The following is a 72,089-nucleotide window of genomic DNA, read 5'->3' on the forward strand; positions in this document are numbered from 1 at the left end:
ATTTCTGCTTGTCTTCCTGTATTTTAAAGTATTTCCTAACACTGTGTGTTACATAGTTATAGAAAGTGCAGAGAAGGCATGGAAAAATTGTGGCATGTTTTCACCTGATAAAACTTGCTATTGGTTGGTTAGCTGCATTCAAAAGGCTAAGACTTTTATTGCCTACTAGCAAAAGCAACCTTTCTTCATAGTGAACAGTACAAAGGAAGAGCACAAAATGTACATACATCACAGTGCCTGGAATTCTGTTTGAACAAGTGTATTGATTGGGTCTGACCTCTTTACACTTTTTTCTATTATTTGAAAAGGTGCATCTAAGTATAGCTGAATTGAACCAACTGAGATGAACTTTCCATGAAAACTTCTTGAGATATTTCTTTTAGTTCAAAGCGCTGGAATTTTTAAAGGGCATTTTTAATATAGCCTGTTGAGGTATTCTGTACCAAAGCCACACTTTGAATGTTTTAAACTACAGGTAAGCCTGAGGAGAAGAAATAAAGGTGTTGCAGATGTATGATACTAGAGAGAAGTGGAAGAAACCTTTCGCCCTTTGGAATAAATAAAAATGTCAAATAATACTTTGAAAGAACTTTGTACTACACTGTACTATATTAGCATGGAGCTTTAGAATTACGGAGTTGAGAAAGCTGTCTGAAAAGTATAACCCCAATCAATTCACATTGTGATAGTATCTACTATAGCAAAAGGATCTGAGGTATGTTTAGCCAGGATTTTTCTCTAACAAAAGATTCTACATTTGTGATGGAAAACATACACAATGTGCAGTGAACCAGTGGACTGCACTAAATCTCAAGAAAGCACAAACCAAGGCACTGAGTTTGAAATCAGTTTCTGATTTCTAATTTCTGATTTTTCTGGAAGAAGTAATGACACACTTGCATTCTGTAAAATCCTGAAACTGTTTCACTCCAGTTTTAGCAGTTTCATTGAACAAGAGCGAAATGTTTCATTGTATCTGAGACAAAAATCAGGAATACAGAAATGGAAAGACATGTGGGTAATATTTTAAAAGGAAAATGCAATCCTATATACACTTACTTGGGAGTAATTCCTACCTTTGTAGCATGCAGAAGATTATGGACATACACAGTTGACTGTAAGAAATTTGTATAGGTAACAGCTCACTGTTTCTAACAAAATCAAATCTGATATTTCATGCATTTAAAAACTTTATGGATGCAGGACTGTTGCTTTCCTTGCCTACCATAGTCTTCATACAATGTAGGTGGGATTCCACTTCACTGCTCCATTATATCTAATAGCAAGGGATCCTAAATGAGATTGCACTGGTTCTAAATTGCCGATGCCCTGGAGATGCCAACTCTTAGTTCCAAAATTTCCCATTTTGCTGCACCACCCCATATTTACTTCCTTAAGGGTTAGCTTATAAATTTTACAAATACTGCAACATTTTGGTTTATATTGGAAGAAGTCTTTCTCTTGTTGAACTTTCATTCCATTGGGCCACAAACTGGCCATGGAAGCAACAAAAGCATATAGATTTCTGATAGTTTAATTCCCTGTATTTCCAGTGTTCAGCATAAGAGTCACACACAGGTATGGCCAGCTTTGAAGGAGCTGGACAAACTGCTTTCTCAAGGTGCTCTGTTCCCAACACCAGCCCTTGTGCTACCAATACACAAGGGATTATCAAGAGGCATGGAAGAGCTCCACAAAAGTATTAAAAAATAGGAAGACAAACAGCCCAAAAGAGACTAAAGGTGCCAACTGAATGCTAGCTAACTGCTTGTTGGGAAGGGATGGAAACGATTAGTCATGGGGGGACTGAAGGGGAGGAATAGAACTATGTGGCAGCAACAGTCAATTGTGTCCACTACTAGCATACTTACTTCCCAGGTGCCTATCCAAAATTGCCCAACCCAAGCTTAAATGGGATGGCGGTGGTGGAAATAGTTCAGTGAGGGCCAACTGTGGTCACTGGGAAGTTGGTGGACGAAGGGGAGGGGCAGGAAAGGAGAAGTGGCTGATCAATGAGAGACCTGAACAGGAACAGCCAACATTGCTTCACATGTACTTGCACTGCTGTATCTTGATTGCAGTTATGCACTGTGACTTGTAAGCATCCAGAGAAAGATTTGCATCCAGAATGGCAGGATGTAAATATAATATTTAGGTAATCATCTTTCAAAAAAGTTATTGCAAGGTGGATATAGATGCCTAAACTGAAAAGTGAATAAATGATAAAGAAAATTAATATTACTTTGAAAACAGCTTCACTATATTGTTATTCATCACAGAAAGACAACAGATTATTCTGCCTTGTCCTTAATTCCCTAATTTTTTACACAGGATATGCCTTGAAATGAATAACAACATTCTGCTTTGCTTGTGAACATATAATTAAGTTTAAAATGCATTTTCTAACTGTATTTCATATTCATATCTTGAGTATGTTTTCAACATGGGCCAACAGCTGTATGATAAGGAACTGAACTACATCCTCTTCAGTGCCCTGTGCAAAGACTTGAAGATTCAGGTGAAAGTTTTATTTTTAAAAAGGGAGATTGCATTTTCAAACCAAATACACCACCCGGTCTTCCCATTTCCTGAGCACTTGGTTCTTACTTCACTTTCTCCTGACAGTTCATAAGGACTCAAAGCAAATCATGATGCCAAGCTTTGATTATGAAACCTAACAGTGACATTCTCTTTGTCTACTACTTTTTATAGAGGCAGCGTCTGTGCATAATTTAATCTCTTCTGGGGACTGTAGCAAATTCACCAGAGAATTCCATGAGCAGTCCTCCCTGACATGAGAACTAACATGTGCATGCAATCTTTGATGTGAATTCCCCAACCATCGCCTCAGAAGGACCTGCACCTTTGATGCTGCCCTAAAAATTGTGCTTTCTGAAATAAACTTTGAGACTCCTTTCTTAGGAAATGTATGAAGTTGGAGCACCTTGAAAGAACCTTCCTTTCGGGCCACAGAGAGTGTTTTTCACAGTGAAATGTGGGAGAATATCTTTTCCCTTGGCTATTGGAAGCTCCCCCCCCCCCCCTTTGCTGGGCTTGTTTTTTTTTTTTTTTTTTTTTTTTTGTGAGGATGTCGAGAAACCTATGTCTGGGTTGTGCCACTTCATACTACAGTTGGCTGGCTAAGGAAAAAGCACTTGACTGAATGTCCTCTAGACAAAAAATCCCTACCCTGAACATAGAAAACTAGCATGGCAGGATAAAGAACTGTCCATCATGAAAACCGCTGGTTTTCTAAGAAGAGGGGCTTCCTTTTGCACAGAGGATCAGTTAGCCATATGCATGCCTGCACCTGAAGCAGTACATCTATAAGAACATAAGCAAAGCCATGACAGACCAGACCTCTCAAGTCCCACATTTTGTTTTGTAGCCAAACACAAAAACAACATCTGCTTATTGTTCCCCAGCAACTGGTATTCAGAAGCATAACGTCTCCACCACTGGAGGCAATACTTAGGTATTAGTAGACAGTGACAGACTTATCCTAATCCCCTTTTAAAGCCACCCAAATTGGTGGTTGTCATTGTATTTCATAGGATTAATAGAATTTGTGGAAGCAGTATGGGTTCCATGAAGTACTTTCTTTTATCCTGGATAACTCACCATTCATTAAACAAGCCTTTAAGGGAGGAAAACATCTTCCTATCCACTTTCTGCACAACTTGGGTGATTCGATACAGCTCTGCTTTTCCATTTATTTCTGTGACAGAGACACAATCGCTGTAACCTTTCATCTTTGGGGAATTGCTCTTTTCTAGCTCTGCAGTATCCTTTTGAGCTGTGGTGACTATAATTGTACACAGTCCAAGCAAGTATATTCTTACTTAGGAACTAGGCAATAAGATACTTTAGTCAAAGCTGTATTCCCACTCTAATGAGGATGTATTAATAAAAGCAATATATTCACTGTCCAGTTCACAGCATACCTCTGATCTTGCACTCAGAGAGATTTATTTGAAGTGTTACAAAAATGTAGCCGAGGACTTCAGCAGAACCTTGCACTGACAGAAAGCTGTTTTAGGATAACATAATACAGACTGGAGAGAGAAAATGGCCAGTGGAGTGGCTGTTGGAAGCTGGAGCAGGAGCAGGAGGACTGAGCCAAGCCAAAGAAGGCAATCTATGAAGAATGCCACCCTGCAACACATTAGACTGAGAGAAGGATTTCAGCCCATGGAAAGAGACTGATCATTTCTGACATCGTACACATCACATTTCCACTGAAGCAGGCAGCTAGATCAGGCCATAGCACTAGAGATACTAAGGCTTCTGCTCACACATGAGCTGGCTCCATAGCACAAAGATGAATCAGCTGCTTGGACACAAGCTCAGGGGGGTAGGCTTTCACTAGCCTTGGAATCCCCACAACCTTCTAAGAATAAAGTAGGATAATCTCATGAGGGCATCTGAAGGTGGCAAGAAATGTGTATTTATTTATGGTACACTACATTGAGATATTCAAGATAATTTCTATTTTTTTTTTCTTTTTTATAAAAATGCTAGAGCAGTTCACAAGATTAAAAAAGGATTAAATACTATAAAACCAGGCAATAAAACAAAGACCTTAGACAGTAGAAAAAGAAAACCAGACACAGGCTGAGAAACTCTATATCCTCTAAAGGAAGAATGTGATTCCTACCTTCCAGAGAAAGCAGCATAAACCACTCTTTGCGGTCTCCTTCATGCCACCAAGACAATTAAAACAACCAGTAATAGATAGGAATGATCAGGAGTCATCAAACACCTGGACACAAATGTGTCTCAAGCTAAGGGGACCTACTGGGGAGAAAGTCTCAGATAGCCAGGTCTTGAGCTATTTATGGCCTTATAAACCTTGAACACAGCTCAGTAGCTAACTGGCAACCAGCGCAGGGCCATACTCTACAGATTTAGCCTTGCTAAAACCATTTATCTAAAGAGGAGCACACTTCTTCAATACTTTTACCATGTAATCCTGTGCATGTTTACTCAGATTTACAGCCTCAATGAGACTTAAACTGCAAACGTTTAAGATTGCAGCTCTGGTTGTTCTACTCCTCTTCACAATCCAGTACCCTTGAGACATTCTAGACTTCAGCTCTCATCAGGCCAAGACAGAAACACTGGCAAATATCGTCTAACGTACTTGGAAGGCGCCAGGCAAGGAAGGACTGCCCTACGCTAATACAACCCCTGCGAGATAGACAGGAAACAGTGGGAAGACTGGCAAGATAGTGCTCAAGTACACATGACAAGCCACCCACCTAAGAAGCCACAGTGGGTTGGTTGTTTTGGAAGTGCTCCACATTTGCCCACAGTTCTTTGCCAAGGAAAAGCAAATCCTGGACATCCCTGGCAGTGGCTGAGGGTTTACTCTCAAGCTGCCAGCAAGGATGGTTGTTCCATAGCACCATGAAGAAGGGAAAGCTTTTGCCAGCAACTCCCAAGGACGGCCTGGGGACCCTTGTGGCTGCCGTCAGTGGAGCTCACCCAGTGACCACTTGTCAAGGGCAAAAACGGGGTTTTGCCAAGCTTGCCGGCTGGTGGGTTTGCCCACAGTGGGTTGTGTCCTCTGAGTTTGGACAGCACAACAACCCACTGCAAGTGCTAGGGTGAAAAAATAAGCCACTCTTGATGGAGCAGGCTCTCCACATGACACAGCAACCATAACAAGGATGGATAGTTTTAGAAATGTTCTAATAATAATAATAATAATTGTGTTAGCCAAATTTAACTGGCTTATTTTGTTGAGTAAACGCAACATTTCATGCAGATGAGTAGTGATAAGAAGCAATATGTAGAGTAGGGTAAAACACTACAATGTTTCAAAAGTGAATATACATTAAAATATATCCAATTTCAGAGGGACTTACTTTGCTTTGTATTTTAAATAAGAGATCTCATGATGATTTGGCGTTGTTCAGTATTTGATTTTTTCATATATTTTCGTCCATTCCCTTTGAATTCTTTTTGTATAGATTTGATGTTGAAATATTTTAGGTTTTTCACACTCAGGACATTTTTATTCATTGGGTTAGATCCAGATATGCATGACAGTGACAGAAGCGATCCTCCCTCCCCTCCGCAGTCCTTTCAGAAACCCAAAAATATTCCAGAGTTAAGAGACCTTGCTGGATGAGATGAGAAGCTGTACTGGGAAGGGATCTCCCATAAGCTGAGCCCTTCTACCTACAGACGGCAAATTCTGAATTTAACACATTGCTTGTTCTCAGGGATGCCTCTCCTACATAAGCCGTTGCCTGTTGTTGGGTCTATGGTTATCTGAAGTCTTAACTATGTATATAGTTATTTATTTGCAACACTGTTGAGGCATGGCCATTAGAAAGGCAATTGGATCATAAAAATAAAAAAATGAAGTTTAAAATCGGCAGACTGTTGTTGAACATCATTACCAATACTATTTCTAAAATACAGACTAGGCAAATGTAAATACCTAGAAAATACAGTAGAAAAATCCAAACACTCCAAATATCTCAGTTTTAGACCCGCAGTAATTGAAATATTCAAGAAAAGGCAATTCAAATTAAATTTGCTTTAAACTGTGTAGATAAGAAGCCATATGCACCTCAGTGGACAGTGAGGTCCACAAAACAGGGGCCCTGTTGCTTGTGTATGAGTACTGAATCAACACTATACACAAGTCCAATCTGAAACAGATATTAATGCAGGTCTGGGTCTCAGACATTCTTTACTGAACTTGTTGCAGGGAATAAGAGAATGAACTGGATAGGAAGTATTGATCTGAATATAGGCACCCTTTTTTGTCTAATAGAGCTCCCTTCACTGCAGATGTTTTGCAGAATGCAACTGATTTAACTTTTGACATGGGGCAGTGGGAATAAAAATCAAACAGCTGCTACGTCTCAGCACGACCCCATCAGTTTTTCCTGCAGAACACCGGAAGGAAATGTCTACCAGGCGCTGGAAAGAAGCAATAAGCAGCGTGCAACCCTAGTTGCAGGCCCTCTTGCAAACTGTTTTCCAAGGAAAAATCACCGCCATAAAAGCAGGAGGCAAAAATGGGCCAGAATACCAAGGAAGAATCCCTCCATGCCATTTAACTGATATATAAAGATGTGAACAGCACACTTTGTTATGCATTATTGAAAAGGCACCATTTGGATAAATCCTACTTAAGTCAATTATTTATACCCAATAACCAAATTGTTCCTTAAAGGTAACTGCTAGGTCACTCTTAACAAAATTTAGAGAAAACCAGAGCAACTTGTACTACAATATTAAGCTTTTCTTTTCAAGCAAGTTTAGATACCTACTCTTCTTTCACTGTTAAAACCAATGAATACAATCTATGCCATTTGGGCTTTCTGCCAATGAAACATCCAAACTTTTTTACAGAATGGACAGACAACCCTCATGAACAGTTTCACTGGCAATTCCTTACCTGGACCCTAGTCTGAAGATGATTCCCCCCACCAACCTTTAATGGAGATGCATTGCACAGAAAGTAATGCAGGGCATATCCCAAAGTGCTGTCCCTATGCGTACATGAGCAAGACAAAGGAGCTCGAATTCTCACTTTTTAATAATTACATCATTCAAAGCCCAAAGAGAATGCTGCTTTAAAAAAACCACACATAAAAACATCAAGTATCTTCAATATATCATTTAACAAGCTTAAGAAAAATTCAACAGCCATCATGGAAAAGGAACGAAACAGAGGAAAAATGTAGAAGTGGGTTGAGAACTAAGTTCACTCTTTGTCCAATTTTATTTTCATACTTTACAAAACGAAATGGATACAGTCATGCTAATAAAAATAGCTTCATGGTATTGGGAATGCAAACACTATTCTTCCTCTAAAACCCTAATAGAAAGGTCTGTGCTGTAAGCAGTCCAATACTTTGCACTGTAACCATAAGGCTTACTTTGCTTAAAGGAGGAAATGTTATGTACCACTCGATTTAACAAACATCATTTTATAGTTGCTCTTCACATCTTTCTTGGGCTGAGCATCTTCAGCACTACTGTGCTTTTCAGCAGGCGGCAGCTCTTCCTGCTCAGCACCACCGTCGCTTTCGGAGTCCTTTGAGCTTTCTGGCTCCAGGGAGTCTCTTGTATCTTCCTGCTCTTCTTGATCCTCCTCCAACTAAAATAAAAATTCAAATTGAAATGTAGTGGACAGAGAGAAGGGATCACTTCCATTCTTTAAAAGATCTTTTTCTGAACTGTTCTTTTGTTCTACTATCAGTCAAACAGTCAAATACAATAAGGGTGTAATCCTTCCCACCCATGTTTAGAAGGAAGAAGGTCCATAACTCACAGTGTTCCCTAGCAAGAGTAGGAACCGTGGACATTTTTCTGAGTAAATACACATAGGATTGTGCCCGAAGTATACAAAACTCACGTAAATTTCTCTTAATACATTCCGCCTCAAATGCAGAATGTATCATATAGCAAATATCTCAAAATATACTACAGAGCGGTATTTTACCCAGGGAGGTTCCAGGCATGCCCTAAACCCCCCGAAACCAACCGATGAGGGCAACATTAAACAACAGAAGTCTATTCCATGTCACTTCTGCTTTAAAACAAGGTAGAACAGCAATGAAGGAAAGTTTTGGGAACTATTAAGTATTTAGGTATAAATATTACAACAAATTTAGAATGCCTAAAAAAGAATAATTTGATAAGTTGAAACATGAAATGAAAGAGAAAATGAATTTAGGAAGATTGGATTATCATAATTTGGTAGAACAGCAATATTTGAAATTTTACCTAAGCTATTTTTTGTTTATGATATGGCTAATTAAAATAACATAAAGAGTTGAAAGAATTGCAAGATATGATTAATAAGTCATAAATAAAAAAGCAAGGACAAATTTTAAAAGATGGTATAAATTGCAAATAATAGGGGGATTAGGTATTCCTAATGTAAAGTTATAGTATGTAGCAAATGAAGTGAGGAGTATACCTGCCATTATATTAGAACCAGACAACATAAAATGGCTAAAATTAGAATTTTATCAAATAGAAGGATTCTTGCTGAATGCTTTTTAAACATGATAATAAAAATATTATAAAAGAGATAGAAAATTATTCCCTTAAGAATATGATAAAAAATTGAGTAAGTACATGGAAATGCTTATGCCATCAATCTTGCTGTTATATCCAACTATAAAATTAGAAAGATTTCCAGTAAACTTGAGAAAAAGTTTGGGGAAAATATTGAAGAACAAACAAATCATTAAGTTAAAAGACTGGTTAGAAAAATTGAATAATATGAATAAAAGCAGCACTTGAAGGGGAAAAATAACTTGGTTTAATGTAACCCAGTCTGGAAGTTGGACTAAAGAATGGTTAAAGAAAACAGGTAGACGCAGATATCGTACTAAATTTGATTATAATGGAAAACGAAAAACAAGACAATATGCAGATGAAAGGGATAGTAAGTATAATTCATAAGATCAATATGACCCTCTTAAAGCAACATGAGAAATGGATTTAAGAAGCAATATTAGTAATGAAGATTGGGAAAATATGTGGGATAAGAGATTATTAAAATGTATGACAGTAAGAATTAAAGGACAAATTTTATAAACTAGTATGGAAATGGTAGTAGAAGTGAATCATATGGATAGCAAATATTCTAATTTACACTGGAGTTGTGGTCGAGCAGTGGATACATATTTCCATGTGTGGCAGGAATATGAATATATAATGAAATTTTGGAAAGAGGTTTTTTTAAAGAAAGTAGTAAAATATTGAGTTTAAATACTGAAGGAAGTCCTGGAATCCCTTTACTGGCAATATTTGACAAAGAACAATGCAGATGGAATATTAAAGAATAACAAATTTTTAACAGCTGTGAGACTAATTATAGAAAACAACTGGAAAGTAAAACATGGTTATTAATTGAGTGATTTGTATAGAGGTTGGAAAATAGCTATTAATAATAGTTAATTGGTTAATTATGCAATCTTAAACAATATCATACTTCCAACACACACCATCTGTAATACCAGGCAAGTGCATAAATAATATGAAGCATCCGTAAAACTACTCGAAGCTATTAAGAAATATAGTTTCAAGACTTTCTATTACTGGCAGCTATCAGCTAAGGAAGAAAGAGCATGCCTAACGGTTTAATTAGGCAATCAGGTTCTATGCAGAAGACAGTCTCACCCAACATTAGGAGCTTCACAGCTACACAAAGATGCACAACATTCAGGCTGGCCCAATACAAACAAAACCCAAAGAACGATAGCACAATAGAGAACAAGATGTCTCTGCCTTTGAAAACAATTATCCTTTATCTACCAGTCATATTTATGGACAGTTTTTTACCACACCAAGATTCAAACTTGGCACAGCCCGAAGGCTAAAGAAAATTGTGTGGGTATGATTTGGTGCACTGGCCTCCTGTTTTATGCCATACAGAAATGCATGGTAGAAGCAATGGAGTCTATGTAGTTTAATTCTAAACTAGAACTGCCTCACATGAGGGGGTTTAGCCTACTGTATGCCCAGTCATTATTCTAGGGGAAGGACTTTTGAGGCTGCAGTCCAAGCAGCTGCAGAAATACAGTGGCATGAATTAGGTAGGCAGTGGTAGGAGCAATGGACTTGCATGCTATGCAACAGCTTGGTATACTTCAAACAGCGGCCAAAACTGTCCTGCTATCTTATAATTGGTTTAAACTGCTTGAGAAATACAATTTCCAATGTCACTATCTCAATTTAGACAATCTTACCTCACTGAAACCAAGTCCACAATGTCGTCGGTTCCTTCCTGACATGGTGCTATCCATGCTTTGCTGAAACTGAGTCTCTAGCTCATCGTTCATTTTCTTATCTTCTTCCCCTATAAGTTCATACATATTAACAAGCAAATGAATAAACACCTAATTACAACTCAAAAGTAGAACCATAAGGCCTTTTGGAGACTTCATGTGAATCATCTTCATTTGCTAGTACTTAATTATGGGTACATAATTAAGCCATGGAACAGGATGTTTTGAAAAGTCTTGCAAAAGCTGTCCTAGAGAAAACACTGGCTCCCTGTATTAGGATGCCAAGTCAACCATATAAGAACACAAGTCCATCTCACAATGAAGCCGGTTTGATGGCAATATGGTAGGATTTACCCAAAAGCAAAAGAGTAAGACACTCATTAGTAGGATCATAACATGTCAAGCTATGCATGCCTTGGGCCACCTTGGCACCTAAATAGCGGTTCTGTTCAACACGCCACGCAGCCTGTGTGGTTTGGTGGCCAGGGAGAAGCCTATGAGTAGGAGAAACCTCAGATTAAACCGGTGCTTTATGAAGACTGCCATGAGAAACTGGCCATGAAAAAGTCATTATTCAGTGACAAAGGTGGATCTCCTTAGAAATCCAGTATACTTGATGAATACAGTAGGTAATTATTTTCCAGGTCAATAATTATATTCAACTGACCTGTTCTAAAATGAGAAGTTGATTTGTGGTCTCCAATGACAAGGCGGCCAGTATGTTCTTTCTGAAAGAAAACAGAAGTTTTTGCAACATGGTATCTCTCTTAAGTCAGCTGCAGCAAAACCAAGAGTTCAGGATCACCTAAGCGATGAACAAATTCATCGTGGCATAATCTTTCTTGGGCTATTGCCCACTTCAAGGCATAATTTATAAAGGTATAAATTTATAATGCATATAAGTTTCAGGCAATGTTTAGGAGGAGCCACAAGCACCTAATACTACCCTACATGATCTTAATGTATCACAGAAGCAAGCTTTAGGTTTGTTCACTAACAATATTCTTGAACCAACATCACTATGTTGAACCAGAGACTTGTCACTCTGGAAAACACACACACGAGCAAAGACAAAGCAGCTTCCTACCTTCACAACTGCTTCCCTCACTACTACAAATATGTAACTCAGGCCCAGTTTTATGTGATATCAGAAGCTTGCCACACTTTCACTGAATGTAAGGTTCTTCTTCATTTTAATTTCAATCCTTCCTTCCTCTTGTAGAAAATACATTTTGCTACCATTTCAGGTTTTTGGCATAACACTGACACATGCAGAAAGGAACTAAGGTAACTGCCTTTTTTTCTTTTAAATTGTTATACTATTATTATTATTATTATTTAAGTTTTTATGTATTCTTTGTGAGCCGCCCCGAGGCTTTGTTGCGATGGGGGCGGCATAGAAATGCTTTAAAATAAATAAATAAATAAATAAATACCGCTCAGCCATGGAGCCAACTGGGTGACTTTGGGCCAGTCACAGACTCTCAGCCCAACCTACCTCACAGAGTTGTTGTTGTGGGGTTAAGATGGAGGAGGAGAATGATGTAAGCTGTCTTGAGCCCTTTGTAGGAAAAAGGCAGGATATAAATTGAAAAATAAATAAATAAATCTCTGCTGCATTAGGATTTCTTACCATGCAGCAGAGGATTAATTTATGCTAATACTGTCTCCAATTTTATTTTTTCTATCCTCATCAGATAAATTTCACATATTATTTATTCATTAGAAGCCAACTGGTCTGCTTAAATACCACTACTATGAAAACATGAGTTTGCCTCAGCTGACATGCATGCAGGACCTCCAGATGAGGGAAACCCTTCAGTTTATATGGTTTGGCAGTCCATGACCGAGAAATACCATTATGTGCATTTACCTACACAGAACAGTGAAAAATGTTTAGTATTAGACTTGAAGGAAGATACACTTTTGCAAGACTCTGTGGCCACACATAATGAGACAAATAATGTAAAACCAAATACCAGATGGGCAACTCTAGGAATTTCTTTAATAGAACATTTGAAAGGTGACAAGAACAGTCCTGCGGGGAGGTCCAAGCCCCAAACCTGCCATGCAGCTTCAGAGAAGCAGCAGAAGCAAGCATAATTCCTCACTCCTCCAGCTCTGCGATTCTGCTGCACACCCATTTTTACCACTCTACTGGAATATCGAGGAACAGCGGGAGGAAGGCTCGAGAGGCTTCAGGATATTTTAGAACCTGGCCTCCCCAGTCTCGCCTTCTCCCAGAATGCCCCTTTTACTCCTCTGCAAGGTTGCATTTGTGACTTTACAGGGCAGCTTTTTCTGAGCCAGCTGCAAGCAGATGGGGGAATGATGTTCCCATTTCCCAACTCCAGCTTTGGATCTTGGATTCCAAAAAGTCCCTGGCCCCTTAGGGCCACCGCCTAAATAATAGATTATAGCGTAAGATTTTGAAAGTCAGACCCTGCTTTGGCCATCCAGAGAGCAAGTTGCTAATGGGCAACTTTTAAAATAAATTTAATAAATAAATAATCAGACTATATAGATATTGCAATAAAACCAGAATAATTAGTCAGTTTTGAAGGTGTCGGCAGTTTGTTCATATTTTCAAAAGAGCTACTTATGCATCTGAACACCATAATTTCTAGGCCCTCACAAACAGCAAGATCTCAAACTCCTCTACTGATCAGGATGAGCAACTTGTGGCCCTTCATATGATGTTGAACTGCAGCACACAATCAGTGGTATGGAAAAGATAGGCACTGCAGCCTAAAAATTGAAAGGTCATAAACGAATAAGTCCTCTTTAAAGGAAAGACTGGTTATAAATATCTTGTGTCATTTTACGTATGTCATATATGAAATCTGTTTATCCTCTTGGCCTTAACAAGCATTTTATACTGAATGAAACACCACACCTTGGATTCTTATCAGAAACTAAAGCTATGAATGATCAGTAAAACAGTTTTTGGGTTTTTTTCTTCTTATTCTTTTAAGTGTAACTCACTTTTGTATATTTATCTAGGGTGTAATCCTACTATACTTAGAAACAAGTCCCACAACTCCAAGCATTCCCCAGCAGGCATTTCTTCTCTCTAAACATGCACAGGATTGAGCCTCTAACCACTCGGATGACTGACAAATTCTCACCTTTCCAGCACCCATTAGCCTCAAGAACTTTTGTTTTCTTTCTTCATTACCCAAGTCTGCTGCTTCCCAGCTGCTAGATCCAAGCTACAACAGAGAAGACGACCCTTAAGAAAATCTCCATCTGTAGCATGAATGCATTTGATATTAAATTATCACACATTTTGAACACTGTGACCCAACACACTACTTTTATTAAAAGGATACAACCTTTGTAATAAGCTCCACATAGATGCATCAGGTTTTCCTTGATACTTTCCAAGAATTCCATTTAGGGAATTAAACACCAGGGATTTTAATTCAGAATATTCAAATTAAGGGTTATACACTAGTTAAGAAGCCTGCTTAAGTAGCCTGCATCATTTGAAAATACATGCAGTTATATAAAGTGTAAAAGAGTCATCAGTGCAGCTTACTGGTTTAATGCACTGATCACACTTTAAAAGCATTGCCTCAATTAAATGAAACAGACCTATTTGCAACTTTGCTACTGTTGGTTTATAACCAATTTCTTCCTTTGACAATCTTGCCTCTCTAGCTTGTTTGAAATTTCATTCAATCTATTAAGGGTACAATTCCACACATGTTCAGACAAAAAAGTCCTACAGGTTCCAGCATGCACTATGACGGGCTGGGGCATGTTGGGAATTTTAGGTCTTTTGCTGTTTTTAAATATTCACAGAATTGTACTCCAACCATTAATATCCCATTTGCTTTAAACTCAAGCTTTTTTCCCTACTCCATCACTTCCACACAACTTTGTGTAAACTAGATGATTTTAAATTGGCTGTCCTTACTTTTAGCTCATGCACATGGTTAGGCACCAGAAAACTGTCTATTTTCATGATTTTACATTATATAGCATTCAGCAGTGTGGGTTTTTTTCCATACTAGCACCATCAGGCAAATCCAAGATGTTTTCATAGTTAATTCATGGTCGCACAAGAATACACACACAAGAATAGCAGCATGGATATGGTAATGAAGCAATGCCTGTAACAGTGACTAGTAAATGATAGTTTGCCAACAGGTCACTTTTATATTGCTTACAAATAAGACGTTGCGAATCCTTTTTAAAACACTGCTAGGCCATGTACGTACACTAACAGCATTGTTTCCCCAAATCACTGAATATCACTCTCATACTTCAACTCACTTCCCCTAGAGCAGTAGATATTGCTCTAGAACTGGGAATGGGGAAAGGGCAGCGGGGGGGGGGGGTGGCCTCTTTAGTGCACATGCACGTAAAACACATACCCAAATATATACTGGCTCTTTTCCATCTCCTCCAAAACCACCTCTGGAGATGAAGTTGCTAAATGCATTGTAGCTTGCCTGTGGTATGTAACATAGTGAACCCAAATTTCTGTACATCTTGTGGCTTTTAAAAGGACCTGTTAGGGCCTACTTCAGAAACAAGTGCAGTGTGCAGTAATCAATAAAAAATATGGAAAAGGTGGGAGGGCCTCCAGTAAGCAAACTTTGGAATGAGAACTGGGGTTACAGCTACGAGAGCCCCCCGTTTCACGGGGATATGTCAGAAGTCTCGGATCTGGGAGTCGGTGCGGTGGTTAGAGTGCTGCACTGGCGGCCCGGCAGCTCTGGGACTAATGAAGCTCTCTGGGTGACTCCGGGCCAGTCACGGACGCTCAGCCTACCTTTAACCTCCTCACAAGCTTGTTGTTGTGCGGGTAAAACAGGGACGTGACCACGTGAACCACCTGGATGGCTTGGATGAGGAATGTAATCAATCTCATCCCGCTACCAAGTGGCGTAAGGAGGACCGGGCCACCTTTCCCGCGTAGCGCCTGCCTGGACCATCCACCCCAAGCCACCACGAACAATTATTGCAATTATTCTCTGGCAGCTAAAGACATCGGTGGGGAAGAGGCACGCGTAAAGCCCACTTAAATGAGACGCGGAACAGAGAGGAAAGGACCATTTACCTCCCCGACTGCCTGCCCGCCCGCCCGGCCTTCCACGACCCCTCCGCGCCCTCCCCCGTTCGTGGCCGCGCTCAGTTCGCAGAGCAGCTCCCTCTTCCCCCCAAGGCAGCGCCCAGCCTTTCCCAGCCCTTATTCACATCGGGGGAGGCCGGTCGCTTCACGCCGTGGCCGTGCTCGGGTGGCGACTCCCGGGTGGCGCTCATCTTGCCGCCGTCCGGATCTCAGCCCGCCCAAGGGCCACTTCCTGGCCCTGCTCGAGGCTGCTGCGGCAGCAGCGACAACCTCCTCCTCCTCCTCTTCCTCCAGCTGTTCCCACAGCGAGGCTTCATATGGCGCAACCGCGCGAGAGGGAGTGCGCGCGGTAGCTCCTGGGAGTGGTAGTTCTTCTCCCAGTGACCTCAAAGTACCATTTATGGAAACTCTCGGAAAAAGTAAAACTTCAACTCCCACAAACTCCTGCGGCACGGCACCAGAGTTTGCCTTTTCTTCCTTCTCTCGCGGCTTTTCCCCACTTGTGATTGGCTGTATGAGGAATAGGCGGAGAAAGGAAAAAAGAGAGGTGGTTGGTCGCTGACTCGTCTGCTCGGTCGGATTTCCCCCTCCGATAGTAAAGTGGGCGCTTCCAGCCTTCCCCTATCCTACCGCCTGCTCAGAAACTTCGTTGTGGGTGGAAGTCGCTGGCAGCGCTCGCTAGTCACTTGGTATTCTCTGCTCGCTCAGTTAGCGACAGGGTTATTTTGTTAATGGAAAGCACATTTTGTAGTATTAGGTCAGATTGTGTATGAAATTGTGAATGACAAAGCATTAAGAGCAGGATGCAAGGAGGTCAAATTCTGAAATGCACTCGGTGAGCTTGGGCCACGCACCGTCTCCTCCATACCAATTTACCTCACAAGGTTGTTTTGAAGATAAAATTGGGAAAGGGTTAGGGCCGCTTCCCTGAGCTCTTTACAAGAAATGCGGGGTGAAAATTTAACAAAGCACGTTCATCGTAATAACTGCACTTCAGAACCAATCTGGTGACAATAGTTTAGTGTGACACTGCTCTCATAACAGAAATGCACCAAATGGCATGTTTAGATTCTGCAAGATACTCTTCTAAATGAAGCTGAATGGTAAGTAATTTGATAAATAATCCTGTAGCGTTATTTTTAAAGACGACAGGGAAATATGGAAGTCTGTGATGCACTGAGGAGAGGCATGGAGACACCATAGTTCTAGACTTAACTTTCTGGGAAGTGCATACCAGACTGCAACTTTACTCAGGTATTTGCACAATGTTATTGTTTATTGCAGGGATGGGCGACTTGATGGCCCTCCAGAAGTTTCGGCCTTCAGTTGCCAATTGCCAAGCCAGCTTAGCCAATGACGACAGATAACCGTCAAAGTTATCTGAGCCAAAAATCTAGAGGGCCATTAGGGATCCACCCTTGATCTCTGGTGATCTCTGCCTGCTTTGGACACAGTTTGACAATGAGACGCTGGACAAGTGTAGCTGCTTATCTGAAGAATTGCTATGACCATCAAGTTCATTTTGATCTCAGAAGAAGTATCTGTTCTCCCCTTTCAACAAGGAAAGAAGGAATATGCCATGCAGGCTCTCCTTCAGTTTCTCAAAGCAGGCTGTGGAGAAGAAACAGGATCATCAAATGGTTTGTGCTTCTTCCTCCATTCCCATCTGTGAACAGTGAAGTAAGGGGATGCTCTTTGCTAGATCTTGTGCACCACTGGAACTCTGGGAAAGAAAAACCAAATACTAGATGTATCTGCACACCAAGAGCAGTGTCTCCCAACTATGCCCGCTGCTTAGGGACTGTAATGGGATGCCATCAGTAGACCTCACTCTTCTCAAAGAATTTTGTAGTTATTACTAAGCAATCAAATCAATTTTGTAAATTGGAGTAAAAGAACATTTTAATTCAAAATGTAATAGTGTATAGATGCTTTTGCATTAGATTTATTTTCAAACTAGAGCACTCCTGTAGTGTACCTTAAATTTTCTGTAGTGTAGTTTAAATGAACAGGGTGTGTGAATATTGCAAGGGAGCTATGCTGTAGTTCCAACTTACAATTTCACAGCATTTCTTTGTATCCTTCAACCCTTTGCATCCTGCATTCTGCTCCTGATCTAGGAAACTGCTATTTGCTCCAAAACATTGGTACCTCCATATTTTTTCCTTAGAACTGGGATTCAAAACCTGTGCTCCCTGAGGCCTTATAGATGACCCCCATGCTGCTCTGACCCCCTGCATCTTTCTCCTGCCAGTTTCATATACAGTCCTTGTTCCCACCACCAATTTCTTGAGGATTCCTGGTTGACAGCCTTCTTTCCTCCAGCTATCTAGATACAAATAGTGAGCAACAAGCACACAGCTATTTGTATCTAGGTGTCTGGAGACAGAAGGCTCTCCATTCCGCACCCAGATATGCTCAAGGAGAACTCTCTTTCCTCTCTGCCACAGGGCAGGCACCCCACCCCCTTCCAGTGAGGAAAGAAGTGTGAGTGTGTACATGTATGTGGTTCCCACCATCAGAGCCATTGTCACTTATGGCACCTGGGGCCATTCTTGCATCAGAATCCTGTCAATGCCACACTTTAAGCACAGTGCCCCTCCATCCCGTGAGAGCCCATCCCACAGAGTACGCGATCATCTCTAAGGCACATAATCTCTCAGATCCAACTGTGACCAGCACAGCAGCTGTATGCAGGCCCTTCCAGTCACCGACTGCAAAGGGATTATCTTGCCTGCGACTTCGATCTACGTAAGTCCACTTGTGAACTAGCTGCCCTAAAGTGGAGTCAGGACTGCCGTTTGCCTGCAATTTTATGTACCTAATCTGGAATTCAAAATTTCCAAATTTTTCTGTGATTTGTTTGATTAGAAACTGTTCTGTTACTGGAAGTTGCAAGTGCACAGTGGTTGTGGTTGTGGTAGCTTATTCGGTGCTCTGAATGTCTGGCAATCTGTAGCTTCAGTAAAGAGATTGATTGAAAGCTGTTTTCAGATTTTCTTTGATATTAATCAAAAATAGTGTTGGCCAAAATATTTCCTTAAATATTTCCATTAAATTAACAGGATGCAAATGGAAGGCAAGGTCACCTCCTTCCACTCTGCAAAGTAGCTAGACAGCCCATTTCTAAGTGTGGCTCTCTGGAAAGGGAGGAAAGGGGGCTGAGGCACTGCCAGGTTACCTCATAGCATGGTGACATTGGTCTTGTCCCGTCCCCACTGCCCAAAACTTTCCCTAAACCCCTTCTCCAGGATTGCTTTTGTGTCCTCAGGGAAGCAGCCAGCATGGCTTTTTCTGCACTGGCTGTGAAAAGGAGGAGGATCTGAGCACAGATCCTCAGACCCCAGTTTGGAACTTTTTTTCGTCCTTGGATCTGGGAATTCAAAAAGTCCTATGTTCCCCTAGACACTTCTTAGGGGACATAGGCTCACTCTGCCTGTTAGTATCTGTTTTATATGAACTGCTGTGATTATCACTTCTGAACTATGCTGAGTACATTAATAGAAAGGAAGGATAAAAATAAATTATTATTACTCTTCACCATAATGGAACCTACTCTGGAGTAAATGAAAATGACACATTCTACCTTGTTATTTCTTTTTTTATATTAGATAAAAGAGTAGTTCATCCTAAATAGCCGCTATTGGAAGAAAACTGCCTTAGCTGTTAACATGTAAAAGCACTTTCAAGGCCCAGGAACGATAAAAATAAAGGATAAAAATATTCCTACTCTATAATGGCTTTTATATTTTTGAAGGCATTATAGAAATCCTTCTTTAAAATGTTACCCTTTTTTCTAACTGGTTTTGAACACATCAGTGCTCAAATCAATTTTCATATGTCTTGATTTCTTCTTGAGTACTACTTTCTTGCATGCTAGTTTCACATCTCTCCATTTCCTTGCTAGCAAAAGAGCTTTTTATTACAGAGCAAAGAAGAAAGGGTAGTTGTTTTAGTTCACATTGGAGAAAGTTGTAATAAAAAGGTCAGGAATGGATGTATCCTTGAAAAGTTAAGCTTGCAGCCTTGATGAAAGGGGTGGGGACATCTCAGGTTTCCTCTTCATATTATATTATTAATTATATCACCACCTTTCCCCAACACACTACCCTTCAGGTGTTTTACACTATAACTGACAACATTTCTAGCCATAGACCCTGCTGCCCAGGGCTGATGGGAGCTGAGATCTAAAAGATCATTGAAGACTCTAGATTGGAGAAGAATGACATACATTTAAATCTGGCCATTGCTTTATGCAGGTGTGAATGAACTAATGCATACCAAACATTGCAAGAGGAACATTCATACAAACTTGTACACAGCTGCCTTTTGATTAATTAATGACTCAGCATTACCCAATGGCTTGGATGGATGAACTGGGCCAACAGAAATTTCATATCATTTCCTACATGGTTTTTTCAGAAGAATTAGTTGATACAGGCTCTCAATCAAGAAATGCCCAGTAAGTGCAGTGAAAACAAGTGACATGCATGCATGTGCGAGTGAGCTCAAAGAATTGAGTAATGTGTATGCATTTGTGAACTAGCCTATCTTGGGTGTTATTTATTCATTGTGATGAGTTAGATTCGGAATGCTAATTTGTACACAGTATGGACAAGTCATAGGTAAATTAACCCAGGGTTTACCATGGCATGTGCTGGGTGTATTTTATGGCCATTTTGAATATTCTTTTTTATTATTTTAATTAAAAAGTAGAATATAGAAAAAGATACAGTGGTATCTTACACAAATATTACATATAATATCAAGATCAAAAAGTTTCAAAAGTCAGCAATTGTTAACTGTTCTACACTCAGTTAAATTTATTAGTACTTACTTAAATCCATTTTGAATATTCAAAACCCAGTTAGGCTGATCAGGGGTTACTACTTGACATCTGAACTCAGGTTGGCACATATTGACACTATGAGTTAAGTATGCGCTGTTGTTGAATCATGGCTTGCTGTTATGTGTAACTACTGCACTATGGTTTACTCTGCATGGTTAACCATGAACATTCCAGAGTTCAGAATCCATCAATAAGCTATGAGTTCTCCTTCTGGATCATTCATGGTTAACAACCTGTAGTGTTTGCCCATAATGGCAACCCAAGATTCAACAACCCACAGTTCAATGACAACTGATATTTAATTGATATTTTGGATTAATGCTACATGTGGACCAGTGTGTCCCTTCTGCAAATAGATCTCCTTCCATTCCTGGAAAAGACCAAAATCAAGCAGAGATTCCTACTGGAAGAAGGGGAGAGACCATTTTCACTCATTTCTCTTTTCCCCTGCAGCCCCATCCTGCCTTCCACACTGTTACAGAGGGTCCCTGCACTTTCCAGACCATCTGCAGAGGGCAGGAGGAATAGTGATTATCACATTTGTCCCATCTTTCTGCAGGAGCATCCATAAGCAGGGTTACACCCATGGGAACTCTAGAGCAACCCATTGTGTTTCTGTAAGTCTCAAAATTGTTTTCAGAATATACAAATTATATTTATAATAGTACCATTCATTATAAAATAAGCTGAAATGAGATAAAAAGACAGTCCATAATTTGGTAAAATGACTTTTAAATGATTTTCTGGTTATCTCAATACATTATATTAACTGTTCAAGCATTGTGTCAGCTTTCCACCTAAATTCTTGGCTCTGTGTCATAAATAAGGCATCCACAAGCATATTTTAGATTATTTTATTTAAAGAATGTATATTTTCTCATAGCTTTAAAAAAATCAAGGAACTAACAACTGGTAGTTTGAAACACTAATATAACATTTAAAAATAAAACAGTTTTTAAAGAAATCATTGCCATCATCAAATGTTTTAGGGCAGAATCCAGTCTGGATGCCTATAGTTCTCCAAACTTAAAGGATTATGAACATCCTATGCAAAGTGAGAGGAATACAGAAATGAAGGTTACTCTAGTGTCCTTGAACCCAGTAAAGCACAGAGCTGGACCTCCAAAAATTAAAAAATCCTATAACCATCTAGATGCTGTCTTGGAGCCATAGAACTGTGCTGCCTGACATCTTCGTCAAAAAAGATTCATGGTAAAATAAAATGTACCCATATCATTCTAAACTATGACCACTCCATAAAATACAGCAGTGAATGCCACAGACCAGTCTTTGCTGCTATGGCACCTCTCAAACATGTTCTGAAGGGTACCATGTTGGAGAAGGCCACCACAAACTCTTAAACAGTTCATTGATGAATCAGACCAAACCACCAGATGTATTCTTGTACAGCCATGAGGAACAGCTGAGTCCAAACCAGGTGGCACGCTTCCAGACATTATCAAAACCTATTTGGCTGAACAGAGCGAGGCCTTTAATTTGATCTGACTGTTCAGTCTTTTCTTACTGAAGTTTTCACTATCTTACTACCCTCTGGACTGTAATTTTGCCAGTTAGGCATAATAGAACAGTGTTTCTTTTCTTTTTTTTTCCTAGAAGGCAAATTGTCAAGACTAAAAGAAAAGGACCCAGCCCAAAAACCTAACACAAGGTAAAGGTGAAGCCTGAGCTCCAAAATGCAAAACTATTCTTTTAAAGCTGAATAAAGATGGTGCTGGAAGGCAGGATTTCTCTTTACAACATTTAAGAAAAAGAGACAAACAAGGTTCACCTCTGTCCAAAGTCTTCCAGCTAAACACACCCACAAACACATGAGTTGAAAATGAAATAAAAATCAGATTGCTCAGGGACTAAGTGGGCACGAAGGGATGTGCCCATGAGAACATGGTTGCCTGTGGGCACCTTGCTGGAGATCACGGTCTGAAGACAGAGGTTTTGGAACTGAGGCTGGTGTGTATATTCAGGTCACAATTCCAGGTACCTTCAAGCTGTAGCTTGTCCTCTAGGTCCATTTTTAAGGGGACCTAGAACATTGCCACATAATGTTGGATTTATGTATTGTATTTGTTTTATTAAAAAGTTTATAGACCACCTTTTGAAGTATGAGGCTTTCATTCACCATGCCTTACCCATACAACTGCTTTTGTTCCAAAGTGCTGAGCAGACCCAAAATTCAGGCCTAACCTCTGTATAAATTCAACCTAGGTTGGGGGCATCTTCTTCCTGTGATTTCTAGTCCAGCAACTGTGAACACATTATCCTACATAATCTCCATGGATTTGGAAAGAACAATTGGCAATCCTATGTACAGTGTCAGGGTACTTTAATGTGCTGAACAGTTACATCTGAAGTTCAGCCTTTTGACACTGAGCTGGACATGGAATAGTGTTCCTAAAGGCTATGTTGTTCATTCACAAAGTTGTGCCTGACTCTTCGTGGCCCCATGGACAACATTCCTCCACCATCCCCCGGAGTACACCCAAGCCCACAGCCACCTCTCCAGTGACCCCACCCAGCCACCTCAACCTCTGCCGTCCCCTTCTCCTTTTGTTGTCAGTTGTTCCCAGCATCAGGGTCTTTTCCAGTGAGTCCTTCCCTCTCATTAGGGGGCCAAAGTATTTGAGCTTCAAGACCTTTGAAAGGCAATGAAAGTGTGCAAAATCTATGTAACAGAAGGAATGGTCATCAGACCCCAAATACCTTTCCCATTTCTATCAGCTACTCTTCACATGCATGCCTGGTTCTTGCTCCACCTATACATCAAGGGCATTTTTGAAATCATTTTTTCCAGTATTTCAGTGTAAAACAACTCATCCTTAGTAAACTGTTTTGCTAGAGAGGTTTCTTGATGTCAGTATGCTTTTGACAAATTAGTTGATTCAGTGTGTATCTGGTGAAAATGAAAAAGATTAGACATGCTCTTTAGGGCAATCAGACTTCTGAAAAATATTTATGGACAACATGGTGATCCCATTGTCAACAGAACCAATCTATTACCCCACTGAGATTGGTCATAAAAAGCTGCTGTGCTGTAGCCTGGGCCATGGTATCTTTCCAAGTATCTATGACCAACCAGGAAGTTCCCTTTATGCAAAATCCTATTAATTCTAAGCACTCATGCTTTATTTCTTTTCCTTTCTTCCTCTTAATCTATGCAATTCACTCACACAGGCCACCATTTTCAGCAATGCTTCAGTTTTCCCTTGGTGCATAACTTGCCCTACCCTTCCCTCTCCATAGAGCTTCCCAATGGGCAAATGTTGCTTTCCCCAGGATTAGTTTTTTTCTAGCTTTAAATTAGGCCTATTAGATCTGATAAACTGCTCCATGTGTTAGTGGGTTTGTATACCAACACAATAATCTCTTTTGTAACATGCACACTTTGTTAAAAATACAGCCTGTAACTTTGAACTAGAGTAGTTGTTTGAGCTCATTTCCTTCATTTCAGTAGTAGCTATTTCCCAGATGGTTGAAATGCAGGGTATAAGTCTTAAAGTATGTTCTGAAAAAGATCCTTCCATTTCCACATTTCTTGTTACACAGGTACGTGTGAGTTCATATGTGTGAACAAGGACCTGTGGCAACAGCGGGAACCACAACCTTCGAGTCCAGCTGTGGACTTCTCAGAGGCATCTGGTTAGTCTTTAGGGGAAGCAGGATGATGGATTAAAAAGACTTTTGGAAGGATTCAGCAGGACTCCTCTGTACTCTTATGAATGGATCTATTGTATTTCTATTGTACAGGGGCATCATTGTATAATAACCTAATGTGAAGCATATGGAAGAAGTGTTATGAAAATGTGGTACTCTCTAGCCGATCTAAAATCCATTCAAAGTAGCATATTTCTTGTAAACTTCACAAACTTTGGGATTTCAACTTCAGGGCAGAAGGACGTCAAGCTGGATGGTCCATACAGAGCGGTCATTTCTCAAAGAAGTTTCCACTGGCCGCCCTTTTCTAATGAAGCATGAACCCAATTTGGCAAGAGGTGCCACTTTCTTGCAAGCAACTCATTTGCTACATTTTCCCAGGGTTTTGAGTGAAGCATAAATTTGGCATCCATACTCTGTAACTGGCATTGCACAGTGCCACTCTGGACAGATGGGGAGAGGGGCTGGCACGCTAGTGAGCCTCATGCAGGCAACAAGAGGTCAGATTTCTCTCCAGGAATGTTGAAACATCAGCACATCTAGATCTTCAGTATCTGAGGCACACGTGTTTCTTGGCAACAGCAAGGTTTCCTGCTGAATATCTTGGCATGGACCGCAAGGAAATTCAGTGTGTTCTTCCGTGGTTCTCCACACCATGGGAATACATATAATTTCTGCCATCATTGCCCTATGACTATAAACAGAAAAGGACCTGTATTTTGCAAATTAGACTTTCTTAAATAATAGATGAAGAACTGTTAAAATGCCATCATAGCTTTCACGGACTATGACTCTTTTATTAGTTAATGGTTGGTTTATTCTGGTCAGAGAGCACTAGAAAGTGTGGTTTGGCATTCACTACCAACAGCAAATGTCACACTTTAAAACTTTGTTCCAGTTCTCTCTCCTGTTTTAATCTTTCTTCTTTTTTCAGATTTCAATTCCTCTCTCCTCTTCAAGACATGAGGAATTCTGTGTGTTCTCATACGTACACACAAAAGTGATAAAAACAAACAAACTTGAGGGCATTCCTTTATTTTTGCTAAAGGCAATTCTGCATGGTTTATTTCCATTTATTTGCTTTTTTTTCCTCAGGAATTACAGTTTTCTATTTCATCCATTACAGCACAGTGTTTTTCACATTTGAATAGCTGCATCAATATGAATCCTTTATAAAAACCTTAAAAAACAAACTTTGCCAAGTCCCAGAATACAGAAGCTAATTCAGAACTCCAGCACTCAGCTGCCTCATGAATAAGGGAGACTGTGTGGTTGATACTTTGAAGCTGTAGCTGTTAAGCCATACAGAATATTTACCTCAATAAATCATTATAAGAAACTAAGGTACAATTATACCCACAGAGAAATAAAATTCAAAACACTGATTTATGTGGTTCAGTTGCCTGTTCTCTTTTCCATCAAGTTTTGAATTTTATGCATGTTTGTCATCTTTGGCTGTTTCCATGTGTCTTTAAACTAATGGGTCCTGCTTTTTTTTTGTCTAACATTGCTCATTAGGGTTGTTATTTCACTTTGACATCTAGGCATGATTTGCACAGCACACCAAGTTTTGCATCTTAAGTTAACAGTACGTTAAGGTATGGAGCAAACAAATCAATAAAATAGAAAGTGAATATAATTTATTCCAAGTTCTGTGAAGGGTTACTCAACTTTACTTCTGATTATTTAAACCAATGTGCCATCTTTTGTCAAAAACTTTGGGAAACTATAGTTTCCAAGCCATGAAACAAGCTAGCCGTACTGTGTTCTGAAGCAAGAGAGCTGCAGAAGAGTGGCTGGAGCTCAGGAGCAAAGGACCTGCTTTCCATGTGGAAGGTGACAGGTCCTATCCCGACATCTCCAGGTAGGGCAAGAACGCTCATGTCTGAAAGCCAGGAGGGCTGCTGCTGGTCAGTGTTCATCATACTGTGCCAGACAGACCAATAGTCTAACTTGTCAGTTTCTATGTTATGATACCCCAGTACAACAACAGCATGTTGTTATTGCTGCCATCATTGTTAGTGGTAACACTAAAAACCGCTAACGTTTACATCTGCCACTTGGTTGGTGCCCATCTCAACTCAGTTTATTGGAAACAATGCATCAATAAAACCATCCAGCTTCCCGCCCTAAAAGAGTTAAGAAAGTGAAAGGCACAACCTTGTACAAGTTCCAACAGTCAAAAAGGCCAGAACTCCCAACATACCTTATTCAGATTGTAGCTTAAGATAACTTAAAATATTTTAAATTATTGGAAGCATGGCACTGAAATTGTAGCAGAATGGATACTGGGCAATCCTCCACAGGCAGGGCCACCACTCTGAAAAAGTTCGCTTTCTCATTTTCTGGTCTCTACACACTTGGCATTCAATGGCAGGGACACCTGGAAATAGATAGTGTATAGCTTGAAGGATTGATGCAGGAAAAGACTTTCCAAAAGATAGTTTTGTCTTTGCAGGAAAATGCAAGTATAGAGAAGGAATTGAGTTGGTATAACGTGATCTCAGCTCCTCAGAGTCGAGGCTGAGGCTGAGGCTAGGGATCTCTAAGCATCTGCACCCTTTGCCCCTAATCCTATAGAGAGAGTAGAACTCTTTCCAGAACTGCTTGAACACCTGGACAGATGAGGCATCCAGAAACACAGCTTTGCTACACTGCAATCTATTGGCCCTCATCCAGTCAGTCCCATCTTCCAGATGTTGGTTTGGCATCACCTCTGCCCATCTGACTCAAGTTTCGATGAAATAGTCATCAGCATATGGCAAAAAAGGCCAGACAGGAATGTCACAAGAGGCTTTGTAGGGGGGAGGGGATGTTTGTGTGTGCGCACTGTAAGATAGCTTTTTAACAAGGAGGGGGGGAGGAGGAGGGGGAAAGAAACTAAAACATTAGATAGTGGAAAGAAGAAATAGTGGTAAACATAGCTGGCTTTCTATATTACTGCAACTGAAAGATAGATGTGCAAAGTAAAAATGAGCGGTATTATCTTTCAGGCATTTCATATACGCAGAAACTTCACAGAAGCTGCAGTAATTTGTCATTCTGTTGTATAAACCATGAAGACTAAGAATTCAGGAGTACTCAAGCTTGTACATTAACAGATTTAATTTATGCCAGTGGTTTTAGTTTATGTTGTGGAACCCAACAATCTTGAGTACCAGTGCTCATTGTTTAAGGTGCTACTGGCTTGCCTTGTCAGTGGGAATATTTTGGACTCCCCACATGAATTTCTTAGTCTCCTGCAGGCAACCTGGGTTATCCCCCACAGCTTCTCCCATATTTTCTCAGCCAGAGGAATCCATTAATTATTTCCAGTGCTCCATGGTCCTTAGTTGTGTGGCTGCCTGATTTTGGGAGGCTGCAGTGCTTCATGGCAGTGTGGCTGTATGTCATGTAAGGTGATGACGACGGAAGCCTGCTTTCCATGGCTTCAGGCTGGCCAGATGGCTGTACTCCTCCCTGGCCTAGGAAGGCAATCGATCAGACCCCTCCCATTTCATTCCCCGTCCCCACTCCACTCTCTACCCTTTGTTTCAGCAAAAAAATTAAAGGTGAGGTTGTGTGACCCAACTAGGAACATTTGTGCAAAGGAGTTCTTTTGGCTTTGTTTTTTGTTTCTTTCCCAGAATTGCACAATTGCCTGGAGGCTTACTGCTACACTTATACTCCTGAGTCAAGCACACATGGCCCTACTTTGGATCAGGGAGGGCAGGGGATAGAACACAGAAATCCTTTTCCTACTTCATGCCACAAGTCCAAAGATTGGTGACACTGGGAGCACTCAGTCTGAAGTTCCCACAGAGATGATTGTTATATATGGATCTATAACTCATTTTAAAATATATGGACTTAACATATTTTGTTTTATGACAGGATTGTGAAGAATCACTGATTTAATTGTTTAGTTCTGGTGCTAACCATTGGAAGACTTCGAAGAACCCAGGACTATCTTGATGTATAAACCATAGAAGTAATTGGGAACTGTGTGCAGATGGAAAACAGGTTGGTGCCACTTCTTGCGGCACCACAACATTCCTGCTCTTGATGCTGCTTGTTCAGTCTCTAGTAGAGGGGCATTGGGAAATGCCTTGAAAAATCTGATAGATCTGTCAACAAATGTTAGTCGTGACATGCCAAATGAACGAAGGCGCCAGTGGAGCTCTTGAAGGCTTCGGGGGACAAATAGCACATGGCCATTACATAATTCCTCCAAGCTTCCTAAAGCACCCGGCAGGCTGCTCTCAGAGGCAGAAGGCTGAATTAGGCAGGGCCTTAGCCTGCCCATTAGAAGGAATTCTAATGTTGCTGCTGACATTCATTGATTGGCCTAAAAATCCTGGGGTGAGACTAAATGCTGAAAGCATTTGAGATGATCTGTTGTTCTTTGCTAATCTTGGAGTATAACCCTAAGCCGTGTTCCTTGGGTGGGGGAAGAAGCAAACACATTCCTAGATGGAGCTTAAAATAAACAAATGAGAAATCAGTGATATTCTCAGAATCTGACATAAACTCACTCAAACTTCGTTAGTTTGCCAAGCCTAAGACAGGGGTCAAGATAGCAAATTGGTTTTTCATCCCCAGCATTAAGACTCATTAAAACAAACTGAGCTCAACTGCAGGCTCATGAAGAAGGCCATTGGCAGGGCGGGGTGTTGTTTCCCCACACCCTCCACCACTTTTTTTTTTTTTTTTAGCTTTTCTATACATGGTATTAATCCACTGCATCCACTCTCTGTCAGGTTGAGAGAACAGAGGTCCAAGAGCTACATGAGGAGCATTTCCTTTCCTTTTTTTTTGTGCTATTTAACCTCTAGGTGGCATTGTGGTGTAACAGAACAGCAAAATAGCACAAATATACAAGAGGAAATAGTGCTTTCTTTGGCTTTTAAAATTCTGCATCTTCCCCGCACTAAGAATTTATTTATTTATTTATTTAAAGCATTTCTATCACACCCTATATCCGATCAGGAAAGAAAACTCAGGAAAGATACAAAAATTGAGTGTTACAATGTTATCTAAGGAACTGTGAAAAGTGGCTGGCAAATGCATGATAAATGCCGCATGTGGAAAAGCCCCTAGTCTTTCCTTGTCATCCTGGATAAGTGGAGTCACACCAGAGTCTGGGAACACTACAGTTGGAAGACTCCTGTGTGCCCCTCTGTCAATTCCAAGCAGCTCCTGATGGCCAGCTCAAGCTGTGATGGCTTTTATTAGGAATGACACCAATGCTATTGTGATTGCTGTGGTGTATGAAGAAATGGGATATCTACCCATGTCATGTTCTGGTTGAAATATAGATTAATCTAGAGGTCACCCGCTTCCATCCAACATGTGTGCCTTCTGCTTTTGTCTTATAAGATACAAAGCATGGGATCATGATGAAATGCAGATTATCTCATGAAAGCCTGTTTAGATGTCAGCGTAATTCCAGCAATGTCCCGTGTCTGATGCATTCTGGGATAGTGTACCCAGAATGTATAGGAGTGATAAGAGAGTGAAGGTTGCACCCTTAAAGATGGTCTGAAAATAATTCTAAACAGTATACACTAGAAGGACCACAAAATACACCACACTCTTCAAACCCTTTACTGGATGCACAGTCAGAAAAGTCTACATTGTACAAAAGCACTTATCCTATATGCACACTATAATAGTAGTTCATACAACTGATGTTCCATTTGTCTTGAAAAGATACAATAACTAAATATCTAAAATGGCATGTGACCATTTTATACAAAGAAAAGAAACTATTTTTTCTTATGAGGCAGTGTAACAATTTTTGCTTCTTGCATAAGCTCTAGAATGGTCTTGTAAATCAGTCTGAAGCCTGACAGTTCATGTGCTAACTCCTTACAGAGTCTTGGAGAGAGTATAAGATAGTGAATAAAGGTTTGACATGGAATCTCCAAACGCCCACAAAGCCCCGTACAGTCAAGGAGAAGGCAAGTGGCAAGGTCAAGACATCTGAGAGTAAAGCCAACAAGTTTGCAGAGCACCCTGCTAGATACGGTGGTTCTTGCTTACTGAGGCCTCCAGGAGAGCAGTCCTGTAGATGGGCCATAATACATTTCTGCTCATTCATTTGTTCGTTCATATATTTTATCACCTATTAAATTTCTAACCAGCCTATCTGCCAAAAATGGCATCCAAGGCAGCTATCATCAAAATCCAGATTAACACAATTTTAATTAGAACATAGCATAATAATAAACTAAATTGAATTAATACAATTTAAAATGTAACCACAAAATACCTTGTTTCATGAAATGTATGTATATTCAATATATACCAAAATAATTTTTAAATACATTGCACTGAATCCAGATTAACACTTCGCAGAGCTCAGTTTGGGAGCAAGGAAGTGGTTTTTGTGCTTCTCCCATCCTCATTCGTCTCCCTGAGGAGCTGTCCAGGAGAGCCTGGGATCTTCAGAGGGAAACTGCAGAGGGAAGGGAGAGCAACCAAGATTGAAGGTGGAAGGCGACAGAGAAGAGCCACCTGGGAAAAGATGTCAAATGCAAGCAGTCCTCTTCCACCTGGCAAATACGGGCTTTTCAGGGCTCTTATGTATTAGTTGTTTATATTTGGATAAGAGCATGGAAAAAGTTGTATCCTGGGACAGAGAGATACAAAACAAGATAATGGATGTGAAGAGTATTCTAGGAAATAAGTCATTTGCTATGGACATTTTCTTCTTACTGCTGATAGATCTATAAGAACAGATTCCTAACTCCTTATTCTTTTTACAATGTGAAGAACCAAACTAAAATCAATATCAGTGCACTACTTTTGGCACAGTCTTAAGACATTACCTGTAACCCTCCTAAACAGGGTAGGAGAAGCAGGAAGGCCACCTCCATGCTCCTCCCACCTAGCAGAGAAGCTAGACAACCTATTGTGCCTAACTGCCAAAAGCACAAACGAAGGCTGCTGAGACACCACCAGGATGCTTCGCATCTTGCCAGTGCCAGTCTCTGCCCTTATCTGCTCCTCAGAACACCTCCTAAAGCCCTTCTCTAAGGCTGCTTTGAGACTGCAGAGAAACAACCAACATTGTTCTTTCTGTGCTAGCTGTGAGTAGTGAGGAGGACTTTCTGGGTGTAAAGTTACAGCTCCGGGGTCAGGGATATTTTCCAATGTTGGGATGGGACTCAAAAAACCCTATGTCCCTCTGGACTACAGAAGCTGCCTAGGGGCCATAGGATTGTGCTGTAAAAGATCACAAAAAAAAAAAAAAAAAGGTCCACATTTTTCAGATCTCCAGATCTTTTCTTCAGATATGTTATAAAAAGTGGAGGAGAAAAATCCAACTTCTCATTAAAAGCCAAGGTTGCACTGGCTATGCAGCCATAACTAGTCTGATTACATTATAACCTTGGACTACAACAGACCCATCAAACTTCTCCAGTCAGCCATTAAGCTTCTGTCTCTTTATGTCCTGCATCAGTGTGCCCACCTTCATGTCTTCATTCTGCTCCCCCAAAGGAAAGGATTAATTGTTCAGCCAAGAACAACTTTGTATTTTATCTTTTGGCTACAGTCATGTAAACAAATTTTAAAATATTTTTTAAACTTTCAGAAGGAGTTGATACTGGGCAACTGTGGCATGTCTGCAAGGCCATGAAATAATATATTCAAAGTGCTTAGAAGTGATTTATACTTTATTTATTTATTTAAAGTGTTTATATGCCATCCTGTCGCGAAAGCCACAGGACGGCTCACGTTTTATTGGGTTGTAAAGCATACATCAACCTTCCATGACAGGGCCACAGTTAGAACTAGACATCTCTGGCTCTCCAGATGTTTTGGTCTACAGGTTCCATCATGCCTGACCATAGTCTATGTGGGCTAAGGCTGTTGGGAGTTGTAGGCCAAAATATCTTGGTTGCCACAAGCTTTCCATCCCTGCCTCATGTTACATATGGGGAAGCCTTGTCAGAGAATGACTTGCTGAAGGCCATCTGGAGAGTTAATGCTAGAAGTAAGAGTCAAATGTGGGACCCTTGCTTTGTGGCTCAATTTCTTAGGCACTTTCCACTTCTACCTGGATGGGCTAGTTTGTGAGTGTTCTTGGGAGTACCATTTAGGGCAAGTCCCCCTGCCATGCTTCTGACCTCATTGAGACCACTTCATTTATTAAATTTCTATACTAACCCTTGGCCGAAGCTCTGTGGGTGGTTTACACAAATTAAAACCATAACCACAAAATTGTTGCTTAATATACAGGCATACACACATATAATAATCATTCATTCAATCAACAATAAAAACCCCAGGAACAGTCAAATACGTCATCACATGCCTGGGCATAGGCAAAACTGTTGACCTGGTGCTGGGAAGATGATAGTCTGGGTGTCACACTGTTCTCAGTGGCAAGAGCATTCCATAATTGGGAAGCCACCGCTAAGAAGGCTGTCTCCTTTCTTTTCATCTTCTGAGTCTGCATCATAGGAGAGACTTAGGGAAAACCTCACCTTATAATAGTTGTACTATACTGGTAAGTTTTGCACTCCCAAGCCATATAAAGGCTTTGTCAAAACCAACACCTTCAGCTGAGCTTGGAAACATACATGCAGCAGTGCAAGTTGGCCAGAATCAGTGTTGTAGTCCCCACTGTTAATGTGGGTGCCACATATGTGCAAGCTGCAGCTTCCAGACCGTCTTGAAAGGCAGTTCCCTACAGCGCATGTTGCAGTGGAATCACACTGTGTCTTAAATAGGGGCAGTTTCCCCCTTTACCCCAGGAGGGTAAGGGTGCTTTATTATGAATCAAAACAAGGGTTCCTATCTTACATAATTTCTTTGTAATTTTACCTTTAGGGAATCTAAGGGTTTTTGGAATGTGCTGAATCTTGTCCTCACTCATACCCACTGGCATCTTTTGCCCTCTCTGATTGAAATGGCATCCCTGCCTGTTCTCTGCATTTTACTTCATCACACTGTTGTGTTTTTTTAAAGCACTTTAATGGGGAATTTAGGGACTGCAGAGTCTGGCTCCCCCAAAAAGAATTTTCACACAGCAATGAAAACATCTGAAAAAACATTATTTTTGAGGTTTCCATATAAAACTTAACATGAAATGGTGCCAGATATTTAACTGCATTTTGGTAATATTCCAGTGACTACAGAGTGAACTGTTTACTTTGTCCAGCAATAGTGCTTGAAAAATCTAGTTAACTTTTCAAAATGAAATTTAGCAAACAGAGCTATATATTGCTTTGCTAAGAAGAGGGCAACCTGACTTAAATGAGCTGAAACATGAATCACAGAAAAGCTGTGAAACAAAGTCAAGGCTTCATTCCTAGAAAAGAGATGCCCAGGCTTGCAACAGCTTAGAAAAACATTAAACCCTTTCCCCTAAGCTGGGACATGCCCAATGGTAAGGAAATCACACTCTGTATGAGCTCAGGGACACTTTGTTCTATCCTTACTTCAGATGTCCTAGGGTTAAGCCCTAGTATTAAGAACAGGTGTAGCACACGTGATCCCCACCTGCATTGTGGCCTCACAACATTTTGAATTGGGAAGAGGTCATTTATGTAGCGTTCCGCCAGCACAAGCTATTTCAACATGCACTTGCTATTTTCTTTCTGCTGGAATGTCGAGGCAGCCTCAAAACCTCTCACAGCTGCTGTTGATTAGAGAGGACCCCACTTACTGCCCCTGAACCCCTGCAACTCCCTCATTTTCACAGACCTGGGGAGATAATGTACCTTAATGTGGGAAATATCAACAGCCACATCCTTTAAATAGTGGCGGCAAAAATCAAATCTCTCTTCAAATCCAAATGATGCATCACTATTAATTTTGATGGAGGAAAAGAAGAAAAAGTCTAAAATCTCCATGAAACGTTCTTTGAAAAATGTTAGATTCTCCCATCCTTGAAAAGCTGCATTATGTTTAATATATAGCGGCTATATAGTTCTAAGGCACAAACACCCTCAAGGCTACACTGGAAAAGGGCTCTTTAAGGATGAGGCTAAAAATATTTTTTTTAAAAATTGGCAAGGCTGGATCTGTTTTGCTTGCTATGCCCAAGTCGTTAAATTGAATAATGTAGAAAAACAATTATTTGCATCTTAATTATCTGAAACTTCTTTATATTCCAAGGCGTATTGCACAGAAGCTGTGCAAGCCTAGGAATCCTTTGTGCAATAATGGTGGGATGCGTGCCCAGCCAGGCCCTGTTGCCAGACAAATAGCATCCATGTCCCTGGCATGGCAGGGATGCCACTTCTGCAACTCCGGTCCTCCTCTTTCCCATTCACTACAAGGCAGGTGATTAAGGCCAGGATTCATAGCATGTTCCCTCCTCCGAGCAAGCAAAACTATATGAATAGCATTGCTACGTCTTCTGGATTTTGGACGCAGCTCTGACTTTCGCAGATCCATGTGGCCCAAAGGCAGATGGCACCCAAGCTGAAGGTGACCCTGTCCTTTCCCCAACCAAAAGAGGTTGTGCTACATGCTCTTTGTGAGATGCAGCTGTGCTAGGCAGAGCTTGGATAACACCTGTGTCATGGCTGCACTGGAGTGAGCCCCACAATCCCTGGAGGAGACAAAGGATTCACAGAAGCCATGGGATAATGGCAACATGACTGTGTGCATTCATCTGGACCTTCTTTCTCATCCTGTTCGCTGCCTAAAAGTCTCCCACTTTTGTTCCTCCCCAATACATTCCCCAGCTCTCCCACATAACTTGAATCCTCAAATGTGACCTTGCCCATCATTTTATTTATTTATTTATTTATTTATCAAAACATTTTTATGCCGCCCCATTCGCCGAAGCCTCGGGGCGGCTTACAACGTTAAGTTAAAAAATAATTATAACATTAAATTAAAAAATACAAACATTAAGTTAAAATGCAAAAATACCAATATAAAATAAGCCGCCCTGGCCAGATAAAATCCAATAATATTAACAATTAAAATGCCGCTTAAATAAAAAGGTCTTCGCCTGGCGCCGAAAAACAAATAACAATGGCGCCAGGCGGACCTCTCTCCGGTTCAGGCCTGTGATGCTCTTATTTCCAGATTGGACTAGGCCAGTGATGGCGAACCTTTTAGAGAGCGAGTGCCCAAACTGCAACTCAGAAGCCACTTATTTATCACAAAGTGCCAACACTGCAATAAAACCTGAATTTGCTGACCACCAGCACAAGGGGGCAACATTCCACTGACCACTGGCTTTTGGCCAGCCCTGAAAAAGGCATCTGAGTGTATTTCCTACCTGAGTGTATTTCCTACCTGTCCTACCTTCTGCTAAAATCGGAGTCCAAGCAATTCCCTGGCAGCTCACTGACCGACCATGCGAAAGCTTGGCGAGTCGTCGTTGCCTAGCACCCTTAATCTTTCCGAATATGTGCACGGCTGCTGGGGTGATCACGTGCCAACAGAGAGGGCTCTGCGTGCTCCTTTGGGCACGCGTGCCATAGGTTCGCCATCACTGGTCTAGGCTGTGTCTTGACAAAGAAACATCGAGGCAGCTGCTACTTCTGCGCTCCAGAAGGGTGGCATAGTGATCAGGATGAGAACCAGTGTGATAAAGTGTCTAGAGCAGGGGTCCCCACCCTTGCTGGGCCCATGGACACACCGGGGAATTTGGGGGACTGCTGTGTGCACCACCACAAAAGGGCTCCCATGGAGGGTGTATTCAGCAGGGTCTGGCTGGTTAAAGGAGTTTGTACTCATAAGTGCACTTACTTGCAGGTTAGTTTTCTTCAAAGACACAGGACTTGCAAATGTAAGTTTGTTTATGATTGGACTCAAAGCAAAATTAAATTGCAATCTGAAATTAGAACTAAGCAATTCATACAACAGTTGCATCAAGTTTCATTACTGCTATGCTAAGAATTACTTTTTGCAAAAATGATAATCATGAAACAGAAATGAGTAGGATAAATGTACTGTGTGATTATAGATGAAGGAATATGTAGGCCCAATTTTTTAATCAATATATGTTTATGAACTGCACCTGCCTCCTAACAGATGTGTGGTACTCTATGTCATAAAAAACCATAAAATGCCAGGGTTCCTTTCTCCTACTTTCCATTGGATTACTGAGGTGTGTAGGATAACATCTGGAAAGGTTATGCTTAGCCAGTCCTTGGATAAACGGTCCCTGAACGTTCCTGCTCCAATTCCTAAATGCTCCCATTTGTTTCTGCCACAAACTTGTCGCCTGTGCTTCAGCAAGCTTCTCTGTTTCCCACCAGGAACTGGTTGCACCTCCGGTGAGGTCTTACTGTGGAGTCTTGCCCCAGCCCTTGTCCGAGCCACCACTCTCCTTCTTCTGACAGGGCCAGCCCTGCCACGGAGCAGAGAGGCACAGCCGTCTCAGAGTCCAGGCATGGATGGGTGAGCAGCGGCCAGTGCTGTGTGTGCCACATGGCTTGCCCCGCACCCTCTAAGCGAGCCCACTTGTCCCCCACACAGTGGAGGATGCTGCCACGTAGCTGCGGTTGATGTTGGATCAGCTGCCATGCTCATCAGCTTCTGCTGATGGAACAGAAGGAAGCGCCATCTTGTCCTTGCCCTGGGGTACAAAATGTCACCACAAAATATCTTGGGCTGGCCCTGGTATCTACATCTTTGGTGTGTTTTAAGACGATGGCCAAAGATGGAGTCTCTTCCTTGTGAAGGCAAGATTATCTTCTCTCTCTTTCTGTGGGAGAAGGTGAAAGCAGGTACCAGGATCAGACTGTAGGTACTGCTTAGCCTGAAAGAAAGGCTTACATTCTGCCTTACATTCTGTTTCCATGCATGTGATTTGCATCACGTATTAGTCTAATCTATGATGACTAGTGTATGGACAGTGGGATAAGCACAGTCTGCAACACAGTTCATCAGGCAGATGCGCATAAAGCTATGAGATATCCAAGTGCATTCATACGATATCTGAACTTGTATGAATCCCCAGTAGATCTCTCTGACATCCCAAACCTCATGTGGGCAATTAGCAGCTATGGCCTCCATGTACTGCACTGGGGATGGGGGGGGGGGGCTTTTGTGGAGCCTGTGTACAGATGCCCACACTGGCACTGAGTGCCCTCCGCCCAGCTGTCCATGCGGCTGGAGGGAATATGAGAGCAAAACAGTGGCAGTGTATGGGGAGAATCATCCTACATGCTGTGTGTGAGGAAGCATGTGAAAATGTGTGTGTGAATGTAAGAGGAGGTCATGCCCCTTCCTTGGAAGAATCTTCTTTAGGGGATGATGGAGCCTCTGGAAGGAGCGAGTCATGTCAGGGACTCTCAGACAAGAAATGCATGGTCTATCCTCACAGAAAGAACTTTGCCTCAGTAGCTGAGCAACCACCCTGTGCTAGAGAGCATCATCACATTAAGTGGCAGTGACAGTACAGCTCCTTTCAAAAGAGCTACCTGACTCCAAAGAATGTTTCCTCAAATTTCTTGGAACTTCCTGGAAACAAGATTTGTAATGTACTACAGCTGAGCCTTGGGTGGAGCTCAGGAGGCTCGATAGGTCTGCATGATCAGTCCAGTCTTTGCTGGAAATGATGGTGATTTTTGGCGCCAGCATGTTGTACTTTAACTTGTGTTTGGACTTCTGAGTAACAAACTTTGAACTTCTGCCTGACACTGCTATTGAACTGTGATTCCACTGGGCTACTATCCCATCCATTTTATTCAGGCTATTCCTCTGACTATTCTTAGAAAAGTTTGTGTTTTCCTGATAAAACTGAGCTTCACTTTTGCTTGTACTGTAATCAATTCTGTGTTTTCCTAGCAAAGAGCTGAGCCTTGTTGGAGCTGAACAAAAGACTGCATGTGTCTGAAGAGACGGAAAGGCCCAGCCTAGCGCCAGCTCTAGCTCCCACCCTATCAACCATTGCTGCATGTGGTACTTAGTACTTTCTTGGTTGTTTAGTTGCAAAGTCATGCCCAACCCATCACAACCTCATGAACAACATTTCTCCAGGCTCTCCTGTCCTCAGGAGCAAAACAAAAGCAAAAACAACCCAGTCTTCCTCAGGAGTAAACAATACTGAGCCAGATGGACTTGCAGCCTGAGCTGGTTTAAGTTAGCTCCCCATGTGGAGCCTCTAGAATATTTTAAAAAGGATGATGTGTAGAGGAATGGATAGACAAGTAAGTGACTGGATGGGGTGCTTGTACACATCACCGAGTTCCTTTATGAAAAGTACTACTAGAAATGAACATGAATCATGTGGCTCATGAGAGATGACTATTCTTTGTTGAAAAAGTCAACTCACTTTCTAAAAACATAAAAAGAGCCGTGCTGAATTAGACCAGTGGCTCAATATGATGTGCACGAAGTGGCCAGTCAGCTGCACGGGGGAAATCCTGGATATGTTCTATGTGAGGTGTTCTGTTATATGTATCCATAGTTCCTGCATGTGTCGACAACCGTGGCTATTGCTGGGTTTCAATGAATGTCAGCTTTAAGGCACTTATATAGGATAGAAAGCAGTATAGGTGTGACAAGGATAATTCTCTGAAAACAATTAATGCAAATATTGATTACCCCTCCCTCCCAAAATAACACTGAGTAAAATAGTTGCTTGTGTAATTGCTTTGCATTATGACATGTAAGGCAATATTATCATTTAGATGATCACGCAAGGTGTGGGACTGAATGTGAGCGTCATTTGTGCAGGCAGCCAACACCTGGGATCCAGACACAAGCTGTTTTCCCCCCATGTCAGAAAGAGAATTATGGTACTCTCAGATTGTTTTTAACAGATCTTGGGCTGGGGTTTTTTTTCCTTGCTAAGAAGTCCTTGTCATTATGAATGTGCATTATGAGTGCATTGTGCACAGTCGTGGTATGCAAATGTGAAGCATTCAGAGAAGTGAAATCATTCTGTGTTATTATTATCTTTGTAAATTACATCTTAAGAGTTGGCGCTGTGTGTGTGTGTTTGAGGACTTTATGATGGCAGTTTAGTCTCAGCCACAGAGCACAAAGTGTTTCTTTCATTATTAACAATAACTGAGCCAATGAAAATGCTTTTAAAAATACACCAGACAAGCAGTTATCCAGCTCTTCCTTCTCAACATCCACAAACCATATTTTAGCATCTTATAAACCAGCATATAGAACAGCCTTGTAAACATCTGCTTTTCATTGTTAATTGTCATGAAAAATTAGAGAGTGAAATGCTTCTTTTGTAGCACTCCATAATCCTGTAAGAAGAAAAAAACGACACTCTAACCATCATCCTTTTTCTAGCACAAATACTTATTTATTTACTACTACTTCAGTTTGTATGTTTTTTAAATTTAAACATTTGCATTTATTTCTGGGCTGCTTCTTTAACATTTTAGATTTTATTAGTGCAACAACCTTATTTACCATTCTGTGAACAAAGCACATGGCAAATGCAGTATTGTACGAATTTCCTGGCAGCTTAGTTATACAGTGACTTTAACTGAGATTTTCTTTTGTTTTGGCAGTAGAAGTGTGGTGTCTTCTACATAATTCAAAAGGAACTTTAACGAAGTTCTAACAAATATAAAGATTGCTGAATATTATATGAGTGAATCATCTCAAGAACTGTTAAGAATTATTTACAGGAAGCTCACACATGAAACGGATACGTTAGTGGGATATTCATCTAGCACAAATATTATAAAAAATGTTCTTGGAGCAACACAGTAGTTAAAAAATAGCAATTTCCATTTTGCTATTTTTTCTGTCCTATAATCAATGCCATGTAGTCTGCCTGGCAAAAAGAATTGCTTCAGGTACTACTCCGATCACACAGTAGCTGCATTATAGAAGTGGTTGTAAAAGCCATCTATTCATAAAAATCTTCAACCTTTTGTATTATCCTCACCCTGACTTTGCCATGTTTAATTGCTCCTCCACTCACTGGAAAAATGTTCACAGTATAGTGTGTGTGTATGTGTGTGTGTGTGTGTGTGTTAAAAGGGGGGGGGAGATCTGGTTCACTGAGCATTAAGCACTTCTTCATTTAGAACCACTCAATTAAACATTTTCTCTGTATTTATTTTAATTTCAATCTCTTTGAAACACAAATCCACCCAGCTGAATGTCAACTTCGAATTTTAACATAGTATTACATCATTTGGTTTATAGAGCAGTAGATGTCTGGGACGCATTGCTATACTTCCTTATCTCATTCCCCCCCCCCCCCCACATTCTCTTGTCACTTATCTTGCTTTTTCTATGGAACTACCATTGACATAAACATCACTGCTGCATGTAAAATGTAATTAAAATACAGTTTGAACAGCCGTACACTGATGTCAGTGACCTTGAAGATATATAAGTACAATATGACTTATGCAGATACAAGGGACCAGGTTTAACCTGACGACAGAATACATAGTTCAAAAGTAATCTCTGTTCAGAACTGTTCTGTTCTGCAGTAATGCCAGTTTAGTCCAAATGTAGGTTCATGAAGCCTGTCCTAAAGTTTGTTTGGAAATAACCTATTTGTATTCATATTCTAAGATGTGTCTCAGAATTGGAAACTTGAAAAAGCACTGATGGCCAGGCTTTTTCTTGGTTCTATCTTTCCCTTTCCCCCAAAGTTACTTATGTTGTGCTATTTTATTATCTTTATCTTCTTTAATGTACAGAAACACAAGACTATAAAGCAAAGTGTACTAAAGAACTGCCAAGAGAGCTATAGTATTCCTCTGATTTGCTTACTTCTAGCAGTGGCACTACAGCCTATTTTCTAGTCCCTTGCTGATGTCATGCTTCCAGGGGGATCGATCAGTGTCATGGGGGAGAGCCCATTGGGGAAAATTACATCACAGTATTTAATGCATGTGTATATTAGTTTCCATGATCTCATAAATCTAATACTACTTAATACTGTGTATGTTTTTGGAATGTTAAGTGACCGATTACAAAGACCACATACTTAACCATGCAAATAAAAATATCCCCACATGTCAAACTATTTGTATAAAATCTGGAAGACCACTACCTATAAGATGCTTTATTTCAAGTTACTCCATCATTAAATGCAGAAAAGACTATATCTGAAGATGACATTTTAAGAATGTGTTGCTGTTGCAACACATTTGAAATCTGCTAATGAGCCCCTTTAAGTATTCAAACCCATTTCTTACATTCTCATGTGTTCTCTGCCTTTCTCTTAGAAAAATTATATGTGCTGTTTGTACCCGTACAATTAGGAACCAACATGGAAAAAACAGGAATAAATGGAGAAGAATGATCACCTTTGTTTCTCGAAGTTCACCAATCCTTCTACTACAACACTCTCTGACATAATAAAGGATGTAGCAGTAGAGAGTAAATCCTATCATGCTTTTGATTAAAAGAAATTTCTTCACACATTAGAGCAGATGTTAGGTGAGTATTTTACTGCACAATCCTATCCATGCCTACTCAAAAGTATGTCCCACTGATTTTGGTGGGGCTCAGGATTGCAGTCTAACTCATTTTTAGAACTGAAATATCTAGAACAGAATGCTGTTCAATATTTCTGACCGGAATATTTCAAGTCTTTGGAGAAGGCATTATATTACTATTGAAACCCACTGCATGCAGTACTCCTCCCTCTATTTCCTTTTTTCTTCTTGTGCAAGTTTCTGTCTTAATTACTCTGGGCACATTTATTTCAAAGTCAGAACCACTGCAACATACAGCAGTTAATAATGGGAAAAACATTGGTTCTGGGAGTATAATGGGTGGCCCATTTATGTGTGGAAATGAAGCTAATGTAAAAGCTTTTCTTCATAGAAAGCTGAAAGTTGACTGTGGCTTTGCTTGTCATTTATTCATTTAACCAGATCTAGACTGTCTTCTGTATCCTGGAGTCAAACTAACTCTCACTTGAACAGGTAATAATGACCAGGACCTTTGTAATGAGGCCCACTGAGGCCATAATGTTGCATGGGGCATTGTTTCTTTTAAATAATAAAAGTGTGGGCAAACTAGAAACAGTATGCAAAACACACTGTGCGCATATGGTCTGCCTATAGCAAGGATATAGAGAAAGCCATCAAACTGTTTTGAAATAATCTTAGACAACAGTTTAGTTGTACAGATACACTTTCCAGTGTATCCAGGTTTTAGCATTTATGCTTGGATTTGCCCCATGGATCTCTGGCAGTGAAAGACAGTTTTATAATGACATGTGCCTTGTTTCTGACATCATCGCTTACCAGGGCTTCATGTATCCATGTGCATTTATCTTCTCTTTCTTGTATCCATGAAGATGTAGTGATATAGCTTAATGAATAAAACAGTAACTGTCCAGGCACAGACGCAGCATCAGCTGGTTATAGGAATTTCCTACTGTGCTCACAATTCATTCTATTACTCAACTGAAGTAAAGTAAGAACTGCATTTGTCTGACCACAGGCCATAGCAAACTAAACTAGGGTGGCCCCATTAGCAAATAAAGCAAGCCATTTGTTAGCAATTCAGATCTACCCAAAACCGTGGAAATTGTGCCCTTGATTTCCCAAGCTTGCAGACAAACGTCTGTGCTTCAGGATTCCTAAAAGCGATAAGCACTTAGGAATTTTGCATCTTATTTGAGAAAAACTATCTATAGCACACATATATTTGTGCTTTAATAAGGCAGGCCAGAGATAAGGCAAGCCAGTGTACAGTGCAGTAATCTTCAACAGATGACTTGATTTGTATTAGGAAATCAAAGAATTGTGATTGCACAGAGTCTTTTCTCAGAACTCCTCTAGGTTGTGCTTGCTTTGCAGTTCCAGTATTAAAAAGGAAAGTTAAAGAAAACCCTCAACCTGGTGAATAGTCCTGTGCTTGTTTACTCTGAACCTGACTCCATTGTGCTCGGTAGTGCTACCTTTCTGGCAAGGGAACGTAGGGTTGTGGCTTTACCTTCTTTACAGATAAAGCATAATATTGTACCAGAAGCTTTGGGCATACTGCATGAGAGGAGATGACAGATTGAAGGGGTGAAATTCTCACAGAGCTCAAGTTGCATATTTTGGAGCTGTTCAGAACTTGTAGCAATCCTCTTGGAGGAATGTCCAGAATGAAGTGTTTGAAAGAGTGAGTTTTTATTTACAATGAGTACCTAAAACATTTAGTGTGTAAAGGCTGGACTTAATCTCGAATGGAAGTGCTCTGATTTAGATTTTCATTACTCAAATGTCACCTCCCTTATTCACCAACTTAGCAGCCTCATCTTCCACTTTTGCACCTGTTTACTATTAGAGATTGGCTTCATCTTCCGCATTTCTTTATCTGCCAAACAGCTATTCCTTTCTATTTCTTCTGGACAAAACGGACAAATGAAAACAGCTACCGCAAATTAAAAACAATACTTGACTGGTGATGGACAGAATGTCTATGGAGGGAAATGACTGTTTTAGCTGACAAGAGTGCTTTCCCAAGTAGCTGAGGCTGCTGTCTCTACAGTCTAGCGGGAAACAACCACAATGGGTCCCACAAGTCAGACAAAAGAGACCTCTAACAGCAGAGGCAACACCTAGCTATTCCTTTCCATGCATTTCTTCATTACAGGCAAACTCTCCCCAGGTCCTTGCTCACAAACTGTGCCTTCCATGCCAGAATATTTTACTTTCCTAGAATATTGAGAAAAGGTGAAACTGTCAAGCTACAAGACCAACAACCCCTACCCCAATTCTAGGCATCTCCTATGCAGCACTGCAATCCTCTACTGAACTCAATAGGACTTATTCCCAGGTAAGTACGCCTAAGATCGCACTGTTAGCTAGTACCTCAGAACCCTTTTAATACCGTAAATCTGCGATTCTTTCCATGGTTACCAGTGAGTTTGCTTTATCGACCTCAGCGGTACTTCCTTCCAAGTAAAACCTTTTTTAACTTTTCCGTGGCCATCCTTGCTCTCCCTTTTGTTGAAATGTATAAAACACACCCGACCAGCGGTCACTACTCCCCATCAAAACAGGAACTTCGCGGAACTTGGGAAAGCCCCAGCACCCTCAGTTGTGATCTGGATGCCCCTCTCTCCTAGAGGGAGCCGTGGAAAGGGTGGCTCCAGATGCCTTTGCAAAGAGGGAAGCGCTTCACGTTCTCTGGTCCCGCGCACCAACCCGGCCAGTATCCATATTGGCTTCCCAGATTATACGCCGGACCAAACTTATCGGTGTCCCGGACGAAAGCTGAAGAAGCAAGATTTGGGAGTGGGGCCTCTGGGGCCTTCAGAATAATTTATTTATTCTCCGCCTCCCCCTTTCCCTCGCAGAGTTCTCAAGACATGTACGCCCCGAAAGAAAAGAGCCGGTCCTCTCCAGTTCCAAGAGAGCGCCTCAAATGAGCGCGTCGGAACGTGCAAGCTTTCGTGTTCCAGTACTTCTTCTCTCCCCCCCGCCCCACCTTTCTTATTGCAAAAGCGCTTCTCCCCTCTCCACTCCCCTGCCCCTGTCCTTCGAGGACCGTCGCGATGACCCTAAGCCGGCTTTTCCGCGTTTATTGCATGACGGGCGGCCCCGCGGGGTGTGCGAATCGCTCGCCGGAGCGCTCCTCCCCGGCAGGCATCTGGCGGTCTCCGCTCCCCTCCCTCCGGCCCCGGTTCCGAGCGCTGCGGCTGCCATTCCCCAGCTGGCCTCGAGGTGGCGTTTCAGGCACATAAACAAAGGGCCGGCCAGGCGGCGGCGGCGGCTGAGCAAGCGAGCGTGTGTCTTTCGGCAGTTTACCTCTTATTAGGCTAACGGTGCCGCTAATGTTTTGGTTTTGAGATCCGTCACGTCTGCCTTCTGGGGTGGGGGGGCGAGGGCGGGAGAAGCAAACGCTTCGAGAGAAACTCCCCAACTTTCTCCGCGCGGCAAATGAGCGCTGCGATTTCGCCCAACTCCGGCACGGGGCGCCGCATATAAGCCGCCCCAGCCCCGAGGGCTGCCGCGGCCCGCTGCCCACCTTCGCGTCCCTGACCTGGCTGGTGTTTGCGCCGGTCGCGGCGGGAGCGCCTTCCGCGAGCGGAGGAGGAGCGGCTGCAGCTCTCCAGGTCCCCGGTGATGATGGAGCGGGCGGCGAAGCGGCCCCCTTAAGCGCCCAGGGGACGCGGGTGTCCTTCGGAACCGCGCGGGGTCCGAAGGGAGCGGCGTACCTGTGAAGAGGCCAAGTAGAGAGGCAGCCCGCTTACCTGCCGCGAGCGAAGGACAGCCTCCGAGGCGGAGGAAGGCGACCCTCCGAGGTGGGCTCAGCGACAGCTGTCACTCGGCCCGGCTCCCTTCTCCCAGGGCTCGCCTGGCGCTGGGGACGCGCTTGCAGGGCGCCTCGACCGCCCCCTCTCCCGCCGTCCTGTCGCTCCCGCGCCGCGCTGTCCCCCGCGCAGCCTTAGCGCGTCCCGAAGCGCGGTGACAGCAGCCCCGCTCCCGCCCCTCCCGCCGCACGCGAGGCTTGTGGACTGCAACCCCCTCGCGCCTCGTCTCCCCCCCACTCCACCCCCCCCCCCGGTTCTCCCACAGACGGCCAGGATGACTTTTTGCCTGCTGTAAGGCTTTCTTATGCGAACTAGGAAGCAGCAGCAGGTAAGGATGGCGGTCCAGGCTGCGCTCAGCTAGTGGCGGGCAGGCAGGCAGGGAGAACCAGGGCAGAGCGTGCGTGGGAACGAGTGAGCGCGTGAACGGCTGGATGCGCTTGCGGAGGGGTGGGTGGGTGGGTCGGTGCGCCCCAAAGACGGGCGGTTCGAGGAAAAGACGTTTTAAAAGCAGAAACAAATCTCTCTCGCTCTTTCTCTGCTTTCTAGAAACTGCATTTGAAAGAATTCCTTAAGTCACCCACACTTCTTACACTTAGTGGGACTAGTTTCCACCCCATCTGTCCCAAGCAAGTTCTTTTGGAACCCCCTTTGAGAGGGGGTCGGGCTTACACTGGAGATGGCAGATGATGGTGGTAACAACTTCATTTGAGGACGTCTTGCTTGTACCTTGCCCCGTGGAAGAGTGCTCATGTATTAGTATTACTACTACTACTATTGTTATTATTTCGCATTCCTGCGCAGTAATAATTACCTTCAGTTGCTTAAGTGCAATTTTATTGCCTTAGAGACTATCTAGTGTTTGACTGAATTATTCATATCTCATCCCCCCTCCCTCTTTTAGTGTAGAAGATTGCATCTGGGGACACTGATGTGACGTGTAGACTTTTCCCTTTTTTTCCCCAGGAACAAAGGGAATGTGGAAATGAAAGAGAGGAGAGAGAGGCTGGCAGATGTGATGAGTTGCGGCGAAGGTGTATCCAGTTTGGCACTCCCCCCTTCTCTCTCTCTCCCTCTCCATCTCTCTCCCTCTCCCTCTCTCTCCTTGCAGCCTCGGTGAATCACAACCTTCCGCAGGCAGCTTGCCCTCTCGCACTGTAAGTACCTCCAGCCTGTTCGCTCGGCGGCGGCGGCGGCGGGCAAACCCAGCTTCTCGCTCGCCTTTGAACTTCGCATAGAGACAAGAGGGGTCTTCGCAAACAACTTTCCCGAAAAGAGGACGCGTGAAGGGGCGGGCGGGCGCGAAGGGGTTCACGTGCAACTTTTTTTTCGAATTATTTGGGAGGAGAAGGGGGACTTTCACTGATTTTCCTACTTTTTTTTCCTTTTCCGGAAGGGAAGGGGGAGGAGGGCAGAGCACCGCAGGGGTGTTAGGAGAGGAGTTGAACCTTTTGTGGTGGTCGATCCCGCTCGAGCTTGTGATGTCAGCTGAACGCCAAAGCGGCCCATCCGTGCCCTCGCTAGGGGCCACCTGAGGAGCGTTTTGAATGGGCTGTTTCTGGCGGGGCGGGCGGGGAGAGTGGGAGTGAGGGGGGGCGGTGGGTTATTTGGGGTCGGTTGGCTTCTGCTCCCCGAATGCAAAACTCCTAGGTGAAGCAGCTGAGGACGCTTTGGGCATTCAGAACAAGGGATGCAAAGGCCTTCAGGGGAATCATGTGCTACTTTTTGCGTAACAGAACTTTTTGCCCGTCGTACGAGTTTTCTTTCCCACATTATTTTGTTTCTAGAAAATCTCCTAATTCTTGAATCTGAACTGGCTGCTGTTGTTACCATCGTCAGCCTGATCACTATCTCAACTTGACCTCAGAGCGCAAGTTTCTCACAAGCCCTTTCCTGGCCATTGATCTCCACTGCGTGCAAAGGACTGCAAGTTCCGCGCAACTTGCTCCCAACTCATTGACTTGCTTAGAGAACCTGCAGCTTTGCCCTGCCGGTCGCGGGAGATTTACTCTCAGGAAAAGAGTGCCTTGAATCTTAGCCTCCGTCTCCCGCACCCCTCCCCACACTCTCCTGTAGGCGGTGAGTAACCTGCCTATGCAGCGCGAGGGACGCAACGAGTCCGCTTGGAATTCAGCACCTTCCCGTTCCAGAAAGCATGCCCAGAAGGGCAGTCTGGGCCGTGTGCATGTCCCAAGAGCGCTGCGCGTGTGATCCAGTAGACGTGGAAAGCGGGGGGGGGGGGTGTATTCCGAAGAGTTTAGGGGAGGACTGGCTAAAGTGCACGCGCCCCTTTGATCTCCAAAGTAGGGCGACGCTGCAGCGCTGCACCCGCGCTCCTGACCGCTGGAGCGGCTCCTGTGCTCCGCTAAATCCAGCGCTCCCCAGAGTCAGGGACGGGTGGTGGGAGGATGGAAAACAAATACCCCGAGGGAAAAAGCCCCTCTGGGGCTCCTTCGGCTTTCTCGGGTGGAAGGTAGACGCGTCCATTTAAGCTGACACGCTTACTCCTTGTAAGCAACTTCGCTGAGGTGACTTTAGTCCCTTTAACTTTAGCGGCAAAACGCAAAGCCTGGAAGAGGACGTGGGGGGGGGGGCCGCGGCGGCGGCGGCAGGGATTCCATTCATTAAGGGCGAATAACGGTTTCCCGGCACTTTAAAGCTCACTGGGGCCCCGATCCGGAGGTTACTTGCTTTCGCGTGTAGATGCCAACTTTCTGGAAATCGAGTCTCCAGCCTGGGTGGGGAGCGGAATGTTTCTCTGTGTGCGAAGACGCGTCTCTTTCTTTCCTTGCACAGCGTGGAGTTATTTACTCATTACGCGGCGATCCTAAATGCATCTACTTGGAAGTAAACCTCCCTTGGAGAGCAAGTCTCATTTTCAACGGGACTTTCTTGACAACGCGCTTTCTTAAGGCCAAAACAGACATCACTGACCTAGCTGCTGGCCACACAGTGAGCTTGCAATCCTATACATACGTAGTCAAGTCATTGGGGCTTACTTATGAGTAGATATCTATCAGGATCGCACTAATAAAGTAATGTCTGTTTTGGCCCTTAGGGTCAGGTTGAACGCAAACCTGTTTACGATGTCAGAGATACGTTTTCAATCTACGGTTCTGCTTCATCTTCATTCCCCCCTTCCCCTGCTCTAAGACTAAAGGATCGCCATCCCGCGCTTGCAATAATTCCAGCTGTCTCCTGCTGGCGCGCCTTACAATATTTTGTCCCGTCTGCTGTCAGCGCTGCTTCCAACTTGGCCCCTTTCCGCCTTTGAAATGAGGCTGGTTTGTAATAAGCTACCACCTGATGCTTCCTCGGTGCACTGATTGATATAACACGCCTGACAATAATCTGAGCATTAGACTGGAGGTAAGGTTCGTGGCACTCCATGCCGTTCCGGTATCTGGACCTCCCCCCGCGCTTTTTTAAAGCAGATCTCCGTGTGGGACTGTAGGTATCAGAAGTAAGATATTCAAGAATAAGTCCCACAAGGTAGGTTTAGTGGAAACTTTTAATAGATGACTGTGAGCAGGTTCAAGTATTACACAGGTCTCTTTATCAGTCAGATTTCTTTTAGATCTTTACTTCCCATGGTGGGGGGGGGGGGCTTGTTCCCTATATATTGTAGCATTTCCTTAATTTGTAACACTTTCAAAAAGGACATTGGAACAAGAATTTCAGATCACCTATCAATAAAAAGTAGATGTTTTAAAACTATCTTAACGTTGTTCCCTTCAGTTTAATGTTAGTGCGTGAACTAAACCAGGAGAAATAAGTTGCCCAGAGAATCATGAAGGAGACTAGGTGCAAACTTTGCTGGTAACAAAACTGTTTGAATGGAATGCAAAGAGCAGTTGAAATTCGGATTTATTACAGACATACAGCTAATGGGAATTACAATCTAGCCAGCAGAACTGCATGAGTTTAACTGCTCATCTTCAAGTGGTCATCAGGACTGTAGGTTACTAACTGCTATTGGGCTGCTTCCTTTATATTTGGGGAGGAATAGCAGAATAATATTTGAACAAGATGATTTCTATCAGTCGAAACTTCTAAAAAAGGCTTGGAAAGGACCAGTTTATCTTAAGTTGTCTGGATAGCGGGTGGACGAGGAAGAAAAGCTTTTACGAAGTTCAAAAGATTGATCTTCTTGCTCCCTCCCCCCCGCCCCCCGCTTCCATGAATTGAAATAAAACCAGATCAGGGCAAGCGCACACAAAGTTTCCCTTTCCGTTAGATTTATGGATGGATGAATATTTATCATGCTAGCGCTCTGTCTGGGTGGATTTTTAGGATTCTACCCAAGCCCGCAAATCTGGGCTTCAGAGACTTCGGTGGCGCATGGAGACTCCTTTCCTGGCCTTTGGGAATGTGTGCAGCTATTTTAAAACTGAAAAGTTTCCCTGTTATGATCTGATCCTTCTGGGAAAGGGGGTGTGGGGTAGGGGGTAGGGGGTGGGGGGTGGGAGAGGAATGGCCCAAAATACAAAGCCGAACAATCAACAACCGCCTCCTCTGTTCTGTGCGCTTGGAGGAGGCTGCCTTCCGCCCGCCTCAGACTTCCAACCCTTTCGTCTAGGTGTGAATAATATCAAAAGAGCGAGCCACGTTCGGTTTTTCACTTTTGTTTGCTCACATGATCCCTGCGGCCCCTGACACTTTGAAAAGCCTCTTTCAAGGTTTGACTTGGGTGTTTTTCCCCCTGAATTCCGAAAAAGAAATGATTGAGAGACTTTTCTCTTTCATACAACATTAAACACCCCCCGCCCTCCCCAAAAGAGGTCAAACAAAACACCCTCTTCTTGATTTATTCTCTCCATCCCTTTCCAGCTCGCTCTTTTAATTAACACTTCGAAGGAAGTGGAAGTTCCTCCAGCGCCTGTCTTCGCGCAGATACAGGGGTGCGCGAGCGCGGATATGCGCGCACGAGGGACGACCTGGAAAGGATCGCTCCTGGCGCCACCAGCGTTTGCGTCCGCATCGTCATGACCTCGGCTCCCTGCCGGAGGCAGCGCTGCGCGCCCAAGCCCTGTGCCCCCAAGCCCCGTGCCCCCAGCCCCGTGCCCCCAGCCCCGCTCTCGCTGGCCAGTGCGGTTCCAGCCCGCGGGAGGCGGGTGAGGCGCGCTTCCCCCGGCTTCCCCCGTTCACACGCCTTCCCTCGGCGAGCCGCCGCCCTCCTCTCCCGCGCCGGTGCAAGGCGTCGCACCTCGCGCCTTCCCCTGGAGTTACTAGGTAGTAAGCCCTTTGGATTCCGGTGGGACTGACTTCCGAGGAAGGGCGCGCCCGACTGCTCCCACATCTGGCCTACTTTTCTAAGGGGTTAGCCGTCCGACGGTTCCTTCACACGTTTACTCAGAAGTAGGTCCCACTGTTTCCAATGGGACTTCCTCCCCAGAAAGTGTGCGTCGGATCGAACTGCGAGAGAGAGCTTTTCACTCTTCTTTTGTAACTTCTGTTGCTTGTCTCTGATGGCTAGTCCCGAACAGCGAGTCAGCGAGGCTTCCTCCGCATACTCCTTAACGGAGTAAGACCCACTGCACTCGGGGGAAATGACTGGTGCGTGAACCTGCGTGTTTAGGCCTTTCTGTCTATGGGAAGGAACAACTTTTATACTCTTTCTGGAGTGCAATCTCTTTGCTTTACCCCTCCTTCCGCTTCTCTCCTCCTCTCCTCTCCTCTTCCTTTCCGCATTTCCACTCCGCACCTTTCTCGTTTGAGTCCCCAGCGCTTCTTCCTAGAAGTTCTGAGTACACGAGGAACAGGATAGGAATCGCCTTACAGTAACCTCTCTGGAAAGCAACTTTTCTTCAGCTTTCTATTCAGCCTCGCCCCGCCAGTTAGTGAACGCTTCGCCCGATTCTGTGTATGCTTACGTGAAAGTAAACTCAGCGAGCAGATGGGTCTCCCTCCCACGCAGGTGTGCGCATCCTTAAGCAGCATGGCTTGGCAGAATCAGGGTTTCATTCCTTAGCACAGGCCCTGCCCTGCCCTGCCCTGCCCTCCCTCTGATGTAGTCCCATTGATTCCATTGGGACTGAGGGGCCATTCTAGACACGCTCACCTAAAGTCCAGATGAACTCACGTGAATAGGTAAAGGAAGAGCGCATTGTAGGTCTGCCTAAACGCAACAGCACATCCTAAATAGCCTAATAGTCTCTGAAGCCAATGTTATTGATTTCCATGGGACTTACTTCCAGGTTAGCCTGTTTAGAATACTGGCCGAAGGCTGACAGTACGTGCACGGTGATCTAGGAATAACTTCCACTGAAATCACAGGGGAACGCCTCTGAGTAAACATGAATTGGATCGGGCTGCGCGGCTGCCATCTTCCTGTACATCCTCGCTCGGAAGTTTACTCTACAGAGATTTACTTCTGAGTAAACAAGCGGTATAATACATCTAATTACGCACGCAAGAATCGCAGAATTCATTGGGATTTGTTTGTGCAATCCACCATTTTTCTAGTTAAATAAATGGGATTTACTAGAAACTTTAAAGCTGACTGGATTGTGACCATACCTGCTTCACAATAAGTTCTCCTGAAATCAGTATATAACTAATTTCCAGCTAAGGCTTAAATTCTATGTACATGCACCTTAAAGTAAGTGCCATTAGTTTAACAAGTTGGACTTACTTTCGAGTAAACATACATAGAATCCTGTAGCGACTGACTATCCTTAAGGACGTTTGCGCAGAAGCCTTTATGTCCGAGCATTCCGCGTGCTTATTTGGGATGGAGCCTCATAAAACACTAAACACATCAAGTTGGAAGTAACTTCGACTAACTTCAACAGCGTTGCCTTCGAATAAACGGCATCCCGCAGCCCAAGTCTACAAATGTTTACTCGGAGGTGTGTCCAGTGAGGCTGACTCCTAGGAAAGAGCGCGTGATGTGGGACCGCAGGCTTCTGCTTAAACGCTCTCAGAGCGGCGATTGCAGCTGAACGGGGGGAGGGCAGTTGTGGCTGGGAATTTGCGCATGCCGCGCTTGGGCGTGGGGAGGGGTCTGCACCGAGGATGAGATTTCACTTTCTCTTTTGCGCTCACTTTCTCTTGGGTCGTTCCGTTCCACACACCCCCTTCCCGCCGCCTGCCTGCCGACTTGCTTCTCGGCTGTGCGCTCGCTGGTGTGTGTTGTCTCATCTTGCCTTTGCCGTCGGGTTTGGGGGGGGGGGAGCTGGGGGTGGCGGCGCCGATATAGCAGCCCTGCCTCCCTTCGCCTTTCTCAGATCAATGCCCCTGGCCACTCGCTCACTTTCTGATGTTGCGCGACGGGAAATGCTTTGAATACTTACGACATGGCCGCTTGCATTGATTGCCAAGATTGACAGCAGCGCCTTCGCTTGCGTCGGGAGGGAGCGAGAGGGCGGCGGCGGCGGCGGCGGCGGCGGGGGAGGGGGCCACGCGGGGGAAGTCAAGCCCAACAACAAATAATAATGAATCCGATTGTAACTAAATCTCCAAGCAACCCGTCAGCAAACTTCTCCTGACGATCTGGAGCCTGCCTATACATGGCCCGGAGAAACAGCAGCAGGAGCAGCAGCATGCCTGTAGCGCTTTTAATTTCTTTCTTTCGTTAGTATATTATGTGCAGCTTATTCGCCCTACCCTACAGTCAGTCACCTCCTTCCCTCCCGCTGCTGCACAGTTATTATGATTACTATTATTTAAAAGGAAGGACTCCCGAGGCTTAAAAAAAAATCGCCACACTGGATCTCCAATAAGGTAACTAGGAAAAGAAACCGCCCGGCGCAGCACTGATTGTGTTACTGATACCTGTTGTTGACTGTGGTCGTGTGTGGTACAAGCCTGGCTTTTGGGTGGGTTTTCTTGATCGTGCTCAGAGAGAAAGGGGGGTGCGCGCGCGGGAGGGGTGGGTGGCTTTCCCGTTTTGTCGTGTCGCTTTATGCTAGAGAATACGGTATTCTCCCTCGCACTGTCTTTAAGGGCTTGTTAGTTGCAATTGACCAAAGCGGCCGCAGCAACAGCAGCAGCAGCGTCCGGAGGTAGATTGTGAAGTTAAGAGATTTCTGAATGAATCTCCGGCACGATTGCTCGCTGCTAGGCTTTTCTGGGAGGGGGGTCTCTGTGGCGACGATTGGGATGGGATGGGAAAAGGCGAGCTGATGGAGAAAGTGCTCCTTGCGCTTCTAACCTGGGGTGAGTTTTTCTGAGTGGGTCCTAAGGTTGCATAAAGATCCCGCTACTCCGAAATCACAACACTGCCGCTTCCCCGCCTCCTCTCCCGGTTTCCCTTTCCTTCTTCCAAGTGGCGTCTATTTTAAAACGTAGTGACAGATCAGAGTTGTATTTTAAGATCACCCGCTGCTTGCGAACACATGGCGCTCGAGAGATACTGTACGTAAAAGTGATACTAACATAGGCAGGCGAGCGAGAAAGCGGCGGGGCGGGCGGCAGAGGGAAATAAAGTCCTTAAATCAATATTTGGGAGCATGAAGCTGTTCTCATTCCTCCGAAGGGGGTTTGCCTTCTGCCGCAGAAATGGGCAGAATCAGCGAACAAAGAGTTCTGATAGTGTCTTTAAATCCCCCGTTAACTTTGAGGTGGCTAAACTTGTCGAGAAGTTCGCCGCTAGTGTACTTATGTATCTGTAGAACAGACCTTTAAAAAAGCAGGGAAAGGGAGGCATTGGACCTCTGGGTGGTAATGCTGTATTGGACCACAGAGGGGCAGTATATCGAGGATTTGTTGTTCCGGTGGCGCCTTATCTCTCGGCAGGCAGAGGCTGGGATAAAGTTATACTGAAAACTTTAAAATTGATAGCACACCCTAATTTGTGTTCCATTGGGAGGGGGAGAAAAAGAGAGCCAACAACACACAGGGCTCTGCTTACACCATGAGAAGGGGAGCTCTTGGCTGCATTGTGGGCTCTCCCAACATTCAGCTGGGGATTTCTTGCTGTGTCTTAGCTCTTGCCGGAGGTCATGCAAATCGACCTTAAAAGAATGCATAAGCCATAAATTTAAATAAACCCCGTAGCCACGGGCTGATCCATAACTAGACGATACCTAACCTGGACAAAACGGCTTCCTTTGAGAGCGGGAAGAAAAGAATAGTGCCTAAAGTAAACGCAAAGTAAGTTTTCAGGACGTCTTTATTTTTTTGTATTAAATGTTGTTCTTTTCTGTTACTACTTCGTGAGACTCTAATCGCAAGGAAACTGCCTTGATCTACAGTCTAAAACGTAGTTGCAGACCGTGTACGAGTCAAGGAGCTTTGGGTTCCCCCTTTCCCCCATTATTTTCTGCTGCTTGTTTGTGATTTTTGAAAAGAAGTCCCTTTGAAATGGCGTGTACATAAGATGTGCTAATGTGAAGATCTTGTAACCTTTTCCTATTTTATGTCTGGATTGGCTCTCCGGAACTGCGTGTCCCTTCGCTAGGCACTGGTGTGTTGTGTGTGTAATCATCTGAGGTGATTCGTTTTATGTTGCATTTTTGTACTATTGCCTGCAAAGATGCTTGAAATCGTACAGACAAGAAGATAATTTGAAGGGACTTGATCTAGCGGTAAAACAGAGGTGACTTTAGAGACAAGTTAGATGTGTGCGCGCATCTGTGAGATGTACACGCCGGCATGGCTGTACGTACACACGACCCACATGCAGCTTGCACATGAGGACTTTCGCCGGCTTTCTGTGGCTATCAGCTCGGGAGCCTTCCGCTCTCCTTTGCCCTTCTGAGCAGTTTGCAGCAGCCTGGGTTGCTCGGATCTGCGCGCTCTTGGGAGGAGAGCTGGGCCTTGGGGTCAATCACAAGCACAGATCATATTGATTTGACTGCTGCCGCCGTCTTTACTCCGAGCAGGGCTCCTTTCCCGGGTCTTTAAGGACGGCGAGAGGAGAGTGGAAGTGGCAAATGTGGAAAGGCAACTGAGCGGTGTTGTGTCTGGGTGTCCGGGAGATCTTGCCGGGGCATGGGAGCCTGCGGACGGCAGATTAGCCCGGGTTCTCCAGGGTGTTACCCCAGAAACGCAGGCAAGGAAACTTTCTCAGATAAACAAAGTCTCTTTCTTCGTCTGCAATGTAGATAAGGGAGATGAGTTGTATGTGCCTTTCTTTTAAATCGGCGTAGGATGGGTGGGCAGCTGCAAGCCTAATTTAAATTTTCACGGGGGAAGGTCACACTTAACGTTTTAAAAAGTATTTTCATATTTTAATGACGGACTGATTGAAAACGATAGGGATCTCTCTACAAACGGCGACCACTTTTCCCTTTTCAAAAATCCTCTACTGATGTCAAGAGGATTTAGGAATGGAGAAGAGGTGGAAACAGTGTTGAGACTTCAGTTAGATTGCACTTGCTGTAGTGAAGCCCTCGTGTGTCAATCCATTGCATTAAAACATCTTGACACACAGCCCCCCCCCCCCATCACACAGTGCGAACCTTTGTTATCTGAAGTTTTGGAATCCTTTTGCAAAGTGACGTGTTTCGGACATTCTGCTTTTGCACCCGATTTCTACGTGTACGACGTCTCCCTTTTATAATGAAGAACCATAGCTAGAAGATAATCTTATTTAAAATAAAATGGATCCTCCTCGCCTTTCCCTCAAATGTATTTTTAGGGAGGTACATATCTGATAGAAAATAATTAGGTTACTTGGATTACGCTTGCAGCTTCAAGTAGCTTGACACCTGGCAGAGAGCTCCTGAAGCGTTTTCTTTAAACTCTTCCCTCCTTCTCCTTAACTACATTTCTTATAATACATTCTTGTGTTAAGTGAGAAAGGCTGTTTGTAAAACAATCCCCTGGCTAGTCCCAGTGTTGGGTGAAGCTGATCTTCTAATGGCATTTTGTTTTGAACAGTTGCTGTAGTTGAAGTTCCCTCATAAGGTAAGGTGGCACTGGCTCTGAAAGGAGGTCCAAATGCCACATTTATAATTAGACTGCCAATTCAGCACATTGTATCCATGGCTATACAGGGATATACTGCTGTGTCTGGCCTCTCTCAATAGCCTGTATTCAGAATTAGCCAATTCAACTACTTCAACTCTGGAATCAAATTTAGAATAGGCAGTGGGAGAAAGAAAAGAAAGAAAACAATAACTCCCTCCTTCTCCCCGCCACTGGCTATTAAAAACCAAAGAATTTAAGGAAACCAATCCATACAATGTAGTTGGAATCTATGCAGCAATGCGAATTTGGCAAGAGATTTTTTCTCAAAAAAAAAAAAAAAAAGTGCGGGGGGGGTAGGGAACTATCCCTCCAGTGTGGTAGGAAGAGAAAGATTCCAAACTCTTTACAGGGCGTGCGTATATGTGTGTGAGAGTGTTTTAAAAAAAGATGGCCAAAGGATATGTCAGTGACACCTGCCTTGCTATCTAAACAGAAATCCCTGGAGGGAACCTTCCAGGAAAAGTTTTAAACCCCTCTTGAAGGCATGAGAAGGAACTTTGCTAGCAGCCGGCTGGCCGGCCGGCCGGCCGGCCTGCCTCCTTCCCCGCTTGCCTGCCTGAGCTCTCCTCCGTCAGAGCTACAGGGAAGCCGCCGCCACCTCAGCTTAGGGGCAGTTTGACACCCTGCAGCAGCAGGCGAGCGAGCGAGCCACCGAGGGAGGGAGGGAGAAGGTCATTTGCATTCGCAGGCCCTTCCCTCCAATCAATGACCTCCTCATTCCCGGGGAAGGAAGGCGCTGAGCTTTAGGGTTAGTTGGTGATCCTCGCGCACGCGGCACCGCGGCGGGAGGGGGGAGGGGGAGGGGAAGGGGAGGGCGCGCTGCCGCTCGAACTTCTTCAAACTATGAGTCCTGTTATGCTAGTGCGGAAGCAACTGGTGCATTGAATCCAGAGGAGGGATATATGATGGCGGTTAAGTGCGCGGGCTGCGGCAGGGTCCGCTGGGAAAGTGGGTGGTGAGTCGGCCAGGGGCGGGGGGTTCGTGGCTTTCCTGTGAAGTTTTCCCACAGATGGTGGTAGTGCGGCGGCGGCGGCGGCGGCGGCTACAGCGGGGCGGGGGAAGGGTGGCGGCAGCGGCGGGGCAGCGGCGAGGAGCACGCGCCGTTGCGCCTCCGTCTCGCAGCCTGTCGAGCCCAGCGGCGGGGCTGGCTGCCCTTGGCTGATGCTGGCCACGCTCTCCCTCTCTTTCATCCCTTCTCCCGGCAGGCTTGGCTGCAGCGTTTGTTTGGGTGTTTGCTCTCTCGCGCGCCTCCTCCGTTCCCTTTGGCTTGTAAGAGTGCCGCAAGTTTACACTGCATTCGCCCCAGTGACCTGGATAGGACTACTCGGAGATAAAATGAGTTATGAGTGCTGACCCCACGAGGGTGTCGCAGATTAACAATCCCCATGCTTTGCTCAGTGTGCTGCAGTGCACACAGGCGTATTGCAGGACTGTTACTGTGTTTTATACACACACACTAGCACCACCAGCTGCCACATAAATCTCAGGAATGTGTCAGCTATGTACACAATCATTTTTGGGAGTATATTCTTGCTTTCTCTGGAATACCTTATGCATATCGAATTGCAGGCTTAATCATTGATTTATGTTTGAAAGCTTCCTTGGGCAACATTTGAGAAAATCAGTGAAGAAATGCTAAAAATGAATGCTGCATATTATCTCAATCTTCTCTCCCTCTCACCTAAACACACACAGAAGGCTGCGGTGCACATATTGTTTGATGCAGTCATTTAATGTGGGTGTATAGTATGGACACAAGAGTAGGGTCAAGACTCTGTAACAGTTTAGGTAAAAGGAAGATATATTTTCATAAAATGTTAATGATTTGTCGAGGCTTAAAGTTTGAATGACTTAAGGTTCAGAGAGCCAGAGTAAGTATTCTGTTTGAAAGCTACACCCTAGCTCTTAACATGTTTATCAGGATTCATTCTTAGGCACAAATAGGCAGAGGAAGGACTGCTGCCTTCTAAGTGTGTGCGTATATTGTGATTCAAATTTGTTCAGCATGAGTGGTGTGCACACACATTTCAGTATACTCTTAAAGTAAGAAAAAGATTTTAAAGCACCCAGAATTGCATGTTGTGCAGATAATTGCAGCACTTCATGCTGAGCTACTCACCTTGGGCAAAAAGTAGATTGTTTTTTAGTTCAGTATGATTATCTCCTGTGATAGTCCTTTTCTGATCTTTTGACCAGGCTTGTTTTAATGTGGGTCAGTAGGAAACAGTTCAGGTTGACCTCTTTCAGCAAAGAAAAAAAAAAAGTAGGGATTTTTTTTTAAATCCTTGCATTGAGAAACCTAGCAAAGAGATAGAGACCATTTTTGAGAGCAAAATAAATATTTTATTTCTGTTGGACATGGAAATGTTCCGCTAGCTATAATCTTACTAGGTCTGTCAAGTGCTTTAAGTATCTTGGGAAATACCAATTTTAAAATAAATCCATTAATCTTTTATACTTGGTCTTTTACTTCTAAAATGGATATGGGCCCAAGTTAAGGTGGTGAGGTTTTTATTTATGAAACGCATATGAAAACAAAACTGCATATAGATAAGTGATAGTTTCTTATTTTTTCACGATCTGTGAAAGGCATGCATAAGCTAAACTAGGTGAATACAGCACTTCACAGTGTAAAATATAGTCTGCATATGTGTAAAACCAGTTCTTGCAACAGTTGCTTTATAGCAGTATTAGATTTTAATTGTATAATGTTTACTTGCAGTAGATTCCAGTTAGTGGGACTTCACATTATAATAATATACTTAGATCAGGGTACTATCATGAAGATAGAGTGAAAGTTGTCAGAAGTACACTGGAATGTTGTAATGCTTCTTGCACTACAACCAATAATTTGTGTATAGTTTATTGCAGGATTGGTACGTTCAAAAATAAATCTTATAAATCAGCCTCACTCTTCCATCAATCCTTAATGTGTATCTTCTCCTCTGCCTTTTTTATAATGATGGCTAGTATTTGCAAGTGAAAACTTATTAACCATAATTTACACAAATCTTAAAATACGTTGATGTTTTTGAACTGGGGACCTCTTTTCTTTAGATCTGTATAAACTAATTCAAAGGGTTCAGTATAAAAGCTAGGTTTGATTTGCCTGTATTTGGACTTGAACCCTATTTATTAACTTACAGATTTGTATGACATCCAACACAGCCAATTTTGTGTGTAATCACACAAAAGTGAGGCAGTAGCTATCATTACATCACTTAGAACTAGAGTATAAAGATGTTACCTCCATCAGCTGTGCAGCCCAATCCTATACGTGTTTTCTCAGGTAAGGCTCCTTTAGATTCAGTGTGACTTGAATATCATGTATTGTTTTTTTTATGACCGAACGGTCAAACTATGTGGAGATAACTTCAATATGTATATTTATCAGGAAAGAAATCCACCAATTTAAAAACTCACGTAACTAGATATTGCTGTTTTTCCGATATTTTATGATAATAGCAAATTATTCATTTATTATTATTTTTAGATTTAATATTCATCATTAGCATGGAAGATACTGTGCCAATTTCTAGTTTTCTGTTACCTTGGAAAGTCGTGAGTTATTTTGCGTTGATGAAACTGCTACATATAGCCATCGTGTATTCAAGTATTCAGTGAAGTTTTAAATAATTCTCTTTCAATTAGTAGAACAGGAACTTGAAAAATGGATTTCTGTTAAAGAAGCAAGAATCAGTACATACTGATTTTTCCCCTCCCCCTTGCATACTTGACAATTCTTTTATCAGTTTTAGTTTCACATGCATTTCAAAAGAAAGAGAACTGTCTTGCTTTTTAAAACTATTTAGAAATACTTAATAAAAATATGAAGCTCATTAGAGAAATGATTGATTGGTTATTTGTAATACAGATGGACGATCTGATGTTTTTGAAGTCAAACAAAATATTCCATCAGGTTAGTATGTTTAAGGCTGTAATTCTGTGCACGCACTTACATGAGAGTAAGCTCCATTTAACAAAGTAGTTATTCCTCCTGGCAGGCATGCATAGGTTTCTCCTACTGAAGTACAGATAATTACCAGAAATTATGAAGTACAGATAATCTTGAGCCGGTGATTTACAGGTGTGTCAATATCTGCCATGACATAATTCTGATACATAAAAATAATTTTGTAAGCAAAATATTCTTTGTTCATTCAAATATCTGCTGGGATTTGATAAATAGTTTACCAGCAGTTCAAGAATGGTTGTCCTAGGCAGTTTTTTGTTCCTATAAACCTAGCCTACTGCAGTCACGATCTGTATTGCATTCCAGCAGTCATTATTAGTAATAGTTTTCTGTTGTGGCACACAGATAAGACTTGTGCAAAATTTTCATGTAAATATAATTGTACAAAATGAAACTTAGATGGAGCAGTTTTTGACTGTACCACAAGAATTTTAGCTTTATATACCATGAAGAAATCTGAAAGAGCTTTGGTGGGTAACTTTTGGTAATGTAGTATTTAACCCCCCTACCACACACAGGCACGCACGCACGCACGCAGAGGTATGAATTGATACAAAGAGAATTTACAAGTAAAGCTACCTGAAAATATTGAAAAACCTGCTCGTGCAGTGGGAGTGTAGGTTGTTACAATAAAAGCATCTTTTTCATAGATAGATGGAATGATGTTGGAATGTTTGTTGTGTGTAATTTCTACACAGCAGAGTCCATTCACTCTCCAGTACCCTGAGAGAAGGAAGATTGTGTAAAACCACAACCTTTGAGAAATGTCATATTGATCTGATTCTCAACTGCAGGCCCATTGCTCAAAATATCTAACTTTACGCCAATATTAGCCATTCTTTTTATAGTGACACTGTGCTTAGTAAAAAACTTCTAAGCACCGAGGTCAGGTGTTGAGATTGGATTCTAGTTTATTTTTTATGAATCAGATAAAGATTTCTGTGCATGAGACCCTATGTGAAGATGAGAGAACAAGAACATTTCCATATCAAAGGCAATATATCTGAGGCTGCACAGTAATTAAAATGCAGTGGTTTGGACTCTGCGCTATCGCTTAAGCAGAGTATTGTTGTGCAGAATGCAACCAATTGAATCTTGCATACTTTTAGAAATACACTTGCAGTTTTGCACAAACATTTATGCCAGTCCACACTTTTCTGTGCATAATTTTGTATTTCATCCAAGTCCTTCAAAGCCAGAGCTTTTTTTTTTTAAGCAACCCCCTCATTATGGCTTTTGTGCATCAACTATTTTTATTCTAGTTGTTTGTATTTCCTCTTACCAGTGTGATGGCTTGTTTATATTCTGATTCTTGTTATATTTCCTAAGACTTTCCCTCCCAATCCTTTCTGTATATTTCTCACATTTATATTTTGTGATTAGAGGAAAAATATTTAATTTTGAGGTCAGAATGGGACTCGACCTAATCAAAGTGTACAAAAGATTAAAAATTCTATTTAGACTAAACCCTCTGTATGATCTGGAAAGTTTCTTTTAAAGAAACATGTAATTCACATTTGCTAGTTCTGACTAATACTTACACAATGCAAATAGAATTAATAAATTTCTTCTAAGGATGCTTTTCACAAATATAGAAAACTCTTTGGTTATAAATATAGAAAACTCTTTGGTTATAGAGTTCGGTTTTGGGGTGTTCATCTTTTTAAAGTGAGTTTCTATAATTATTCCAAAAATGGCTTATTTGGAGATGATAGTTTTTATTGACTTTGTTGGCACTGCTGACTTAGCATCTGTCCCCCCATCTTTAAAGCACTATTTTAAGATTAAAAATGAATGAAGAGGGTGGTGGTTGAATAGAAGATAGTATTTTGGATAAAATCTTAAAATGAACTCTTACAATTCTTTTAAGACAAATAGATCATCTAGCATAGTTCTTATTACTAGGAATTGAGATGCTAATCTTCAGAGTAATGGCCATATTCCAGAACACATAGGACAGGATGTAACCATATATCCACATTCCCATGCAGTTTTAGCTGGCTTACCTAATCCTCTCTTCCTGCCCTAAATATATTCGAATAGTCCATTAGTGGATTTTGAGAGGGATCTTGTCCTCCAGGGCTTTTCATCCATTGATCTGGATGGAAATTATATCTCCATGTGAAGTACATCATTAATATAATTTAGATGAGGCTAGCTTCTTTGTGAATCAAAGACCTTGGACTGAGTAGTGTTACCAACTCATGCTATATTCTGAATCATCAGAAAGGTAAGTATGGATTCATACAAAATGTCTTCTCTTAGAATGAAGTATCGTATTGCCCCAGTGAGTTCTTTATCAGAACTACATGGAAGTAGACGAAACCTAGATTTCACATTGAAGAATAACATACACCTGACAAGGAGTCTTTTTAAATCTTGGTGAACTTGTGTTGATCCATAATCCCAATGTACATCAAATCTTTCACCATGAAGCACATGGTGGATAATGATAAAAACAAACGTGTGATTAGAGTAGGAGTCACTAGTCATGTAAATCTACCTTTAGCATCAGTGTATGAAGCTGCAGACTACATAGCAAATACTTTGCAGGGCTTCTGGATGAAAGCTGTTAATGTACATGTACAATAATGTACATGTACATGTACAATAATGTAATGTATTATGTTTTTATGGAACTAAATAGCTGTAAAAGGTTATGTAGATTCAGTTCCTTATTTATGAAGCCTTTCAGAAGGCAAGTAGATAAAACCACATCTGAGTGTCCAAATCTTATTCTTGTTTAGGTTATACTAGGGGATTGTCAGATGTTGCTATTTTAAAACAACATAGATTGTCTTAGATGTTTTGCATTAAATTTTCTAAAGCAATCAAATAACTATTTCAGATTTGTATTACTTGATTCTCTTGAGTGCTATTATGCTATATGATTTTATGATTTGATATTTAGATTGACTTAATTCTAATACATGATTATGACTAAAAGAATATTTAGAAGTACCGAGTACCTAATTTCCACTTCTCCATGTATTAGAATGGCACCCATTGGTATCTGCTGGGGTCCAGTGGCAGTGTTTATGCTAATTCTTCTGAAATGCCTTCCCTCCACATTCTAATGATAGTATCCTGCATTGCCTTGAAAGGCGGTACTGGGAATAGTCCCGAAAGTAGTGCAAGATGCTGCAAATTAGTAGTCGGAAGCAGGATGTGCAGACAGACTCACTTGAATGTGCCAAAGCAACTCTGTATTCTTACGATGATTTTCAGTGTAGTTAAGGTAGCAGTAGCAATTCAGGATAAATCTGGATAATACCTTGAACCCACAAAAATAAAAAGGCAGTGGGGAAAACTTGAATTGCTCTTCTTCCATCCTGTCGCAAGACAGATCTCTACAAAATCTATACAAATAAATAGAACTGAGTAAGACTATTGCATGGTATTAGCTATTTAACCCTTGCTTATGTGCACATGGTGTATATTACCTATAAAAGATCACAGCAGTGGGCTGCAAGCTACAACATCCCTTGGCACACAAAGCTTCTGAGTATGCATGCTTCTTAATTTCTATCACGGCATTTTTCTCATCTGTAGTAGCATAGTACCTAGGACCAAAATTTCTCTTTTTAAGTCAGGCATGCTATTTCAAAATATATAGTTTGCTAAATAGCTAAGATTATTAATCAGTTGAATTTTTAGGTATCAGCTCTCGATAAAACCTTCATTCTATCCAAGTTCATGTCATACCTTGAAGCACCACCTGTATTTGTTTTGGATGAACAATTCTAGTTTCAATAGTTGTGCTACATTGTAAGGTATGTTATTTCTGTTTTAAATGGAACAAAAAGTGATTTTGTATGCCCATTTTGGCATTTACATGTAATTGAATTTAGTTTAAAGAAAAAGGAAGGAGGGACAAAATGAATACTGCTTCTTCTATCACTGCTCATCTTCCATTCTCCATTAAAAAATTAGAAAAGAGAAGGTGGAGAGAGACAATGTTGCACATGTATAACATCAAAGAGAAAAGTTGCTATACTTGCTGCCTTAAGCATGAAGTCACTAGTGTACTTCCTAATTATGGTACAAACCTGCGGCACTTGTGCAGAATTGGACTTCTGTGGATTGGTGCAGTAATTTTATATGGAAGCACATAATTTTTATTCAGTGTAATTTGCCTTTTCCAAATGATTGCTATAGATTTGTGTTGACTGTGAACAGACCTTTCCTCATCTAATTGTCTTTTTTATTGTTTTTTTGAAGAAGTGGCAATATAGCAAGGGATTATGAAGAGAAATATGAGGAGATTAAAAGGGGAGTCCTATGCATAATTCGACAGAACAAAGCCCCACTGCTCCCAGCATTTCTTTGTTGGATGAGGAAGCCTGGGAGTTCGGGACTTTACTTTTGTCTAAACATGAAGATGATTAAATCTTAAATATTGAAAACAAAAGGTGTTACTAGTGAATGAACTGGTACGAAGAAAGGGGCACATGGTGAAACTTGACTTGTAAACTTCAGTATTTATCAGTGACAATTCTTATGATTTATGGCACATATTTACCATTTGCAGTGAAAAAATGCATCTGCTCTTTCTCACTCTCTATGAATTCCAAACCATCAAGTGTGTGGGTTTTTTTTTTAAGCATAGGCAGTTCAATGCAATGCATGTTTACCCAAACTAAGTCAAGGGGACTTACTCCCAAGTAAGCGTGCATTGGATTGACACCTTAAACTGTATTTCATGAAGTCTCACTTGGTTGCCTTCAAGAACCTGGGTTCAATTAATGCTGCACCAGTTACTACTGACTTGTATGTTGGCGGATAGAAATAGTGAACATATTAAGAAGTAGAAAAAAAGCAGCTTTTTGCTTCTGGTTGGACAGCAGCAACATAGATCTGCAGTTAGGGGGAAAAAACCTAATGAAAAATAAAGGCAGGACATGTTCAAAAAGAAGAGAAAGGGAGAGAGAAGCTGAGGGCTAATACTGTACGCATATTCAAAGATGCCTGTGCTCAGTATTTAGTTGTATTCGCCAAAAGGCCAACAACAGCACTAATAGTTTCAGTAAAAATTTTAAAGAAAGACATTTACCTAGGAGTAAGTTCTAATGAGTTTAGTGGGCTTTTGATGAGACATGTGAAAGGATTGCAGTGGACATTAACAGGAACATTGGTCAATTAAGTGCAGCTGTAAATGTGTTTACTCGTATAGATACTGCTTCTGTTTAAAGCCCATGCTAAAACTTTTCAATTTTTGCCTATGGTGTTGAGTGGAAAGGAAAATTGCTTGTCATTGTTGAGAACACTAACATGAATTTGTTATTTTTTAAAACCCTGCCTTTTAGCCTAAAAGGTTTTCATAGTGACTAACATACCAACTAAAATCTATAAAATTCAGTAAAAAGATTATATCAGAATAACTGAAAACAACCTGTTGTAATATCAAGAACATTATTAGCTTAATCAGTAAAATGACTTCTCAAAACACATGATTTTAGCAGCCTTCCTAAACAAGTTAAATGAATGGGTTGAGCTGGCTTTTCTGCACAGTAAGGATAACCACGTTGGCCTTAAGAAAAATGGCAAAATTTATATTATAGTAATACTTTTATAAAAGACAGGTTTTTGTAATTTCTTGATGAATGAAGAAACTGGACATCAAAAAACTTGTACATTTTTGGGTGATTCTTGAGTTGAGTTAATAACTAATAATCCCTAATAATGGATTTTGGAATTTCTCTAGGCAGTCTTCTGTTAATCTTACTCCTTACAGTGTTTTCCCAAACTATCTCAAAGTATAGGACAAATGTACAGTCAAAGGAGGGGATTTAGCTTGTAAGTAATACTTGGATAAGCACAGAAATGAAGCCTCTTGCTTTGTGGAAAGAAAAGTAAATAGCTTGGCAGCATCATGGTTGAGATTGTCCCAGAAGAAGGGAAAAGAAAGGGGCAAAGAAAATTGGCATAGCAGTGGAGTAGGAAGAAGAATGAATGGACAAATAAAAAAAGTAATTGAGGAAATGACAGTAAGCATTATGCCAGATGGAGAATGGGATTGCTTTGCCCCTTTTTCAGTTCCAAGAAGGTATACTGAATTATTCTGACATTGGCTGATATACTTAAGTTTCTATTAACTGAGAGTGTGTGTGTATTCTGCATAGGCTTTCTGAAAAGTAGGCTTTTTCATGTTACACTGTAGTAATGCATTAAGTAGGCTAAACTTGTCACATGGCGGGTTATGAAACTAATACTGCATTTGACTTGGGCAGAGACACAAATACAGAATGATCCTGAAGATAGCCCAGCTTGTAATTGGAATATTTGACAGAACTCAACTTTGAATGAGTTATTTACAGAATCTTTCCCTCCTTAAAATTGTGCTTCTTGTTTAGAATAAGGTAAAAAATAGTCCTAGGATGCAACTGATGCATGTTTAGACAGGAAAAAAAGGCCTACAACTTCCAACATGCTCCAGCCAGCCATGCTAACCAAGCTATGGTGAGAGTTGTAGGCCTTTTGTCTGTCTAAAGAAGCATAGGTTTGTGCTTTTAAAGTACAAATGGTACCCTGAAAAGCACAAATAGATCTTATTAATGTTCAACATTCCAGCCACTCCATTCTGTTCCTCCCTCCAGCCGTCATACCTAATGAGCATGCTCTGGCCTGCTACATCTCCTTCCTGCATTTCCTGCCCTGTTTTGGCATTTGTGAGGAACAGTGGTGAGATAGATACTTGGGTCCATTTCCCAGCTCTGTTCAGTTCCTCAGTCTTTATATTGAAATTGATGGCTAGTACTCTGTTTTGTCTCTGGAAACATTTAAAAATACGTTCCATTTGTCAACCATGAGCCTACCTATTCAAAAGGGTTGAGTCTTTTCCATATTTTTGTCTATATATTATCTCTGTGCCTCCAAGTCACTTCATTCCATTACTCTCCTAGCTGGTTATCAGGTTTCCCCTCCTTTCACCTTCTCAACTTTCTGTGACACTGGATTCTTATGAGACAGTTTGGCCACCCCTTGCCCCAAGTCTTTAGAGTTTTTTTTAAATATTTGTTGCATATCTGAGAACCTCAGCTCTCTTGTAGATGGGCGAGTGCGGTTCAGGGACAAGTTCCACAAGCACAGGAAAATATTTGCTATTCTTTCTGTGAAAGTGTCATGCCTATTTTCTTTCAGTCTGGATTTATTGCCAATGAGTGCCCATTTTAAATGTTAGGGGTTTTTTTTTCATCTAAACATCAGGCAGTTCCATGAAGAATGGGCAGACATCTCTTAAACCAGCTTGTGTGAGCTTTACTACCCAAGTTCCATTACTAATAAAAACTGAATTCTTTTCTCATTGGATGTCAAAATTGTGTCCAATGGATGTGTTTCTGTGTCTGCAGGTATCTCCCGTATGGAACTTATACCCAAGAATAGCTTATCAGGCATGATCTATTTTAAAGCTTGTGAAAAGTTTTCAATTATGAATATTGAAACTTCTTTCTGATTTATACTGGATGGCTATTGAGATGCTAATTTTAGGATTCTGCTTAAGGATTAGGATTTATTTTGATTTATTATTTGTTTAATTAAATTTTTATATCCCATCTATCCTAAAAAGTTTAATATGATGAACAGAAAATAAAAAATCCAAATATTATAAACACACACACAAGAAACAGCTGAAAGCAGCAGATAGAAGCAACAAAAAACTGCAGTTGTACGTGGTTTGCTTGGCATCTCCTATTCTTATTATTTTACGTTTTAGTCTTTCCTGTTATGTTCTATTTTATTTTATAAGGCACATTAAGGGCCATTCAGACGGAACAGCAGTCTAGAGATCTTTACAGAAATAAGTACATAAAATTTTGGTAGACTTTGGTGCTGGATTCTGAAAGTACTCTTGCTCTGATTCATATTGAACAGTTCGTGTGGTTTGCATTGCTCATCTTAAGGTTTTTGCACATATTTAATCCACTTGCTAGCCTTTGTTCGGTTTGTAAAATTCTGAGTGTCATTGATAGAAATGCCTTTTTTTCTTTTACTTATTGACTTATGCTACAATTTTAATGACTACCATGCTAGATATGTAAGATTGTACACACTAACTTGGGAGTAAGTTCCACTAAACTTCTGAATAAATATGCACAGGATCAATCTGCAAACCTTTCAGGTCTTGTTTTGTCAGCAATTCGTGGGTATGTTGCAGCAGATAATATGGCTCTGGTTGCATAGCTATTGCTTAAGTGTGCTGTTAAAATATGTCTGGAATGTGAAACATTGCGCTTTTGTTGATAGAAAATGAGGTATGCCTGTGCAGGTATTGCTGGATAGAACTCATTTGAGTATGAAGCATGGACAAATGGTCAGAAATATAGGAAATAATCTGATTAATTCATTGTTCGGCTGCTTTTGTTTTTCTCCCCCTTCCCTCTTTTCCTTTCCTCAGGCTTCTTGCATTAGCATTTTATGTTTGGGATACACTTACAAGGTTTCCCCTCCCCAACATGCAGTAGGTGTATTCATTTCCAATTTTCTATGTGGAGATGCATTTTTGTATTGAAGCTTATGCCGTTGTAGAAGCCTCTATCAGCAATCTGAAATTATATTGACTGGGTATAAATCTAAGTGCCCCCTTCACACACAAAAAACGGCATGTTAGTAAGAAGAGTTTTAGCATAGCCTTCTTTCAGATATGCTAGATTTCTGTGTGCAGGGAATTGTAATACGTGAAGCAACATTCCATCAGATGTGCTACTACATGTAGTCTGAAGTGGCTTAAGTCATACTCAGGGTGTTGATCTCTGTAAGAGCTAGGCCCCATTCACTCTATTCATACTTTTTCAAATATCTCAGCAGAAACAGTAATGGCTTAGCAATGCATCTTCCAACAGAAATCAAACATCTGATTGCTGCTGGCCATATGCCAATCCAGTAGTGATATGGGTATGTCCAGCACTGAATTGCTGAAGTGTGAATACATCCATGCATTGCAACCAGAATCATTAGATTCTTAACATGGGTGTCTTTAAGTACACATACTTGTCAGAATATAAAGTTTTCCTGGAATGATAGTCTTAAATAAAAACAATGTAGTAATGAATATCAGCATCTAAATATGAAAAACATACATTGAGAACTTTTGAAAAGAGCTGGAAACTGAAAGGGCAGCATAAAATAGATTAGTCCAAAGCCTAATATCACAATCACTTTTTTAAAAATAGCAATAAATTAAATCTTACTTTCATATCCAAATATGGATTAAAATTAGTAAAAAATGAAAACAGCGAAGGAGCCAAGCATATCTGTTTTGGGAAGAGTTCCAGAGATAACAGCCAGCATTGAATAAGTCCTAATTTTTGTTCTAGCCAGTCTGATTGTATCTACTGGAGAGTATGCAAGCAGGGCCTCCTTCATTCATTTATTTATTAAACTTCTATACTACCCAATAACTGAAGTTCTCTGGGTGGCTTACAATAGTTCTGTTGTGTTTATGTGATGCCTGGGCACAATGTCATTTGTAGACACTTCTAAGGAACCACAGAAGGTCAATTAAAAAAATAGAACAAAAAGCTCTATTATCCTTATGCACCAATATTTCCTCACCTACCCCATGCAAAATGAGAAATTCCAATGCTACATGGTTTCAGAAGATAAAAGTATTTAGAAGGTTCACATTTCCACGCAGAATACCTGCATGGAAAAAGTCCTAGATGCCATCCTCAGCATTTACAAGTAGGGTTGGGAATGCATGTTCCCTTAAAAACAAAACAAAACCTTAAAAAAACTGGGTGGTCCTGCCAGTCAAAGTAGGTCATATTGAGCTACATGGACTGATGGTTTACCTTGATAGAAGGCAGCTTTCTGTGGTCACTACCATCCCACAAAAGATTCTTGAAGCTACGCAAAGGTCAATTCTACTGATCTGGGATTACAGCAACAGCTACCCACTCTTCTTTTTCCCCCTTAATGATTTGTATGCATAAGAACCTTTGGTTGGAAAAGTGATAGAGAGAGAGAAGACTACTAATCGTTATGCAGCACTTGGTTGTCCAGTCAGTTAGGTACAGAAATGTGCCTTAAATTAGTGTCACTTTGAATGGTAGGGTTAGGGTTAGGGTGATTAAAGTTCAAAGATATTGCATAAGTTCAGAAATATCAAGTATTTTGCTCTTAAATTTCAAGAAAGAACCAATATATTTGCTTGTGGAGAAAATACGAAATAAGCATGTCTAAAGTGAAAGCACGTGCAGAAACCTTTCTGTAACTCTTGATTATTAGGCCTTGCACGTGAACTCTTCCACCCTCTCTCCAGCCCTGCCTCTTCCTCCCTTTTGCATTGCCCATCCATTGCAGGGCCACACCTGTTGGCTGGGATGGGAATAGCAAGGCCATTAGAAGAAATAAGTTCAGTTGTGGCATTACTGTAGTAAATAGGCAGCGACTACATTTTGTTTTGATTTTGTTGTTGTTTCCTTTTTAAAAGCTGTAGAAAATAGAGACTGGTGTTGCCTGTGTTCATATGTACATGAGCATAGCTGGCTGGGGAGAAGAAAACGTTTGGGAAATCAGTTACAGGTTAAAAGATGGAAGTCAGAGCTTTAGCTTACATGACATTTTTTGCAGATAATTTTAGGTGCTCTCATTTATTCAGGAGTAAGTTCTCATGTGTCCTATTTATTTATTTTTAAGCTTTTATAGACTGTCACAATAGCCACATGGCTCTCTGGATGGTTTATAGCAATTAAAAACCAAAAAAACCCCCCATAAAAATCCAAACAGTATTAACAACTCAATAAATAAAACATCAAATCCAATAAAAACATTTATTCTATCATCAGGAAACATAGCAACAGTCAGAAGGGGCCTTGTGGGCCATCTAGTCTGACTCCCAGGTCCGACCAGCTTCCCTCATGTAATCTCCAACATGTCATTTTCCAGTCTTACCTTGAATGTCCTCACTGATGGGGCCTCCATCACCTCCTTTGGAAGCTTATTCTATAAGATCCTAAACACCAGAAAGTACTTCCTGACATCTAACCTGAAGCCTAGTTCCTTGAGCTTTGCTCCATTGGAACATGGCTTGCCCTCCACTGCAGAAAACACATACCTGTAAGCCTAAACACATACCTGTAAGCCCTCCTCACATACCTGTAAGATCCCCTAAGAGTTTTTCCTCTTCTCCAGGCTGAAAAGAACCCAGTTCCCTCAATATGTCATCATATGTCATTCCTCACAGCTCGGCTACCATTCTTGTGACCCTGCACTGAACCAATTCTAACCTAGCTATGTCTCTCCTATAATGTGAGAACTGGACACAATACTTCAGTTGTGGGCACAACAGAGCCGTGTAGAGCAGTATTAAATCTTCTCTAGATCTGGAAGCCATGCCTCTGGCTATACATCCAAGGGTGGAATTTGCCTTCTTAACTGCTGTGTCACATTGCTGGCTCATGTTTAACCTGCTGTCAACAAGTACCCTGAAATCCCTTTCACAAGTGCTGCTCTCCAGCCACTTGTCTCCCCTCCTGTACTTCTGACACCTATTCCTGTGCCCAAGTGCAAGACCTTGCACTTAACCACATTGAATGCCATCCTGTTGTCCCCTGCCCACTTCCGCAGCCTGTCCAGATCCTTCTGGATCTGGAGTACATGCTCCTCAGTTGTGGGCACTTTCTCCCCTTTGGTATCATCCACAAATTTAGTCAGCAGACTGTTTATCCCTTCCT

At 42.0% G+C, this 72,089-nt stretch overlaps 1 protein-coding gene and 2 long non-coding RNA genes across 4 annotated transcripts in view; 2 read left to right on the forward strand and 1 right to left on the reverse strand.

Moving 5' to 3' along the window:
* Positions 1-7,728: 7,728 nt before the first annotated feature.
* Positions 7,729-16,186, reverse strand: CUNH11orf58 (chromosome unknown C11orf58 homolog). 2 transcript variants are annotated; one of them, XM_044425987.1, is made up of 6 exons: positions 15,978-16,186; positions 13,898-13,981; positions 12,268-12,330; positions 11,437-11,497; positions 10,731-10,840; positions 7,729-8,125 (listed from the first exon to the last, which is right to left on the reverse strand). In XM_044425987.1, exons 1-6 carry the CDS (start codon positions 16,041-16,043, stop codon positions 7,925-7,927), a joined length of 585 nt encoding a protein of 194 aa, XP_044281922.1. In that variant the 5' UTR covers positions 16,044-16,186; the 3' UTR covers positions 7,729-7,924. The 2 variants fall into 2 exon arrangements, with proteins under 2 accessions (XP_044281922.1, XP_044281923.1); XM_044425988.1 differs by lacking the exon at positions 12,268-12,330 and having other exon boundaries at positions 15,978-16,180.
* Positions 16,187-16,513: 327 nt separating this feature from the next.
* On the forward strand, positions 16,514-25,740 carry LOC123021270. Its single transcript, XR_006414289.1, has 4 exons — positions 16,514-16,955; positions 21,155-21,318; positions 22,316-22,370; positions 24,263-25,740. It is a non-coding gene; the product is annotated as an uncharacterized LOC123021270 (long non-coding RNA).
* Positions 25,741-54,242: 28,502 nt separating this feature from the next.
* Positions 54,243-72,089, forward strand: part of LOC123021178 — a 97,835-nt gene continuing 79,988 nt past the window's right edge. Inside the window, exon 1 of the long non-coding RNA XR_006414280.1 lies at positions 54,243-54,620. This is a non-coding gene — a long non-coding RNA (uncharacterized LOC123021178). The remainder of the gene's footprint in view (positions 54,621-72,089) is intronic.

Source organism: Varanus komodoensis, unplaced genomic scaffold, assembly GCF_004798865.1.
Source record: "Varanus komodoensis strain SLA01 unplaced genomic scaffold, ASM479886v1 scaffold16, whole genome shotgun sequence".
Taxonomy (NCBI): domain Eukaryota; kingdom Metazoa; phylum Chordata; class Lepidosauria; order Squamata; family Varanidae; genus Varanus; species Varanus komodoensis.

Excerpts from the sequence above, each read along its gene's own strand:
- CUNH11orf58 (XM_044425987.1), bottom strand. The coding sequence starts at position 16,043 with ATGAGCGCCACCCGGGAGTCGCCACCCGAGCACGGCCACGGCGTGAAG. Across the intron at positions 10,841-11,436 it reads AACTTCTCATTTTAGAACAG|GGGAAGAAGATAAGAAAATG; the intron begins GTCAGTTGAATA and ends ATGAACTTATAG. Across the intron at positions 8,126-10,730 it reads GTGGACTTGGTTTCAGTGAG|TTGGAGGAGGATCAAGAAGA; the intron begins GTAAGATTGTCT and ends TTTTTATTTTAG.